Source organism: Dreissena polymorpha, chromosome 11, assembly GCF_020536995.1.
Source record: "Dreissena polymorpha isolate Duluth1 chromosome 11, UMN_Dpol_1.0, whole genome shotgun sequence".
Taxonomy (NCBI): Eukaryota; Metazoa; Mollusca; class Bivalvia; order Myida; family Dreissenidae; genus Dreissena; species Dreissena polymorpha.
Genome location: NC_068365.1, coordinates 48,830,137 through 48,902,225, shown reverse-complemented (window position 1 = coordinate 48,902,225; position 72,089 = coordinate 48,830,137). Strand labels below are relative to the sequence as shown.

The 72,089-nt window shown below is 36.5% G+C and overlaps 2 protein-coding genes, 1 long non-coding RNA gene and 1 pseudogene across 4 annotated transcripts; 3 read left to right on the top strand and 1 right to left on the bottom strand.

Moving 5' to 3' along the window:
* LOC127849822 (NADH dehydrogenase [ubiquinone] flavoprotein 1, mitochondrial-like) overlaps positions 1 to 13,749 on the top strand; it is a 15,713-nt pseudogene extending 1,964 nt beyond the window's left edge.
* A 10,792-nt stretch (positions 13,750 to 24,541) lies between these two features.
* Positions 24,542 to 31,690, top strand: LOC127849821 (interferon-inducible GTPase 5-like). Its single transcript, XM_052382574.1, has 3 exons — positions 24,542 to 24,560; positions 25,123 to 25,343; positions 31,346 to 31,690. The coding sequence occupies exons 1-3, from the start codon at positions 24,542 to 24,544 to the stop codon at positions 31,688 to 31,690; spliced, it is 585 nt and encodes a 194-aa protein (XP_052238534.1).
* A 10,154-nt stretch (positions 31,691 to 41,844) lies between these two features.
* Positions 41,845 to 57,076, bottom strand: LOC127851844 (bcl-2 homologous antagonist/killer-like). 2 transcript variants are annotated; one of them, XM_052385791.1, is made up of 6 exons: positions 57,059 to 57,076; positions 45,850 to 45,919; positions 45,041 to 45,222; positions 44,481 to 44,618; positions 43,614 to 43,812; positions 41,845 to 42,695 (listed from the first exon to the last, which is right to left on the bottom strand). In XM_052385791.1, exons 2-6 carry the CDS (start codon positions 45,883 to 45,885, stop codon positions 42,567 to 42,569), a joined length of 684 nt encoding a protein of 227 aa, XP_052241751.1. In that variant the 5' UTR covers positions 45,886 to 45,919; positions 57,059 to 57,076; the 3' UTR covers positions 41,845 to 42,566. The 2 variants fall into 2 exon arrangements, with proteins under 2 accessions (XP_052241751.1, XP_052241750.1); XM_052385790.1 differs by lacking the exon at positions 57,059 to 57,076 and adding an exon at positions 47,735 to 47,895.
* LOC127851860 (uncharacterized) lies at positions 53,201 to 70,829 on the top strand. The gene is made up of 4 exons (XR_008035988.1): positions 53,201 to 53,279; positions 53,526 to 53,789; positions 68,654 to 68,838; positions 70,489 to 70,829. It is a non-coding gene; the product is annotated as an uncharacterized LOC127851860 (long non-coding RNA).
* The last annotated feature ends 1,260 nt before the right edge of the window (positions 70,830 to 72,089 follow it).

Sequence of the window (72,089 nt, the reverse complement as noted above, 5' to 3'; positions counted from 1 at the left end):
ATAATATCTCAGCTCAGAGTTCGAAAATGGTTCTGGTCAGTTAAAAAATATGGCCGCCAGAAGGCGGGGCAGTTTTCCTTATATGGCTATAGTAAAACCATGTTAACACTCTAGAAGTCTTATTTTTAGTCTAATCTTCATGAAACTTGGTCATTACATTTGTCTCAATGATATCTCGGCTTGTCTCGGCGAGTTGTTAAATGGTTCCAGTTCGTTTAGATTCATAACCGCCAGGGGGCGGGGCAGTTTTTCTTATATTGCTATAGTTAAACCTTGATAACACTCTAGGAGTCACATGTATAGTCTAATCTTCATGAAACTTAGTCAGAACATTTGTACTTATGATAGCTAGGCTGAGTTTGAAAATGGTTCCGGTCTGTTGGAAAATATGGTCGCCAGGGGACGGGGCAGATTTGCTTATATGGCTATATTGAAATCTTCTTTACACTCTAGAAGTCACATTTCTAGTCCAATCTTCATGGAACTTGGTCGAAAGATTTGTTCTAATGATGGCTTGGCTGAGTTCGAAATTGGTTACGGTTCGTTTTAAAACATGGCCGCCAGGGTAGCGGCAGTTTTCATAATATGACTATATTAAAACCATGTTAACACTATATTTGTAAGGCGGATGTTGATGCACAATGATGATGATGATGATGCTACTGGTGGATGGATTCAGAAACATTAACCACAACCCAAATATCTAATTATAATGATTGCATTACTCAAATTAATTATTGCCATTACGTCAGATTGTTATCTATATTTTTCAGAAATTCAACATAGTGGTAAAACCAATAAAACAACAAGAATTGTTACATATGAATCTTATTTGACTTTTCATTCACTTATACTACTATCTATAAAACTCATTTATACTTGTGCTTGCATTGTTGCCAGGTGGTGATTGTGTTAAACTCCTGGAAATTGACCACAATTAACCGGGCACTTTCGTCAAAGACCTTTGTCTTGATGTCAAATGGAAACCATTCATAAGATAGATTACAACTTGAAATGTTTTACCCCTTAAATTTTCAGTAAGTCAGTAGTTTATGTGTGATTATAAAAGATTTGTGATTTTAGCAGGCTTTATTGTTGTTTTAATTGGAAATATCATTGTAAGGCGAGTCCGAAAATTGTTCCAGTTGTTTAAAAACACTTTGTCAAAAATGTGACCAATTTGGTAGTCAAAAACAACAACTTTTCACATCTTTTAAGATGCAAAAACTACTGTTTGGTTAAAAAGAAAAGTTGTTTTGCAGTTGTTTTTGCAAAAAAAAATGTATTTATGCTACAATTTTGTTTGTGCATTTAAATTACAAATAGTTTGACAGTTGTTTTGATATGATACATTTTTCCAATGTATTGTGTGTGTTTACTTCTATATTTGACACATTTGTAACAATAAGAAAGATCAAGTGATGTTTTGTTCTATAAAAGACGATCAATGTTGAATTTTTAGTAGCTGTACATATTCTCATACTTTTTTACTTATTTTAACTGACTTTGATATATGATAACAATTCAACATATTGTTTTTAATTATGCAAAAACTATTTTATAAACACACAATCTATTGAACAAATACAGTTGTTTTCGGTATCTAAAAGTGTTCTTGCTAAACAGGTTGTAAACAGTCATACCCTATGAGATGCTGAGATGCTAATGATCAGAATTTATACCAATAAATTACAATCACAAACTACAGAGCGTCGGTCCAACAATTTATAAGACAGTCTCATCAATACAAATAAGTATTCCAGCTTTAAAAGTGCAATTAAGTAATCTCATATACTACTATCAAATGGCTAAACATATATATGTACATGTACACATGTCCACCCTTTTGCTAAATCAAACCAGGAAATTTGATCAAGCAGCACCACTAAGGAGGTGCCACCTAGAGTTGGCCAACTCGTACAGGGTAAAAATCTTGTCTAAAAGTCCACACATCATGTAGTATCTCCCTTTTGCTCCCTTTTTGGCAGCCGATGCACATGTACTGTCTCCTAGTTAGTGTATAGATGTATTCTGAAACAGCAGTTAACGGTTCATTGACTTCTTATAGCCCTCTGCAATGGCTGTAACAAAACAAAAGAATACTTACAAAACAGCCAAAACATTTTAAATGACAAACAGATATAAACAAACATGCATCGAGAACATGCACATAGTAACGTCTTTTTTTTCTAAGAAAGATGATGTGAAATCATAGATAGGATGTGAAATGGTTTACTAAATAAAGTAAAATACTTTCTTAAAATAAGACGGACCAAGGTATCTATCTAATACTGATAATAACTTCCAAGAATTGAATTATCAAAGCAAATTAAACTATACAAGCACAGTGTCGATGCATTTCTGGTAAATTTACTAAAACATAACATGTTTTGACACTCAACAGCTGTCTAGATATTGTTCAAATGGTTAATTCTCTATAATTTAAATAGAACCTGTTATGTGGTACAATTTACACAATAATCTCGAACTTGTGAACTATGCACATTTTTCAAAAATCAACAGATTGAACAAAAACCCCTCTCACTCACATCTTGGTGAAAGGCGCAGCATTAACGACTGAATATTGATAATGGCTGTACTACCAAATGAAAATATATTATGAGCGCCAATAAACAACGCGCATCTTATAAAATTACTTTTCATTCAAACTATGCTTTAAAATACAGTTTTAGAGCTAAAATGAAATAATAACATCTAAAAGACACAGGAAAGAAACTTTATTATGTTTGTATGAAACATGTTCAGTACGAATTGCTGGTAAGAAATACATCGAGTACGAATCGCACATTCTTTAACTGACAATTTATACTATACAAAAATACTAGATTGTGAAATATATGCATGTATCTGACAAAGGATGTACTTAAAAGTAATAATAACAACAACGAGCAAGGTAAAGCTCCGATCTGACGTTTACAATGGCGAGACTGGGGTCCGGCGAGACTGCGTATATCGCAAAACGACAAGAAATGTCTAAGCTGTGAAAATAGCTAATAGGCCACACACAAGATCTTCCGATAAACGTAAATTTCGCCTTGTGGCAAGAGTTGAACCTTCAAAATTAAAAACATAATTTAAATATGAGGGAAAGCAATCACTGAATCAGTTCAGTAATGACCTGAAATAGTTATAAATAAAATTTAGGATGACAATAACCATAAAACGCAGCCCTAATAATTCACTTTACTCAACGTTTACACGTTTCATTGTGTATGTATCTATTTTTATTTCAAATTGTGTTGTGTTTTCCTAAAAATGCAATACAAAATTTACTTATCGATTTACATTTTCCAGGGACATTATATTATAATATATAATTATATTAATTAATTCAATAAAATAAATAAAACAAGGATGCAGAAATGAAAATACAAACCTGTTACAGCTTTCATTTAGTATTAAAAAAGATGCAGTTGCTGAACTATGAGACCATATCACTGTAACCAGCCACTTTGAACCTTCAAAGCAAAAATTATTGTTGATTTCCACATTGTTGTAAAAACACATTATTTTCATCACACAATACTTCATGCTGTCAGTATTTCAAGATATTATAACACAACAATTTTAAGTTCTAATGTTGCTAAATTATACCTAAAATTTAGCTCAGAGCCAGATGCTCAAACTCCACTTGTTTTCATACAGATAACTTCCAGTGCAAATTAACCAATTGTAAGTCTGATAAACAGATGGTTTATAAGCAGGTACATTCCCAGTGATGTTGCTGCAGAATACCTAAAGACCAGGTCAGCTGGTGGCCAGTCAGGGTTTATCAGATTAAGAGACTCAGGAGAAATGCGTTTTAGAAATTTTAACTGCTATCATGAAATTTAGCATGCAGAGAAACTTGATTCATATTGATGATATAAAAAATAAAATTAAAATAGTGTTGTGTGTAATGTTAAAGGAAACCTGTAAAATGATGAAAACAACCAAATCTTGTTATTTATTTAACCTTACAGTCATTTTGTAATAATGAAATATTATAATAAAAAAGGAGAAAATTTGCAAAAAATAAGATGAATTAATGGATTGAATTTAAAAAATAAGAGTAAATAGATGTGTTATGCAAAGTCATCCATCAGACTTAACATAATGTTAAATGTAAATTTCCTAGTATAAAAAAATACAATTATGCCACCACTTTTAATACAAAAGAGCTGTAGACAAAGGTATTAAAGTAAGTTAGTGGAAAGAGAACAATACAAAAATATATAAAATCTATTTAAAATTAAAACATGTTATTGATATTTTCTTAATTTTGATTTTTTTAACAGCAATGCAAACACATGCATTCTGACTCTCTACAGAAACAACGCCACAGAGGCCCTCAAGAAACAAGAAAAGGTATGTATGGCAGAGGCTAAAGCAACAAACACTACCAGAGGAAGAAAAATACAAAAACCAGAAAAGTTTGTCTTTAATTATGTACAACTTTATATATTTTATATTCTTCCTCATGAAATTCTGTTGGTTTTTAAAAAACACGATTTCATGGCTACTTAAATTTATGGATTTCGCACATTATGGCTTTTTTCAAGAAATTTGTATTATGGTGTTTCTGTTTTTGAGCCTTGCAATACAATAAAAACGTGCCGTTCTTCGGCAAGAATACCCCATTTCAACCTGTTTTGCAAATATTTCGCATCACTCTGAAAGAAAGGGTCTGATTTCTTTGTAACAATGTGTCAAAGATCGGACCCCAAGTAAACCGATTTAACAATAAACTCCATGTTCAATAGAATGACGCCATTAACGAGCATTGATTCAGAACTTGAATGATTACTGGATATTATAATTCTGCACTTATTGCAAAAGATTGTTATCCGGTCGGACAAAAATATGAATGATGAAATTGAAAATTAAAATAAGAAAATCTCCAATTGTACTTTTGTGAATATATCAGGTACAAATGTCAGTAACATTGTCATTTAAGAACAAAAATATTATATATAAATATTTCTTTTGAATGATCTAACACAATGATATTTTGCATGTTCAATTTGAGACCAATGAAGTTTACAACTGGCCTGTAAATTTTTCCTGTTCGTAGGACAAACTCGCCTGTAAATTGTGGCAGTTTTCTATCATGTCTGACTTAGAATGATAATTATTATATAATTGTATCATAAACCAGTCCTTCCGAAACGTCGTTGGACTGTCGGACATGTCTGGTAAAATGCTCACCGGTCCGACAGATTTTCTGTCCTTGCCGGAGCGAATGTCCGGTAAATATTTGACCAGCAAAGAGGTTAATATTTCACCCGATTACACGTTCAAAACAGTTTACATATTCTCCTTAAAAAACATTTTTCCTTCGACACAAAATATTGGAAAAAATTTGATCTTAAAATAGTGCAGCGAACTTAAAAATATTCATACAGTTGTGTACTCTTATAGTCTTGCGAGATCATTATGCTAATAATGAAGCAATTATCTGCGCGTTCATTGGTCCAATAAATAAATCAGTAATCTGGTCCCCTACATTCGTTATTTTCGGTCGCCAAAGCGGGAAAACGGAGGCCACGCTGTGTTTTGACCTCCCCATGATTAGGATCAATTTAGAAACGATTTTGATAAAAAGAAGAATTTTAATTCTTCTTTTGTCGCAATGGTTGTTTTAATTGCATCTAGTGAAGAATATTGTTTCTGGGGTAATAGGTTAAAACTATAGATTTTATTTTTACTTAAATGATCTTTGCTGAAGCTATTGTCTCTATGTAACTGGACATAAATGTGAATCAATACTGACAGTACTGTATCTGTAAGTCCAATTGTCTTACCTTTTAGAATTAACGAACTTTACCCAATATGCCTTGTCTGGTTTTACGGTCTGGTAAAATGTCAAAGTTTACCAGACCGAATGTCCTGTAAAATGTGAGCAACTTTCGGAAAGACTGAGAAACAATATCGTAATACTTCATTTTAATGTTATAAATAATTCATTAAAATTGTTTTTGTATGTATACATCCTACAAATGATCAACTTTTATTTGTTGGATGCTTAAATTTATGTTTTGTTCAACCATGAAATGCATGAAAATTAGTGTTCTGTAACTGATAATAGTTGAACAGTATTTCCAAATCATTTCAAAGTGCATATTTTCAATCAATGCCAAGTTTGAAAACTTTCATGCAAATTGTATTTCAACTAATTTTAAGCCAGGACAAAGCCTCGATGAAGAGTTTGTACCAGGCTAGATTTATGTTTACTGTCTTCAAATAATAATTACAGTATAGAGGCAACGATTGTCATTTTAGATCACTTAAACCGAGTCTTTTAAATTCCAATTGACCTGGATGTGCTTAAGGACGTTATAGATATAAGCATTTCCTTATAACGGTGAGCACTTATTGAACGACGCTGATTGGTAAAGGAAGAGAAACTTGAATCGAGAGACCGGATAACAGTAACAGTGGAGAATCTGTAACTAAATAAGATGTCCACCTTAACACAACTGGGCCTTAATTTCATTCAGGGATTGTCTTCCTTTAAGTGTTGATGTTGATTTTTCCTGAAAAGAGAGGATTGAAGCACTTGACTGTTATGTGTTACAAGTATTGTCGGTAATACATGATTACATTGTGTCAACGCGAATGATGACATCTGAAGAATGGTTTTATATAATTTATTTGATGAGTTTTTTCTTGCTTAGTGTTAGCATTGATTGTTAAAAGATTGCTCTGTCTAAATATGTATGATGTTCCTCTCAAAATTAAAAAATCAAAATAAAGTGTTCTATGTAATTTAAGCTTCACAAATTGATTTGTCTTTAATTTGTTTGTTTTTTTTTAATTTTAACCTACTCCATACATATCATTAATAATAACACATTGACACACTTAATTCGCTCAATTTCCAATAAACAACGAAATGTTTGTCTGAAGTTTGCTTTTCTTTAGTAATTTTATATACAAAATATTGTTCTCAGAATGGCTCAGGCTTCATTTATTATAAGTGGCATTGTTTTTGTTTGCTTTATATTATACAACCTGTACCATTTAAATTAGGAAAAATAACGTAATAAACAATGAAATTTGGAAAAAATTCACTGATTTGAGTGAGCTTGGAGTATTTACACATAAACAACTCAGGATATAGATAAGGTCCTTACGTGTATATTTACTTTTTTATCGAGTCCTCTTGAAGGAAGCACAATATCAGTGGCTTTGGTCAAAATTTGGGCTCAAGCTTTGCCCAATTTTTAAAGTTGGAAATTGTTTATTTTATATTTTCCTTAAATGACTGCCAACAATTTACAATTGATGATCCCCCCCCCCCTCCACAATAAAAAATATTTAAGGGTATTTATAGTTATACAGATTTGTGTGTTAATAAAATGCAACATTTAGTAAGTTACCCTATCCAGTTCTATGGGTTAATAAAATATTGCCAACATTTATTCTCAATTTTTAATTGTATGTTTAAAAAAAATTACAGCACCAATTTACCAGTTTTAGTCAACAGTTTTCGCCATTCAAAGGGCCCTATTATGCACATCTTATTGTACAAAATCAGTAGACAGAATTGTTCAGCCTTCGACTCAATCACACCCTTCATAATGAATCACATTTGTCTGGTTTTGAAGTGAATACATTATTTGGATGCAGTTGATGTATGCTTTATGTATATAATTCTGCCATATACACTTCTATGTAATTTTTGTTTCAGACAAATTTTGGGCCCCTACATGCCGACGATAGAATCTTCCAGAACCTGTACGGTCGCTATGATCACAGGCTGAAAGGAGCGTTGAAACGGCAACAGTAGAAACAATCAATATCCACTTGCAGTTCCATTTCATTTCTGTTCTTTAACATCCCTTTGACATGTGGTGGTATTTTGAGGGCTGGGCATAAGGCTAACTATCGTACCCTGTAAAACCCCCACTATCTACGGAAAAGCCAAACAACATAAACTAGGAACTGAGAGTCCTTACGCCAAGCCCTCATCCGTTTTCATTTGGGCTTGCGTCTGTCCTTGGCTGTGTTTCTGTTTCTTATGCCCACAGGCATATACTTGTGCTGCGAGTCGTATACTACTGAAAACCTGGTTTTGGGAAGAACATTCAATCGCATCAGTGGCAATTAAGTGTAATCGATGTATGTAACTTATTTAAATTAATATTAATACATTTACCTTGCAATGTCTTCCATTTAAGTTCCATGCTGTTTCAGTTAACTGTTCAGCAAACATAATAAAGCAATATATGCATATGAATCTGACTATACACAGATCCACTAAAATATAAATGAAACCATGATTTCCTTGTCCAAATTTCTAACGAAAGTCTTGTCAGATGTTTTAAGTGTGCGAGTAAACTGAACGCCAATTTGCAAACACTCGTTTCCGTGACATGCATCCACTGTGTAGATTACTCATAAATATGTTGTTTGTATCTAACAAGTTTTATTCATCATTAATTAGCACAGGCATTTAATTCATCAATAAAAAATTGCGATTCACATTTTGGTTAATTAGTATACGCTACAATAATTGTTTTAATAATTGCTTGTATAAGATATCATACTGATAAAGATTCATATTGTTTTATTTTAAATTTAATAACGTGTAGAAATAAATGTTTTGATATTATTTTATTATGCATTAAATGCACAATTTATTTTGTCTTGGAGGAGTACACATTACAGACCGATAAGTGTGCTTGGTATAACAAAGCCACATAAATTATCTAGTGATATTGACTCAGGTTTATTCAAGAATGACGAATTCACGACCACGCGCATCGTCGCTTCCTTAGGGGCATACCCTGATACTATTTTGCTTAGAGGTTTGGTCAAGTGGCAGTTAAGATATTATCAATAAGGGCGCGTGGCGGCTTTTGCCTTTTAAAAGGGCAGAGTGGCACTTCAGAGCGGCGGTGTGGCGGTGCGCCACGCAACAAATGGCCTAATTTTGACATTGACATTGACCTAATTTTTGATTAAGACCAAAATCAAATGGACCAATAAATCTATAGTGAAAATGTTTCCATCTAGGGCATCAGTGTTGAATTATTGAATTGAAGTGAGGAATGCATCAGCTTGTTGTTTTGTAAGAGTGTATTTAAGTGTTTCAATTGCTGATAATAGTAGCATCTGTTATGCTGGGTCGTTGTTAAAATAAACATTTAAATTATTTCTTCATAGTGTAAATGCTGTTAAAATATAATTTTCCTTCTGTACGGTACATGATACAAAACGAAAGAGATTGTAAACAAAAGGACTGACTGGATCCTCAATGATATCGTGACCTCGGGGGGTAGGGGGCCGGGGAGGGGCTGGTTTCCCCTCCGGCATGTAGTGGGGCTTCATGAAAAAACAAGTACAGATGGCCGGTATGTAGGCATGAAGTGGGGCTACATGAACAAACCCAGTGACAGCCGGTAAGTATGCATGAAGTGGGGCTACATGAACAAACCAAGTGATGGCCGGTAAGTGGGGCTTCATGAACAAACCCAGTGGTGGCCGGTAATTGGGGCTTCATGATCAAATCCAGTGATGGCCAGTAAGTGGGGCTTCATGAACAAACCCAGTGATGGCCAGTAAGTGGGGCTTCATGAACAAACCCATTAGTGGCCAGTAAGTGGGGCTTCATGAACAAACCCAGTGGTGGCCGGTAAGTGTGGCTTCATGATCAAACCCAGTGATGGCCGGTTAGTGGGGCTTCATGAACAAACCCAGTGATGGCCGGTAAGTGGGGCTTCATGAACAAACCCAGTGATGGCCGTTAAGTGTGGCTTCATGCATAAATCCAGTGATGGCCGGTTAGTGGGGCTTCATGACCAAAACCAGTGATGGCCGGTAAGTGTGGCTTCATGATCAAACCCAGTGACGGCCGGTAAGTGGGACTTCATTAACAAACGTAGTGATAGCCGGTAAGTGTGGCTTCATGAACAAACCGAGTGATGGCCGGTAAGTGGGGCTTCATGAACAAACCCAGTGATGGCCGGTAAGTGTGGCTTCATTATCAAATCCAGTGATGGCCGGTAATTGGGGCTTCATGATCAAACCCAGTGATGGCCGGTAAGTGGAGCTTCATGAACAAACCCAGCGATGGCCGGTAAGTGTGGCTTCATGATCAAACCCAGTGATGGCCGATATGTGTGGCTTCATGATCAAACGCAGTGATGGCCGGTAAGTGTGGCTTCATGATCAAACCCAGTGGTGGCCGGTAAGTGTCGCTTCATTATCTAACCCAGTGATGGCCGGTTAGTGTGGCTTCATGATCAAACCAAGTGATGGCCAGTAAGTGTGGCTTCATGATCAAACCCAGTGATGGCCGATAAGTGTGGCTTCATGATCAAACCCAGTGGTAGCCTGTAAGTATGGCTTCATGATCAAACCCAGTGATGGCCGGTAAGTGGGACAGCATGATCAAACCCAGTGATGGCCGGTAAGTGTGGCTTCATGATCAAACCCAGTGATGGCCGGTAAGTGTGGCTTCATGATCAAACCCAGTTATGGCCGGTAAGTGTGGCTCATGATCAAACCCAGTGATGGCCGGTAAGTGGGGCTTCATGAACAAACCCAGTGATGGCCGGTAAGTGGGGCTTCATGAACAAACCCAGTGATTGCCGGTAAGTGTGGCTTCATGATCGAATCCAGTGATGGCCGGTAAGTGGGGCTTCATGATCAAACCCAGTGATGGCCGGTTAACGGAGCTTTATGAACAAACCCAGTGATGGCCGGTAAGTGTGACTTCATGATCAAACCCAGTGGTGGCCAGTAAGTGGGGCTTCATGAACTAACCCAGTGAAGGCCGGTAAGTGGGGCTTCATGAACAAACCAAGTGATGGCCGGTAAGTGTGGCTTCATGATCAAACCCAGTGATGACCGGTAAGTGGGGCTTCATGATCAAACCCAGTGATGGCCGGTAAGTGGGGCTTCATGAACAAACCCAGTGAGATGGTTAGCATCCCTAGGCTCAAAATTTGTTTGGCCAACTTTGGCAAAATGTGTGTAACTTTGGCTATTTAATAGGTTTTTATGAAGAAAAATGGAAGTCATATTGAATTTTTGTTAACCATATTGGTCGATTCGTAGCCATTGGGTTATACGACAAATAAAAGAGTAAGCCCTGCCTGTAAGTTGGGCTGGGGTTAAGGTTATCTTTTGAATGAGAACATGTCTTTATATTTTTTAATACACTGACTCTGTTATGAGTACACAATTTATTTTTGAAATTTGTATTCAGCGAGAATAAATTCTTGCGCCAAGTTGGCTACTTAAAACACTAGTATTTGGAGGTTGTCATTGTAGTATTTCAGTCCCAAGTACCTGTTATATTTCAGTCCCAAGTACCTGTTATATTTCAGTCCCAAGTACCTGTTATATTTCAGTCTCAAGTACCTGTTATATTTCAGTCAAAAGTACCTGTTATATTTCAGTCCCAATTACCTGTTATATTTCAATCCAAGTATTTTTTAGTCCCAAGTACCTGTTATGGTTCAGTCCTTGGTACCTGTTACATTTCAGTCCCATGTACATGTTATATTTCAGTCTCATGTACCTGTTATATTTCAGTCCCAAGTACCTGTTATATTTTATTCTCAAGTACCTGTTATATTTCAGTCCCAAGTACCTGTTATATTACAGTGCCAAGTACCTGTAATATTTCAATTCCAAGTACCTGTTCCGCTCCATTTTGGGAAAACGCCACACAGGATTTTTGGAAATTTCGCGTAGTAAAAAATCCCATTGTGGGAAAGAAATAATCGCAAAACTGGCTCAATTGGGAAAATAATCGCATGTAAATAGTGTTTCTTAGATTTCACAGAAGCCATTAACTGTTAAATAACGACTATTTTATAACCATATTTTTAAAAGTTAACAAAATATTATGAACATTTGTGACAAGTGTACATTACCATGCCTATGTTAATAAAATATAAACAAACACAGTGTCAGTATTCAAAATTTCAAAACCACAAAGTAACCAGAGAAACAATTGCTGAAGCATATGTGGCATCATCCCCCAAGAATATTGGGTTACTTCTATGAGTTATGTTAGGGGCTGAGTCCCATCTATCAAATCTGCCTCTTTTGGGGATGATATCACTTCAACTGGCTGCTGAAATGAAAGCATTTCACTGCGTAAAAGCTAGTTTTATTTATAAGACACTGCTCACAAACAAATAGTTACCTTTTATATTGGGCATAATGCATGCATGTTTAAGATTTTAGGACTGCTTTAATGCCTTAGAATAAGAAGAATATCAAAGTTATTTTATAACACAATTACTAAGAAATGAATTGATCTACAATCAATTTAAGATATCGAAAATAATAATCTTATGTCGCATATTATTGTTGAATTTCGGAAATCATTTATAACGATCTTCGTTTATTACTAGAAATAAGTCCGTGCATTCGTATACTTACCTCACCCGATGTTGTTAGTTTTTGTTTTTGCTTGTTGAAAACGGACGAAATTGTTGGCGTATTTTTCGAATCTTTTTTTCTTATTTTAGCAACGTAATATATGCTGTTGTGAGACGCCATGTTAATGATTAATGATTACCTGCACAGAGCGGGCAGTATTGATCGATACAAAGCCGGGCTCATAACAAGCGGGTTTTCCCCAATACATGTATTTAGTTTGAGGATTGAAAAAATTCAACTTTGCAATCGTTGGAAGTTGGAAATGGGACTTTGTTTTCAATTGGGAAAAAACAACCAGATTTGCATTGGGAATCGGGCCGATATTCGGACCCGTGGCATAGGGCGTAACAGGCCTGGTACCTGTTATATTAAGCACCAAGTACCTTTTATTTTTCAGTCCCAAGTACCTGTTATGTTACAGTCCCAAGTACCTTTTATGTTACAGTCCCAAGTACCTGTTTTATTACAGTCCCAAGTACTTGTTATATTACAGCTCCAATTACTTGTTATATTTTAGTCCTAAGTATCTGTTATATTTCAGTCCCAAGTACCTGTTATATTACAGTCCCAAGTACCTGTTATATTTCAATCCCAAGTACCTGTTTTATTTCAGTCCCAAGTACCTGTTATATTTCAATCCCAAGTACCTGTTTTATTTCAGTCCCAAGTACCTGTTATATTTCAGTCCAAAGTACCTGTTAATTTTCAGTCTAAAGTACCTATTATATTTCAATCCCAAGTACCTGTTATAGTTCAGCCCCAAGTATCTGTTTTATGTCAATCCCAAGTACCTGTTACATTTCAGTCACAAGTACCGGTTCAATTTGAATCCCAATTACCTGTCCCAAGTACCTGTTATATTTCAGTCCCAAGTACCTGTTATATTACAGTGCCAAGTACCTGTTATATTTCAATTCCAAGTACCTGTTATATTTCAGTCCCCAGTACATGTTATATTACAGTCCCCTGTGCATGTTATATTACAGTCCCTAGTACCTGTTACATTTTAGGCCCAAGTTCCTGTTATAGTTAAGGCACAGGTACCTGTAATATTTCAGTCCCATGTACCTGTTATATTTCAGCCCCTTCAGTCCTAAGTACCTTGTTGTGAATGCTGATGAGAGTGAGCCAGGCACATGCAATGACCGGGAGATCATGGGACACAACCCACACGTGCCTCTGGAGGGATGCCTAATAGCTGGAAGGGCCGTGGGGGCAAGGGCAGGTCGGTGTTTACTGGGTCCACAATGCATGTTCTATATGTGTTCAGCTAACATCTATATTCGAGGAGAGTTTTACAATTAAGCGTCCCAAGTGAATGTTGCTATTAAAGATGAAAGCTGATCACTTTTACATAGGAATGGCATAATAGTACCGGAATGCTAAAAGTCTTGCGTTTTTTGTTTATGAATAATTATTTTGTTTATTATTGAATGATTGTTTTTTAATAAACAATACACAAATAATCACTAAAACTACCCCAAACTACTTCACTAAGGCAGATAGGTTTTACAAATCTTTCAGCATAATAATTCATGGTACTGAAACTTTAAAACATCACACTTATATTCTCACTATGTATAATCCTTGTTCAAACTTGTTCACAATTCTCAATATTTTCGCAAATGACTCAAATGGCGAACGACAGCGCGCGAGCATTGCGAACGTGTTATAATTGGAATAAATGCTCACTATTGCAGGGCTCGCGCTGTCGTTCGCCATTTGCGAAAGTATAGCGTTGTGCGTCGTGCGATGTCAACATTTGCCTTGTTAACACTCTAGAGGCCACATTTATTGTCTCAATGATATCTTGGACGAGTTCGAAAATGGTTACGTTTGCTTCAAAAACATGGCTGCCAAGGGGCGGGGCATTATTCCTAATATGGCTACATATGGCTATAGTAAAATCTTGTAAACACTCTAGAGGCCACATTTATTGTCCGATCTTTATGAAAATTGGTCAGAAGATTCATCCCAATAATATCTTAGATGTGTTCAAAACAGATGCCGGTTGGTTGAAAAACATGGCCGCCAGGGGGCGGGGAATTTTTCCTTATATGGCTATAGTAAAACATTGTTAACATTATAGAGGCCACATTTATTTTTCGATCTTCATGAAACTTGGTCAGAAGATGTGTCCCAATGCGATCTTGAATAAGTTCGAAAATGGAATCGGTGGCTTTAAAAACATGGCCACCAGGAGGCGGGGCATTTTTCCTTAAAAGGCTATATATGCCTTTAGTAAAACCTTGTTAATACTAGAGGCCACATTTATTGTCCAATCTTCATGAAATTTGGTCAGAAAAGTTGTCTAAATAATCTTGGATGAGTTTGAAAATGGTTACGTTTGCTTGAAAAACATGGCTGCAAAGGGGCGGAGCATTTTTCCTTATATGTCTCTATATGGCTTTAGTAAAATCTTGTTAACACTCTAGAGGCCACATTTATTTTCCGATCTTCATGAAACTTAGTCAGAAAATTCATCCCAATAATATCTTGGACAAATAGAAAAATGATACCGGTTGGTTGAAAACATGGCCGCCAGGGGGCGGGGCATTTTTCCTTATATGGCTTTAGTAAAACATTGTTTTTTGTTGTTTTTTTGGTTTCAAACTATTGATTCACAAAAGTATAAACATATAACAACATATACAAATCAATTATCAAGTACAGTCATTTACATTTACAGTTATCTAAACATTCATTCGAAATATGTGGATGTGTATATAATATTTCATCAATAATTTTTTAATATATATTGGTGATTCAAATTATACTTACATAAATTACATAGGATAATTTCTTTATTAAAATATGTTGACAATGGTATTTATGGTGTATACACAGTTATAAAGTCAAATGTTTAACAATCTTTGATAGTATACTGTGACATGTATTTCTTTTCCTGTAATATTGCATCACAGTCAGAATATCTTTCATAAGTATATTTTTCATATCAACAAATTTTGATCTCCTCTCGCTGATTATGTAACATTTATATATTGAGTAACAAGCATAGCTTATTATGATATTAACATCATTGTATGTAATACTTTCTATTTTATAACCAACGATTATATTACGAAGGGAAATAAGAGAAGAACAAAATCCTATTTTCTGGAAAATTATTTGAACAATGGACCAGAATGGACGTACATAAGAACAGTCTAATGGTAAGTGTTTAATTGTTTCTTATTCCCCACAATAAAGGCATAGGGGCGAATCTTTCATTTTCCAAGTAAACAGGTTTTCATTAGTTGGAATAATTTTGTGGATTAGTTTATATCTTAGTTGTCTAACCTTAGTGTTGATAATAACATTATTGATAAAATCATATACCGATTTCCAGATAACTTTTTCTTTAAAAACTCTAGTCCAGTGGCCATGTACGTATGGTTTATCGCATTTATTCGCAATTAACATTTGTTTTAGTATTTTATTATTTAATTTATAGATATTTATATTTTTGTTAAATGTGCAATTTAAATCTGTTTTCACCGCGGAATTAAACGATTCAGTTGATTGCAATGGTACAGTCCAATCCTTCGGAATTGATTTTTTTAGTATATTTAGCTCAGCAATCCAGTTAGATTTGTTTTCTAGTTTCGAAATGATGTGCGTTTCCTTAGCTAGGCCAGCGTTGGAAAGTAAATCGTTGATGAAAATTATATTAGAATTTATCCAGTTTTCGAAAATAAGGCATTTGCCATTTTGTTTGATATATCGGTTTCCCCATATTACTTCAGTTCTTATATTAAAGTATGTCAGTTCTTTTATCGGTGAACTGGCATTGTTTATTTCAATGAAATTGCTTATAATTTCCTCATAAAAAGCTGGTATTTTCCATTTTACTTTTCGTAGCGACTTAATTGAATCGATGTTCATTTTAAATATTAAAAGCTTTTTGCCAAATTGGTTCAAGAAAAAATTAGAAATACTTTTCCAATTTGCATTATCATCGATACATAGCATTTTGACCCATTTCACTTTCAGTGTTTTTGCAAAAATGCTTATGTCAGGCATTTCAATTCCTCCATCTTGCTTATTACCTATTAAAATAGATCTTTTAATTTTTTCGGTTTTGTTATTCCATAAAAACTTAAAACACATAGTGTTTCGGACATTAAGGGAATTCTTTGAAATTCATGTTGACTGCAAAAGATATGCAGATTTTGGAAGTAATAATGCTTTGATTACTGTTACCCTTCCATAAAATGTCATGTTTCGCTTAGTCCAGACATTTATTACTTTTTGACAAGATGCGATTTTGTCATTCCAATTTAGCTTTTCCCTTTTTGACTTGCCAAGTAGTATTCTTTCAGTTTTTAGTTTAATTAATTTTAGTCCTGATATTAACCCAAATTCCTCGATTATATTAATTACAATTGGTATTTCTTCTGTGTTTTTCAAGAAAATTGTAGTATCATCTGCAAGTTGTGTGATTTTAATATTTTGAACATTTTGATTGCATTTAATCGTTATACCTTCATATTGATTACAGGAACGGAGTTGTGTTGCTAATATTTCTGCTATTAAAATAAAAAGAAGAGCTGAAAGAGGACAGCCTTGTCATATTCCTCTATCTATTTTAAAGAAATTTGAATGCCAACCATTATTCGTTACAGACGAACAAATATCGTTGCTCATTATATAATGTTTTACAATCTTTATTAAGTTGCTCTTGAAACCGAATTTGGTTAAGACGTTAAACATCATGTTCCATTCTATTGTATCAAATGCCTTCTTAAAATCAACGAATAAAAGGGCGCCATCTATGTTTAGCAGATCTGAATGGTCGATTATATCTTGTATTTGTCGAATATTGCAACCAATAAATCTGTCTTTGATAAATCCCTGCTGATCAAGGCTGGTGATTTTTGGTAAAACAATTTGTAAACGCAGAGCTTAAAATCTTGCTAAAATTGTGTAATCTGTGTTAAGAAGTGATATGGGTCTCCAATTTTCAAAATTCTCAGGATCACCTTTCTTAAAAAGCAGTGAAAAATACATTGTTTGGGGTATGAGACAATTCTCCCTTTTGAATGCATTCTGTAAAACAATTCAGTAATAATGGTGATAAAATATCCCGAAACTTTTGATAGAATTCCACTGTTAATCCGTGAAGGCCAGGACTTTTATTATGTTTCATTAACGATAAAGCATTCGACAGTTCTTGTAAAGATATATTCACTTCACATAAATTAGCATCTTTTTGTGACTGTTTTATCAAAATTAATCGAGTTCAAGTAAAACTCTAAATCGAAGTTTGTACATGCATTTGATTTATATAATGAAATTGATTCTTGATTTAAAATATCTTCGTTATTGCTATAGTGTTTACCATCAACATTAAGAGAAGATATAGTTTATCTACTTTGTCTTGATTTTCTTGACTAAGAAAGAACTGAGAGTGTTTTTCGCCCTCTTCCATAAATTTACGTCTTGATCTCACAAAAGCCCCATTTGCTTTAAAGGTGTAAATTTATTTAATATCATTTTCCAATTCGTTGACTCTCGTTCTATCATGTGCGGTATTAGAATCTTTTGAAAGTAAATTAGTTAACTCTGTTTCGAGCAGATGCAACGTATTTTTGCGTTCACGTGATTTTTTCTTTGAGAACTCTATTGACATTTGTTTAACTTCATATTTAAATACTTCCCAAATAATTTGTTTACTATCTATATGTAACTGCATACATAGTTCGAGTATGGTCTTTACTTTAGTACAGTAATCAGGTTCACTTAAAATTGAATTATTTAATTTCCAAAAACCTTGGCCACGTTTAGTTGGACTTTTAAGTTGGATAGATATTGCCATATGATCAGTTGATTGAATAATTGCAGGTCTAATATCACATGAATGTACAAGAGGAATACTATTACTATCTAGAAGCCAGAAATCTATACGACTCTTTTCAGTATGATTTTTTCTTCTCCATGTAAACTGATTTTTAGTAGGATTTAAATGTCGCCAAATATCCGTAAGGTTATTTATTTGTTTAAGATTCGTTAGTTTACTATTTATTTTTACGTTAGTTTTAGAAGATGATATTCTTTCACGTATTTCGTTTATTTCGTTAAAATCTCCACCAATTAAGATAATGCCTTGCGAATGTTCATTAAGTATTTTTGTTATTTCTTCAAAAAATAAATTTCGTTGCTTTTTGTCATTTGGTGCATAAATATTAAGTAGTGATAAAGTGTTGTTTTGTGTTTCAATATTCATTAAAATATATCTTCCATTTTTGTCTATGAACGTATCAATTACTGTGTATTGAAGGGACTCTGTAATGATAATGGACACACCTTTGTTATTATTATCTCCGTTTGAGTGATACAGATTCCACTCGGAAAATTCATCTATTAAATGCTCTTTTATATCTTTTGTAAAGTGTGTCTCTTGTACAAAAGCAACATGTGCTCGTTAATGTAAAATATATTGTTTTGCCCGTGCGCGTTTTAGTTTATCTCTTAGTCCTTGTACATTGATTGAAATAATGTGTAAATAATCATTTAAAGGTGTCATTTACAAACATATTAAAAAAATTACAACATGTTTTTACACCAAACAATGCTATGCACATGCATAACTGAAAAAGACTATATTCTAAATTAAAACATGTATAAGCCGTCAAATACATCAATAGTAATAAGGAGGAATAAGGCATACTATACACACAACTTGTATAAACCAGGCATGCTAACTGACTAAGCTGGGGTAACCTACATGTAATACTTGACCCCTTTAGATTAACAGTTGGAAAATTAACCAAAAAGTGGAACAGACTATATACATATGAAAAAATGGTACAGTCTATGAATATGAGTACTACTTTATGACACATTGCGCTACTAACTGTTAGTATGCAGTATATCACTAAGTAGTTGATTAGTTTATAAGCCTTGAGATTTAACGCCATGCAACAAACGTGCATATAAATGATGGTGCGTAGATAACGGTGCGTGTATTAATCGTTTAGCAAGTCGAGATAAACTAGCAGCCGATCGTGAAACACCTCAAAATATAATAGTGACATAATAAAGTAAAAATATAGATATAAATCGGCCTTGTATTTATTTATAATATTTTACATATTCGTATTGAATTTATTTGTCATTATTTTACGTACCGTCAACAAGGTAACAATTTCGATTATGCTGTTTGAGTAATAGTGCACATACATAGTTACGTATTGCACATTAATTATTGTTTTAAGAAGGACCAAAATAGTTCTCTTGCTTGTCAAGTAAAATGTTTTGTCCAGAATATTGTTCTTGTTCATTGTCCGTAAACAGTTCCGAGTATGCTCACAATATGAGAAGGACATTGCAAAACTACAAAACCCGACTGTAGTCGGTTGACTGTGTGGTCGACCAAAGCTCGTCGGCCGCCAACTGACCACTCGTCGCGTTCAAGGAGCAAGTTGCCGCGACTGTGGTCGCAGGACGGTGTGGTCAGTCGACTGCGGTCGTAATAGTCGCTATTTTTAGGAAAATTACCACTTCCGCCATGAACATCCGACGGCAAAAAACCTCGCGAAAAATGGAAGACGAAGACAGCAACGATTCGAGTCAGTGCCATTCGTGGTCCAAAAAAGAGAGAGATATCCTTTTAGAGCTTGTTATCGAGAACAAAAACCTGCTGGGGGTAAAGCACGGGCCATTGGTGACCGAGGCAAACAAGCGGAAAAAGTGGCAGGATATTGTGGCAGCCATAAACGCGTGTGGGGTGGCGTTGAGGACAGCAGACACATGTAACAAAGCTACGGGACATAAAGAGGAATGCGCTAGACTGACCACTCGTCGCGTTAAAGGTACCAAGAGACTCCCAAACAGTCTGAGACGGTGCCAAGACCGCCTTGACATCTGCAGGAGACTCCCCGACAGTCTTCAATGGTGCAAGACAGTTTCCCAGACCGGCGGATAACCAGTAGAAGACTCCCAGACAGTCTGCGGCGGTGCCAAGACCGTCTGGGAACCAGCAGGACACTCACAGACGGTCTGCGACGGTGCCAATACCGTCTCGGCACCGGCAGGAGACTTTCAGACAGTATTTGACGATGCCAGACAGTCTCTCAGACCGGCGGGGCACCTTCAGCAGACCCCAGACGGTATGCGACGTTACAAGACAGTCTCTCAGACCGGAGGGGCACCTGCAGGAGACTCCCAGACAGTCTGTTCCAGTGCCGGACAGTCTCTCACTCATTCGAAGACTGTTTGGGAATCTCATGCAGGTGCCCAGACGGACATTGCGACGTCGCAGACTGTCTGTTAGTCTATTGCAGGTGCCCAGACGTAATTTGCAACATCGCAGACTGTCTGCGAGTCTCCTGCAGCTGCCTATAAGGTCTTGGCACCGTCGCAGACTTCTTGGAGTCCCTGCAGGTGCCCCACCGGTCTGGGAGACTGTATGGGAGTCTCCGGCTGGTACCCAGACAGTCTTGGCATCGTCGCAGACTATCTGAGAGTCTCTTGCAGGTGCCCCGACGGTCTGGGAAAATTTCTTGCACCGTCTGGGAGTCTCCTGCAGGTGCCCAGACGGTCTTGGCACCGTCGCAGACTGTCTGGGAGTCTCCTGCTTGTGCCCCGACGGTCTGGTATATTGTCTGGCACCGCGAGTCTCTTGCTGGCGTCCAGACGGTCTTTCCACCGTAACAGACTGTCTTTGAGTCTCCTGCCGATGCCCCGACGGTCTGGGAGACCGTCTGGCACCGTCTGGGAGTCTCCTGCAGGTACCAAGACGGTCTTAGCATCGTCGCCGACTGTCTGAGAGTCTCTTGCAGGTGCCCCGGAGGTCTGGGAGACTTCTGGCACAGTCTGGGATTCTCCTGCAGGTGCCCAGACGGTCTTGGCACCATCGTAGAATGTCTGGGAGTGTCCCGCAGGTGTGTCACCGGTCTTGGAAACTGGCACCGTCGCACACTGTCTGGGAGTCTCCTGCAGGTGCCTCGCCGGTAATTAAGACTATCTGACACCGTCGCAGACTGTCTGGATGTCTTCTGCAGGTGCCCAGATGGTCTAAGCACCGTCGCAGACTGTCTTGGAGTCTCCGTCAGGTGCCCAGCTGGTCTGGGAGACCTTCTGAAATCGTCTCAGACTGTCTGTGATTGTCCTACAGGTGCCCAGATGATCTTGGTACCGTCGAAGATTGTCTGGGAGTCTCCTGGCACGGGTTTAGGGTGCCGACAAAGCATCAAGCGACGAACAGTCGTGGTGTGAGGGATGAACAGCGGTCGCTCGACAGTATGTCAAACAACGCGCGGTCGACTGACGATCTTCGCTCTTTATTAAACCCGGTTATCGTCGCACGACGATTATTCGCTGGTACAACCATAGTCGCCCGACCATGGTTGCTTTCATTAAACCGGACCCAGGGTCCGGTTTAATGAAAAACTACAAAACCCGACTGTAGTCGGTTGACTGTGTGGTCGACCGACGCTCGTCGGTCGCCAACTGACCACTCGTCCCGTTCAAGAAGCAAGTTGCCGCGACTGTGGTCGCACGACGGTGTGGTCAGTCGACTGCAGTCGTGGTAGTCGCTATTTTTAGGAAAATCACCACTTCCGCCATCAACATCCGACGGCGAAAATACACGCGAAAACTTGAGGACGAAGACTGCACCGATTCGGGTCAGTGCCATTCGTGATTCGGGTCAGTGCCATTCGTGGTCCAAAAAGAGATTGATATCCTTTTAGAGCTTGTTATCGAGAACAAAAACCTCCTGGATAGAAAGCACGGGCCATTGGTGGCCGAGGAAAACAAGCGGAAAAACGGCAGGAGATTGTGGCAGCCATAAACGCGTGTGGGTGGAGTTGATGACAGCAGACACATGTAAAAAAGCTACGGGACATAAAGAGGAATTCACTAGACTGATCACTCGTCGCGTTCAAGATACAAGCAGGAGACTCCCAGACAGTCTGAGATGGTGCCAAGACCGCCTTGACACCTGCAGGCGACTCCCAGACAGTCTGCGACGATGCAAGACAGTTTCCCAGAAAGACGGAGCACCAGCAGAAGACTCCAAGACAGTCTGCGACGGTGCCAAGACCGTATGGGTACCTGCACTAGACTTTCATAGTCTGCGACGGGGCCAGACAGTCTCTCAGACAGGCGAGGCACCTGCAGGAGACTCCCAAACAGTCTGAGACGGTGCCAAGACAGTCTCATAGACCGGCGAGGTACCTGCAAGAGACTCCTAGACACTCTGCGACGGTGCCAAGACCAGCTGGGCACCTGCAGGAGATCCCGAGACAGTCTGCGACGGTGTCAGAAAGTTTACCAGACCGGCGATGCACATACAGGAGACTCCTAGACGATCTGCGACGGTACCCAAACCGTCTGGGCACCTGCAGTTGACTCCCAGACAGCCCACAACGATATCATGACCGTCTGAGCACCTGCAGGAGACTCACAGACAGTCTGCGACGGTGCCAGACAGTCTTTTAAACAGGCGAGGCACCTGCAGGAGACTCCGAGACAGTGTGCGACGGCGCCAAGACCGTCTGGGCACTAGAAGAAGACTCCCAGACATTCAGCGACGCTGCCAGAAAATCTCCCAGACCGGCGAGGCACCCGCAGGAGACTCCTAGACAGTCATCGACGGTGCCAGGACCGTCTGGGCAGCTGCAGTAGATTCCCATACGGTGCCAGAAGTCTCCCAGACCGTCAGGGCACCTTAAGGAGAATCCCAGACAGTCTGCGACGCTGTCAAGACCGAACACATACAGGAGATTCCCAGACTGTTTGCAATGGTGCCAGACAGTCTCACAGACCAGCGGGGCACATGCAAGAGACTCCCATGCATTCTCCGTCGAAGACTGTTTTGCAATCTCCTGCAGGTGTCCAGACGGTCTTTGCACCGTCGCAGACTGTCTGTGAGTCTCGTGCAGGTGCCTCGACGGTCTGGGAGACTGTCTGACACCATCTGGGAGTCTCCTGCATGTGCCTGGACGGTCTTGGCACCGTCACAGACTGTCTGGGAGTCTATTGTAGGTGCCCAGACGTTCTTTGCAATATTGCATACTGTCTGGGAGTCTCCTGCAGCTGCCCAGGCGATCTTGGCACCGTCGCAGACTGTCTTGGAGTCACTGCAGGTGCTCCAACGGTCTGGGAGACTTGCTGGGAGTCTCCGACTGGTGCCAAGACAGTCTTGGCATCGTCGCAGACTGTCTGGGTGTCCCTTGCAGGTGCCCCGACGGTCTGGGAGAATTTCTTGCACCGTCTGGGAGTCTCCTGCAGGTGCCCTTACGGTCTTGGCACTGTCGCAGACTGTGTGGGAGTCTCCTTCTTGTGCCCCGACGGTCTGATATATTGTCTGGAACCGTGTGCAAGTCTCCTGCCGGCGCCATGACGGTATTTCCACAGTCACGGACTGACTGGGAGTCTCCTGCCGGTGCCCCGACGGTCTGGGAGACCGTCTGGCACCGTCTGGGAGTCTCTTGCAGGTACCAAGACGGTCTTGGCATCGTCGCCGACTGTCTGAGAGTCTCTTGCAGGTGCCACGGAGGTCTGGGAGACTGTCTGGCACAGTCGGGATTCTCCTGCAGATGCACAGACTGTCTTGGCACCATCGTAGACTGTCTGGGAGTCTCCTGCAGGTGCCTCGCCGGTCCTTACGTCTTTTTGGCACCGTCGCAATATGTCTGGGTGTCTTCTGCAGGTGCCCAGATGGTATTGGCACCGTCGCAGACTCTCTGCAGGTGTCCAGCTGGTGTGGTAGACCATTTGAAACCGTCGCAGACTGTCTGGAATTGTCCTACAGGTGTCCAGATGATCTTGGTACCGTCGAATATTGTCTGTGAGTCTCTTGGCACGGGTTTTGGGTGCCGACAAAGCGTCAAGCGACGAGCAGTCGTGGTGTAAGGGGTGGACTGCGGTCGCTCGACAGTATGTCGAACAACACGCGGTCGACTGACGATCGTCGCTCTCTATTAAACCCGGTAATCGTCGCACGACGATTATTCGCTGATACAACCTTAGTCGCCCGACCATGGTCGCTCTCATTAAACCGGACCCAGGGTCCGGTTTAATGAAAAACTACAAAACCCGACTGTAATCGGTTGACTGTGTGGTCGATCGACGCTCGTCGGCCGCCAACTGACCACTCGCCGCGTTCAAGGAGCAAGTTGCCGCGACAATGGGCGCACGACGGTGTGGTCAGTCGACTGCGGTCGTGGACGTCGCTATTTTTAGGAAAGTAACCACTTCCGCCATCAAAATCCGACGGCGAAATGGAAAAATGGAAGACAGCAACATTTTGAGTCAGTGCCATTTGTGGTCCAACAAACAGATAGATATCCTTTAAGATATTTTTATCGAGTCCAAGAACCTGCTGGAGGAAAAGCACTGGCCATTGGTGACCGAGGCAAATTAGCGGAACAATTGGCAGGAGACTGTGGCAGTCATAAACGCGTATTGGGTGGCGTTGAGGACAGCAGACACATGTAAACAAAAGCTACGTGACATACAGAGGAATGCACTAGACTGACCACTGATTGACTTCAAGGTACCAGCAGGAGACTCCCAGACAGTCTAAGACGGTGCCAAGACCGTCTGGAATTCCATACAGTCTTCGACGGTGCCAGATAGTCTCTCAGACAGGCGGAGCACATGCAGGAGACCACGAGACGGTGTGCGACGGTGCCAGGACTGTCTGTGAACCAGTGGGAGACTCCCAGACAGTCTGTGACGGTGCCAATGCCGTCTGGGCACCTGCAGGAGACTCCCAAACAGTCTGCGACGCTGCCAGAAAATCTCCCAGACCGGCGAGGCACCCGCAGGAGACTCCTAGACAGTCTTCGACGGTGCCAGGACCGTTTGGGCAGCCGCAGGAGACTCCCAGGCGGTGCCAGGAGTCTCCGAGATCGTCAGGGCACCTTCGGGAGAATCCCAGACAGTCTGTGACGGTGCGAAGACCTTCAGGTGCCCAGACGATCTTGGTAACGTCGCATATTGTCTGGGAGTGTTCTGGCACGGGTTTTGGGTGCCGACAAAGCGTCACGCGACGAGCAGTCGTGGTGTGAGGGAAGGACTGCGGTCGCTCGACAGATATCGAACAACGCGTGGTCGACGGACGATCGTCGCTCTCTATTAAACCCGGTTATCGTCGCACGACGATTATTCCCTGGTACAACCATAGTCGCCCGACTATGGTCGCTCTCATTAAACCGGACCCAGATGTAGGCGGCGATCTTGTCGTAGCGTTCATTTGCCTGCCCTTGTTTGGCGTCGAAGTAGCAGGTGCATGTATGCTTTCTGTAAAACGGATAATCGACTGTTGACTGCAACTGGTCGTGGATCTCGTGGCGCTAGCGGATCGACTTCGCAGAGTCGATGTGTGTTTTATGATAGAGGTGTCCACGGGTTTCACGTTTTCACAGTCTGTGTTTGAATGTGTGGTGTTTGTATCACATAGGGTTTCTGTGTCGATAGCGCAGTCAGATTGCTTATGTCCTTGCAATTTACACTTTTTGCAAACCCAGTCATTTGGGCACGTTTTGAAACTGTGCCCATCTTGAAGGCATTTTTAAAAGTTTGACGATTTAATCGACAAAACACTAGGTTGTACATTATGCAGGACACGTCCGATAAACTGACCGATTTGCATTGTATTCGGCAGGGGTTCCTTGAGGGACGATGTTTTGACTATGCAAATTAAAACATTGTTAACACTATAGAGGCCACATTTATTTTCCGATATTCATGAAACTTAGTCAGAAGATTTGTCCCCATGATATCTTGGATGAGTTCCAAAATGGTTTCGGCTGCTTAAAAACATGGCCACCAGGGGTGGGGCATTTTTTTATATGGCTATATGTGGCTTTAGTAAAACCTTGTTAACATTCTAGAGGCCACATTTGTTGTCCGATCATCATGAAACTTGGTCAGAAAATGTGTCCCAATGATATCTTGGATTAGTTCGAAAATGGTTCCGGTTGGTGGAAAAACATGGCCGCCTAGGGGCGTAGTATGTTTCCTTATATAGCTATAGTAAACATTGTTAACACTATAGAATCCACATTTATTGTCCGATCATCATGAAACTTTGTCAGAAAATTTGTCCCAATGATATATTGGACACGTTCCAAAATGGTTCCAGTTGCTTGAAAAACATGGCCACTGGGGGCGGGACCTTTTTCATTTATATGGCTTCATGAATCTTCATGAAACTTGGTCAGAATATTTGATTAAATGATATCTTGGATCTGTATGCAAATGGTTCTGGTTTGTTGACAAACATGGCTGCCAGGGTGTGCACTAGTCATGAAAGTTGGTTAGAACATTTGTTCTTATGACATCTTGGGCTGCACAGAACAGGTCAGTTCCTTTGAAACTCAGGTGAGCGACTTTGGGCCTTTCAGGATCTCTTGTTAAACTCATGCTTCATTGGGACTTACATCTACTGCATCCAATTACATACCAACGTGTCTCAGCAAATACAAACAAAGGAAGTTTGTTCCAAGCAAATCATATAAAGGTAGATGCAACACATAACGTTCGGACAAAACAATGAGTTTGCTAATAGTGAAAACAGTAACGAGTTTTATTAACACTATTCTGAACTGATTGCTTATAACATTATATCGACGATACCGACAGTTAAATCACAGAAACGCAAACAAACGAATGGTTTGTGTTAACCGATCTTAAAAACTTTACTTGAAGGTAGTAAAGTATATATTATTGCCGGTTTATTTGGCGTATACATCGGTGGTAAACTACATTCAATTTGAGATTGAACAGGCCGTGTGGGTGCGTGGAAAGAAGTGTACAATCGAGCGTAGCCGTTACAATTTCCGGTTGGAATATATTTAAGTACCTTGTTTTAGATGGATAAATATAATATATATTAAATCAGTAAGTTCAGTAGACAAAACTATTAAACATTTGACAATGTGGAATTTTTTTTTTTAATTTTTCACGTCAATGGCGCACACTACTATACGCCAGTCTAACTTCAAAGGACTTTTATTGATTTTCAGTAAACATGTTCTGTTCTAAGTGCAAAAGGGATATTGAAGAATCGTCATTGTATTGCTGTTTTTGCGGAACAGCAACAACTGGTCAATGTAACAACTGCAAAAGGAGTATTAAATCGTTTTACGTGTATTGTCCGGCGTGTGGAAAAAGTACTTCGTCTCAGAAACATGTTTGTGATTCATGTGGAAATGAAGTAGACGAGCTAGGAAATTGTTGTCCACATTGTGGGTCTGAAAAATGGAAAATGGAAAACATGACAGTTGAACCTGAAGTTGATAAACCCGACTCGCTTCTAACATGCAACCAACAGGTTTCTGGAAAAATTGAACGTTTTTCCACAGAAAATAAACAACCATTAAATACGTGCACGGCTGAAGCTGCAAACGAGGAAGACAGCTGTCACTCAGGTACCATTGTTTATCAATCTTATCGCATTGAACACTGCATACAATATATACAGTTGGGGTACAACAGGCTAACTGATTAATCGGTTAATCTAATGTACGTTTACCTTTAAGTTAACCGGTTACATATTCTATAAAGAGTTAACTTGAAGCTTTAAAAAAGAAACTTAAATGCTTTTTCATGAAATAAATCAAACAAATTTTATGTTTCACTCTCGACATACTGACCATAAACGCTATCGCCTGCTTAAAACGCATTTAACACCAATGCCGATGATAAATAACGTGTCAATTAACAAAGTAAACAAAAAAATAACGTATTATACGATGGCTTTAACATGACCCACATGCATTGCTTCTCTTTATTCAACAATGTACGTAAGGAAGTCGTGGAAAATCGAGGACATCAATGCAAACATTTTCGTCAGTAAAGGCGATACATAAACAAGCAGAATAACGTATACCCCATAATGAATTTGAGCAGAGAATCCATAATGACTTATGTAGGAGATTATAATTTCATTCTTAAGTTTTACAGTGTCACGCATTCTTGCTTTTTATCATAAATACTTATTGGCAAATGTCAAATTATACAATATTTAAATATATGCTGCAAAACTTTTAAGTGAGAATTTACAAACAATGAAAATCAGAAATCGCACACTGAATGTACACATTAATTTAGATTAATAGCAAAAACCTAGCCTAGCGTCTTGAACTAAATAGCTACCATTAGTGACTTTTTGCAGTGACGTTAACGCTATTGGTTAAAGTAAAATTATGCATGAACATATACAAGTTCTTCAAATATGTCAATAACGCACGAAATGTATTACCTACATGCAGAAACTGCTACGGATTTCGATGGAATATGCATGAGGGCCGTGTTAAATCTACTATATAATACCTTTATTGCTAGACACAAAGATGAATTTTTGATAAATGGCAGTTTTGTTTTGTTATAAGGTAATACGCGGTAATCGACAGGTCTATTTTATCAGCGATAATAATTCATATATAAAGGCTTTTGTCTGGTTATTTGATATTGTGTTAACCAATTTACAAGACTTATTGCTCGCCAAAATAAAGTGTTTCAAAACATCTTTTTTCATTATATATTGAAATCTCATCCATCAAAGATGCCAACGCCAAAGACAAATCAACCCAAGATTTTTTAGCAGACGCTAGCAGGAACTTCCTGATTGAGAGTTAAAGAAAGGTTTCGACCGACTGTGGCATTAACGCACACGGCAGGTTTTGATGTAGAAATGAAAAAGTTAATGTATAATAATATAAAACAACAGATGTGTTTGTCAGAAACACAATGCCCCCTACTGCGCCGCTTTGATTTATTAAAAAATGGCAGGTTCATTAATTACCTCCTTTTAAAGCTTATTACTTCCCTTGGATTTGTTTTTTTGACCTTTGATCTTGAAGGATGGCCTTGACCTTTCACCACTCAAAATGTGGCGCTCCATGAGATACACATGCATGCCGAATATCAAGTTGCTATCTTCAATATTGCAAAAGTTATGTCCAAGTACATACAATAAAAAAATGAGTGAAAGTCTCTGACCCGGCCCCACCCCAACCCCCATAACTTTTGACCCAGGGGTCAGATCAAAATTCCAAATAGTGCAGGGTCGCACATATGCTCATAACAATGTACCATGTGTGTAAGTTTCAAGGTTCTAGTGCTTATAGTGTAGGAGGAGATAGTGGCCAGGACGGACGGACGAACAGAGAGACGTACGGACGGCGGAGATAACCACAATATCCCCACGCTTTTAAAAAAGCGTGGCGATAATTACTTTTGTTTTAAAGAGAGTACATTTACATGCAATATGGCTTTTTTTAAAGTATACTTTAACTTCTTTTTAAGTTTTCCAATTTACCGGTAAAGTAACAGGTTAAAATAATAGATTAACCGGTTAATGTTTGAGTAACTTGTTGTATCCCCAGTAGTCAGTTCACAAAGTGAGAAACTTTAATATGGGTGCTTTAAATAGTGGGTTGAGAAAACTTTTATATTGTTATTTGTTATATGCATTATAAGTTTACTTTTGTGTTTCCTCTAGTTCATGGTCTCCGTGCCAAAGAATCTACTTATTAACATACTCGAGACTTGCATTAAAACAAAATGTAATACTAATGTAAAATTGGGCATTTCAAATATGAAAATATAGAAGTTTTTTTTGTTTCAAACAAATTTATCTCTTAAAGCCTTCGCTAAAAGTAAACTCTACATATATTTGTTGACTGTTTTGTTTTTAAATGGATGCAATATTTTATTTTTTGAACAAATTTGAGTGTTTTTGAGACAGTAAGGTTAATTTAAGGTGTACAGTTACGCTAGCCAGAACAAAATCCGTTATGTAATTTAATTATGTAGTATTCAAATGATTTAGCTATATCATTTAGGCGTATTACAATCCATTGATCCACACGATGAAATCCAGAAGTTTGTGGTTGCATATAATTCAGTGTAAGCTTATTTTATTTTGTTTTATTTTTAGACAGCTGGGATGAAACCGAATTGAATGAGGTAAGAAAATAGTACAAATGTGTACTTGGGACCAACATTTAGTTTATAAAATCAACTTTCGTGATTGGTATCGCTCTTTTCCATTCCTAAACAAAAATACAGACAAGTGTAATAGACCCCGTCACTCTTGAATGTGTTGGATTTCATAAAACACCTAAATAACCTAAATGGAGAAGTTGTTTTCCTTTTAACTTGTCAGTCCGTCCTAAGAGTGAACGGAGAGTGTCATAAACTGCAGCATCGGGAAGGAGGCACAATAACGGGGATTACATTTTTCAAACGTCAAACTCAAGTATCGGGTTTGAATTTTCTACTTTTAAATAATAATAAACGAGTCAATTTACGTTTCATGTTGAGATCGCAGTAGTATTGTGTATGGTGCAATTTTCAGCGAAGAAACGTAGTTTGTGAAATATAATTACTATAAATGTATTCTTTGGAAGAAGAAGTCGCTAACATAATACAAAGTATATTGTGTTTGCTTTGTTTAAAACAAAAATCCAGAAAATAACATTTATGACGCACGTACGTACTTCCATATTGTTTAAACTGCTTGTTTGTGTCTTCTCTGATATATAAACACACATTCGGAGGATTAAAATTATGCCACTGAGTTCAGGTTCGATATTGAGAGTGGCTCTATGATGTGATACAAACAATATCCGTTTGATTTTGATTAGATATTACAATAATTAAACTGATTTGGATTGCGTTTTTTAACAACATATACATAACATTATTACTGTATGTATCAAGTAAAGCCATTCTGCAACAAACGAATTAACCCAACATCAATATTATTCTAAAAGTGTTTTAATGAAACATGCTTTATCAATGCATCAACAAAAGAAACATGCAACAATTCTACGTATTTAAATGATATACAATTCGTTTGCCTTACTTCCATTACGACATTGTACACTTTTAACTTTCAGTTAACCAGCTTTCATATCTTAAAAAAGCCACGTCTGCTTACATGGTGTTATACTTATGACATGTTTTATGATTGCAGGCAGGCATTTTAGAAGCCTTTGACAAATGTGATGTTTCCAAGGCTCGAGAAAGAATTAAAACAGACCTCAATTTGTGGAAAGACTGTAAAATCAAAATTGCAGTGATTGGTGGATCCGGCACTGGCAAGTCATCATTTATCAATGCTTTGCTAGGTTTTCATCCCACTCACGAAAATGCAGCTAAAGTTGGAGCTACCGAAACCACAATGCGCATGGAAAAGTTTATAAACCCAAAATATCCTAATCTTGAATTTTGGGACCTTCCGGGTGTTGGAACTGCCAACTTTCCGAAAGAGACATACTTGAAAACTATTGAATTTGAGCGATATGACTTTTATATTTAAACTTTCCGAGGAAGATTCATGGAAAATGACTCTTGGCTGGCCAAAGAAATTTTAGCATCAGATAAACAATTTTACTTTGTAAGACCTATGATTGATAATGATATCGAGAATGATAAGAAGATACATCGGAGCTGTCATAATCCAAACACAGTGCTTGAACATATTCGATCGGATTGTATCAAAAAGTTGAAGGAGACAGGGATGTTGGAAACTAAGGTATTTCTTGTCAACAACTATGATGCAGATCATTTCGATTTTCATAAACTGTTTTCACAATTGAAGAACGACGCACCAGAAAGTAAAAAACAGGCCCTGATATTATGCTTCGCAGCGATTTCTCCCGAAACCATAGAAGAAAAATGTAAATTATTAACAAAAAGAATCTACAAAGTTACTTTTCTTTCCTCGATTGCTTCGACTATACCGATACCAGGTACAGGCATCGCAGTAGATTTCATGTTAATGAAAACAGAATCTGAGTTTTACAGGGAACAGTTAGGTACCAATGAAGAATCACTTAAAGCCATTGCGAAGCATTTAAATGTGAGTTTGGATGACTTAATATCGAAAGAAGACCTGCAATCATCAATCGTATTTAGATCTAAAGTTGCATTCGTGAATTATTTTTCATCACTTTTAATATTTAAGAACGTTGAAAACGTTTCAAAAGTAGTATTGCCATTCCTCGGCAGTATTGTTTTGATAGTGACAACCTATCCGGCGTCCGTCGTAATACAGAAACGCCTTCTTCAACTCTGTAAGGAAGAGGCATTTCGTCTTCTAAAGTTCAAATCAATCTATATAAATAAGCAACAGTCTGAAACTACTGAGGAAATATAAGAAGTGCATTGTTTTTTACACATTTGTTTGTTTCTCACATGTATTTGCGCAAAGAAACAGGGCATTACGAGGGATTAAGTGTACTTGAACAAAAATGTCCGTTTTGTGGTAATTTTGAAGACGAAAGCCATGTACTTTTAGATTGCTTTTTGTTCGATGACATAAGACACTCTTTATTCGAGAAGGATAGGCTTCTAGATAATGCTTTTGCTTGAATGTCTAAAAATGAACAATTGATATTCCTTTTCACAAATACTGAAATGATACGTTATTGAGCCAAAACCTGTTTTAATATTCTACAACGTCGTAGTTTATTCCTGTGTAAATAATGGCATTGTACTTTCTTTAATCATAATATTATTATGTATTTGTATTTGCGTTTAGCTAATCATTGCTAATCTGTTCAACCAAGATCTGATCTGGGATGATATTCGGTATTTTATAATGTTGTTTTATACGCGCATTAGGGCCCAAATTACAACTCTCAGTATTTAACAAATGCATCAGTCTTATGGCAGTTTTTAATTAACGATTAGCGATTGTCACCTAACTTATAATACTTTGTGTAAATTTTTTATAGTCTTAAAGTCATGTAATATTGAATAAGTATGTGTCTTAAAATTCTTCAATAGAATGGTCGTATGCATGTTTTATATGAATATTTGTATATGTATATGTATTATTATGTATGTATGTATACGAATGGGACAATAATAAAGTAGAATATATATGAATATAACTTGTAGGTATAGAAGAGTATACTCATTCATCGGAGCCGGACACCAACACCAAACGTTCGTGTTAGCATGTGTGTATATCAGAGTTTATTTACAGGTCGTACCGGCTTCTTCACGAAGTCTTTATGGTCCGACCTGCCACTGTGACATTTCAGGGGAAAATAGTTAATTTTTGAGCCATATTTAGTACAATTTACCCCCGATGTCCGGTTATTCACCAAAAAAGATGTTTTATCCAAATAAATCAGTGCACGCTGGCCAATGAGACCTTAGTGTTAACTGGAACTCGTGATTGTGATCTGGGGTGGGTTATGTTGAGTATATTGTATGTTGGTGATGTGTATATGCCTGGTCGGAAGTTGAAGGGTTGGTCAAGTTGTTCGCGTCCTTGTGAATACGAACTGCTTATACAGTTTGATAAACCATTATGCTTATACCCAGTATTATTACATTTACAATAACTATTTTTCTGCGTAGCTGTATAACCGCGCTTTTTACCTTAAATGACCGTTATCAACAGCCTTTTAAATGGTGGAGAAAGTTTTCGCTAAAAAACCCCAATACATAAATCCGAATATCTCATTGGCCGATTCGATAGAATGTTCATATACAATTTTCCACATCACCTCGATTGGATATGAATGAGTGCAGTGCATAGAATAAAACACGATTCACTATAAGAAAAGTCGGACTAAAAAAATACAGTTCATGTGTAAACGACACATAGACGCGAAATCTGGTCCAGTTACATAATTTAATCTCGCAGAAAATCAGGGTCAGTCATCGGTTATTGAATCGTCAAACCGAAGACAGAATGAACCATCGATAAACGCCGAATGATGATAACACAGTATTGCTTTCAAGATAAAATTACACGAGCATGTATCGATGATGAAATCTTTTTTTACAATACATTGAGATTTTATCATTTCTAGAGAAAGAAATGAATGAAAACATATCAGTAAATATCGCTTATTATGCTTTGTGAGAGAAAAAATAGTATAGTGTCATTATCAGAGGGCAATCGTTTAATTATCTATAACAATTTATCCGAATGCGCGACAATTACTTTCTTTTTTTTAAGTAAATACACACAGAAACGGTATAGATACATAATATACTCCAATATTATTGTGATAATATCGCGAGAACCAGCATACATCGTTGAAAAATTATAACAAGGAATTATATAGTAAATTAAATTATTGATTTACAACGGATAAAAACAAACACGTTATGCACGTTAAGCAATCTTTAGTTTTTATTTAAACTACATGAAATTATATAAAATTGTCAACAAGGGTCTACACTATTAACGTTTGTATACAACTCTTGGTTATTGAGTGATTTAAATGGTAACATGTGCATTGTACTTTCGAGCCATATACCTAGTTTTTCATGTGTTGATTTTATGAATAATTTCAATGACACGTTTTATTAACTGCTGACCTTTCAGTTTTGTTTAAAAAGTGGACAGTCGACGATTTGTTAAAAAGGCTAACTTGGAATCTAACTGTGTATGTGTTAAACCTTAAGATCATACATTTAGTAAATATACTTCAAGTTGCAATTGTCATATCTGTGTTGATTTGTAAACGTTGGTTTAAATTAAATGTTTGTAAAGTTGAACCAGACTTGCTTTAGTCGGTCGTCGAGTACTGACCATGGAAAGCAACAAGATATGGCTTGCAATGACACGTTGTATCATTATCCTTATCATAAAGCATAATTAAAACAATTTAGTACGTACAAATATACTGAGATACTATTTTATTGGAAAAAAGTCAACTCTCTAAAGATCTAATCAGACATGCTTTTTTGTATTTGTTGATTCAAAGGCATTGAAATAAATCTTCCAATTACGAAATTCTGACGTTATATTAAGACGTTGCAGAACTTGAAAAGCAAAGTCGAATATTTTTAAATAACGAAAAGACCATACCGGAAATTCATTTAAACCATCATTCACTTCTTGGAACTAAGTACCAAAAATGAGTTGATAATGTGCTTTTTCCATAACAAAATGCATCACAAATTGTGGGGTCCTGATGCGGATCTGTATTGAAGACATATTTTGTGAATTGTACACTAAAATGCAAGTTTTAAAAAACTAAGAAGAGAAAACACTATTGTTCTCCAATATAAAAGAACACTAATAGAACATGTAACATGCACAATGTTTTCCTTAAATTTGGACGGAGACTTTGTGACCGAATTTTCTCGTAAACAATTACAGTTCGGACGTATTTCCTTTAAAAATATATAAATTAGAATAGCATTAGCCATGTTGTTTGGTTTCCATGCAAAACAAAACTTTTTTGCAAATGCCTCACAATTAAATTCAGTTTGTCTGATACGACCCAAAAAGCTTAACTGGTTGTAGGAAACGATGAAAAGTAAAGATACGTTTTGATTTCATCCTCAAAATTGTATTGGCGTTCACCCAAAATGTTCATGACAACAGAATTGAATTGCGGGCCTTTTGAATTTAGGCTGCCGCTGTAACAGTTGATGAATTCATGTCTAAGTGATTTCCACAAGTAAACTTAAAAAACTTATTAATTGACGTAAACGTATGTGCCAATTTTCAACATTATTACTCGAAGTGCTTTTGGAAGAATATTCATCTAACATGTTTTTTTATCATAGAACATGTAATTGAGTTGTTCTCAGTAACGTTTTCAGTCAAACAGGATATACCATCTTCCATATATTGCGTGGTCATATTGTAAACTTTAATAATGTATTTAGAGTGCAACATGGACAGCCTCAAATCACATCTGAAGTGGCTTGAGCAATTGTGCGTTATGACATAAATAAATCTGGTCCTTAAAGACACATGTAATAATGCGAAGTAAAACGCAAAATTACATATTGCGATATAAAGTTTGCTAGAATAAACGAGAAGCAAAAAAACACACAACATTTTCGCAATAACTTGGTTATTAACAGTATTAGATATTATAATCAAAGTACTGACAGTACTGGTGTGACGATGCTTTTGAAGAGGATTGATATAAAAGTATCTATTTAAGTTTATCTACATCACAACAATTGTGTATGTGGGTACGAAAATTTTGAGTAGGAAAAAATGGGTACGAAATTTTTGGGTACAAAAATTATGCCAAAAAAAATTGGGTACGAAAAAATATTTGGTTACGAAAAAAAAATGGGTAGGAAAAAAAATTGGGTACGAAAAAAAATTTGGGTACGAGCAAAAATTTGGGTACGAACAAAAATTGGGTACGAAAAAATAGGGTACGAAAAATGTAGGGTACGAAAAAAAATTGGGGGTACGGGGAAGTAGTACCCGTGGGGAACTTGATCCATTCAGCGAAACTTGGAGGCGGGTTACATTCTCGATCAAATATAACAAAAAATATCTTTAAAAAGATATGCGACGTGTATTTTCTATACCTCTTATCTTAAAAAAACGTTCTGTTACAGTAAAACGTTTGTGGGTTATAACATTACGTTTCAGCATATAAATTCAAAACTTGACATGCTCTTTAATTACACCATGCTCTTTAATTTCACATGTATATCATACCAAACTTTATATTTCGTTGTTTCCATTCCTAAGTTAATGATGCTATGTGTACGGACGTGATTTCACATGCTTATGTATGTGCATGAACATATCGCCCCATTGGTGCAAAAAGGTACCATGTGCCTTCTAATTTCAATGTCACATGACACCTATTTACACCAAGGGGGCGATATAATTTTTCTTTTTTGATTATTGTTTTTTTCTCTAATTCAATAAGCTTAGGCATGTTTGTTGGTTAAGTACGGCAATAATTTCATGATGAGTCCCGAAAGTCGGTATGAGCACTTGAATACGTGAGTTCGCCCATGAACACATGGTAAGGTTAACTAAATCTCCGCGATATGACCTAATATGTGTTTAAAACAGCAAACAATATCCAACAAACGAATGAATTATCAAACATAGTATGTGCACTGATGTGGCTCTGTAATTTCAGTTTGAAAAGTTTATTAAATATGCAAAATGAGAAAGCACGCTACAACGTTTACAAATGGCAGGTTCGAAATAATTCGTTTTCTTTACACTCATGATCGCGTTGAAAGTTAATTATACACGTTTTAATTCGCAATTAATTTACTGAATCACGACAAATGTCAAATACAATACAGAAAATGCATAGTTGTTTCATTGATCTATAAACATATAATGGATTTAATATAACTGATTTAAAATTAATGTTGTCAAACTATTATTAAATATTTTTCCCAGAATATGCTTTCCTATTTATAGCTGAGCTTCCTATACCTTTATCAATGATAATCAGCGAGGTATGCCGATTAGAAAAATCGAGCTATCTCAATCGGACTGGCGCGGTCTTTTACATAGGTCGCCATTGTGAAGATTTGTTCATGGTATGATAACTTAGACGAGCTGCTTCTCAGCATCGTCAAAAAAGGAACACGAAAAAACGTTTGCGATATCATTATGATAAACGTAACACGGAGTCGGTCGTTATTGCTGAAATCGACGAATTTTCATTGCCAACCATTGCCATCATGGCATCATGAGGAGCTTCATAGGACGACAGCTAAAGAGCTACCTCGACGTTTTGAGCAACAACATGCCGAGGACAAAGTGAGGTGGAGTCATCTAACGAACAACAATATTTAACTGCAACGATCGAAGATGACATATGTGAACTTAAAAGGCAATACACGAGAGCAGGATTCACAGTAAATACGAAACCTATTTCAAACCGTGAAATGGCACATACACGCTGGGTATTCGGATAGTTTGATAATAGATTGCACTTCGATACCAGATAACAACAAAAGCCACGCGCGAGAGGTAAGTTCATCAGTTTTGTTTTTAGTTATATCATAAAGATTAGATTTTTAGACAAGGCGCATGGTCGAGTTTATAAATGGTGTATCCTTTTCTATTGCAAAGAAAACAATCACGGAAGAATGGTAGATTTTTCTCCCCAAAATAGAAAATTCGGTCGGAAAACAGCATAAACTGGATGAACAGCAAACATTTCAACAAAATAAAACTACTTGGAAACATTGCACGAAATTGTTTGATATTCCAGCATGTAAAGTAATCACTGTGCTTCAAATACTGAAATTTTGATAGTATTCACTGGAATATAAACAAAGATAGAGCATGTTTTAATAGGTGGTATTCATGAAGTTGCGGATACTTTGATTCCCGATTTAGGGCACTTCGGATAACAGAGACTTTCAACAAATTGGGCACTCTGATAACCGAGTTTTATCTTCTACCTGAAATGCATTTATGTTTATTATGGCTATTCTTACCAAACATTTTGAAGTACGAATCAATTTGCATTGTCAAGCCCGATCCATTGGAAATCTATGCATAACGTAATTACACACACATGTAAAATATAACCAATGGTGTTGTTCGTTTTCAAAGTATTATTACTATTAATTAAAATAATTAATATTATAAGTGCAAATTTAAAATAAGATTGGAATGCTTATTTCTGAAGTAATATATTTCAAGTGACGACCGAAAATCATTGTCTAAGTAATCAACTTGTTTTTAAGGGGTAAATTGAGATTAAGGAATTGAAAATACAACGAATCATGTGGATCAACACGACTGTGTTCAATTGAACTTTTATCAGGACTCTAGATAAGGGGAGCAAGGGGTCTCAAAGAGGCAAATACACCTCATAAAATCCTTTGTCATTGGTGCTCATTAGAATCGCATCATGAAGACAGTACTAATGCGTAACCACAAAATTTAAAAGAGATTGGAAAACTCCCTTTATATTGAGCTCTCCTTATAGGAAGCACTTCCCTTTACACTTCCCTTTCCCTTTTATATCATATTCCAAAGGGATATAAACATGTTTCGGTAATTTGTTTTTAATTTACGTCAGTACATACATTTTTATTTATTGCATGCTTACTATAACAGTATTCAACCGCGATTTCTGCATTTCTGATTCACTAAATAGAGTATGTTATATCTGGTAAAAAGTGTCGAGTTATCTGGAATCGAAGTGTCATTGTTTTTCAGATGATCGGTAAAAGAAGTGTCCATGAAAATTTGGCATCCGACTCTGAAAACATTTGAATTTCCTCAAATACGTTAGTTAACTAAAATTTAACATGTTGTACCATTAATGGACATATTGATCTCTTATTTCGATTAGTTGGCACGTTCTTGATTTATTTCCAAGTATTTGTATTTTGAAGAAATACGTACTGATGTACTCGAATTCACGATGATTATCGATGAAAGTTTGTCTCTTTTTTTATAATCCAGTGTTGTTGTTTTTTCACGAATTTCTTGCTCCGCAATACGAAGTACTATACCATTAATCGACCAAACGATGTTACGTGTCTGAAAACCAAATGCACAGAACATAAATGCAAAAAAGCTGAAGAACTCAACTCTCGCGCGTGGCTTTTGTTGTTATCTGGTATCGAAGTGCCATCTGTTATCAAAGTATCCGCATACCCGGCGTGACATAGGACATACAAATGAAACTTTCGGTCAATAATAAAGCGTTTCGTCGAGAAAATTTAAATATTCTAAATGAGTATATTGTGTTAAGCTTATTTTGGAATTTGTTTAAAGTTTTGCAAACTATTTAAACGTATCGATTTCAGATAAAGCGACTATTATCTCCTTTTTTTGACGACTTTTATTTGTATGGTTAGCACCGAAGTAATTATAGCACGACAACAATTTACCTACACTCCTGATCTATGTCAAGAAATATTGCGCAATTTAATTTAATGTTAATATATTGAGTTTCCTTGTTCATTTTTTATATAAATATGCCGTTATCGTATGTAAGGGGAGTGTTTTATTTTCAGTAATGCCAATCTTCATCATAATGTATGGTATTTGGAAAGGTTTCTTGCACATTAAACCCGATACATATTTGAAATAATTCCCTATTTGTGATTTTCGAAATAATTTAGAAACGTTGGTTTTTTTGTTGTTGAGATTTTCTGCAGCGTTTAAACGAACACTACCTTCAGAACAACAACAAGCTACGACGGATTTGCACTGTGCCACTCAGGAATTACGTGCTTTTCAAAATCAAGGCGGTCATTATACATTACACAAAACACGTTTGTGCGAACAGGCATACAAAGTTTACTGTTCTAAAAGAGGACATTTTTTATATAATATTTTTTTACAATGAGAGCTGACACGGGGAAGACAACATTCAAAGAAAAGTTGGAACTTAATTGATTTGGTGGAGTGACAACTTCAAAATTGTATCTATACCTCAACATCAACATAAAGTCGCAACGTTAAAACATTAACGTCCTTTCATTAAATATGCTACATATCACTCGGAGATAATATTCATCATCGGGAATTGATGAAGATAATCGGAGAACAATGTATTGACGTTTTTATATTACACAAATGAAGACCGCGATAACTATGGTAAACTCATTCAGAAAAGCATGCAATCAAAGGTATATTTTTTGTTGCAAGACGGTTAGGATGAATGATTGGACACTATCCAGAGCTAGCGATCCTATAACTGAGAGAGCAGCCTGTGCAGCATTTATACTTTTTAACAACAAAAAACAAGGAAATACAAAAACCGACAAGCATTGAGAATTTACGGGAATAAGTGAGCCTTAAATTTTGCGCGAAATGCTTCTTAGATGCACATACACATTGAAGTCAAGTTCTCCGAAATGGTCAACAACAAAGTCCATAAAAATCGAAGGGTTATTGTCTTCTCCACTTTGAATCTCGCTCATTGTGTGTGCTTGGCAAGCCGGTGTTTGTGTGCAAGGTGGACTCACAGAAATATGCAGCGTTTTGCATGATTGTTTGCTTAAAAAGGCAGGTGAAAAAACGAGGTACTTCATTCGTATTCAATTCCAGTGTTTCGTAAATATTAGATGTAAACAGCCATTCACGGATTGTTTAGATCCTTTGTCAAGATCAGCTTTTGATTTTACGTAAAGATATATTAAGTTTGGTGATTGACCATTATTAAGATATGTTTTGCTTGAACAAATGACCAGTGGTATTTTAATGGAATGCGAATGCCCTTCCACTTGTTACTTTTTACACAAATATAAATAAAAGTTTCTAGCTGCCAATGTTATCGCCTTAATTCGAATGTGGCGAAATGTACTAATGTATTTTAACAATAGAGTTTAACATATTTGTTTATGCCTGAAAATCTGTATTTATATTCTTTATTGTTTTGCAAGACTAACATTTTGAATATATGATGAAGAGACAATAGACGCATTATCTTTTGTAACTTAATAACAGATGTAATCATCATTCCCATCATCACTTTGACATAATAATACTCGTCATCATCATAATAAAAAATCACACATCGTCATTTTGTATGCCTAATAATGGTGTGATGTCTTTTTTTTAAATTGACTAATGCGTTCAACAGAAGTGTTCAATTATGTCAGATGTAAGTGTTCGTATAGGTGTTTACTTGATTTCTTGTTTAACTACACATGCGCATTTTGACAATACAAAAGCTAACAGTGACAGCTGTTCGTAGTAAATTGTCTGTTTTTTATACAGAAAACGTGTAAATACAATACAAGGCTGTTAGGACAATTTATTGCGGATGGAAAACAAAACAACAAAAAATACAGAGTTAATGTTTAAAACATACACAAGTTTTATAAACCAGCCCTTATTAAACATGAAATCGAAATAATTATTAAAATAAATATGACAATTGTGTAATATAAAAAACACAAACTCTGATAATTTTTAATTAATCCGAATGGCTGTACCTTAAAATCATTATACAAAAAAATAAGAAGAAGTGGACAGACAAACACCTGCCAAAACACAGAAAAACTTTAAATGATAAACATAGGCTTCCTCCTGCAAACGACTAGATATACATACTTATGGACGTTACCCTTTGGAATATGAACGCTGCTGAACAAAATCAAAACGGATGGAAGAGCACAGAAAACATATCACAATTTAACAGCAAGTAAATGAACATCGCTGGAGTCGACGTATATTTGTCGTTGTACCCGTGTCTTGGACATTTATATTTCAGCTCAATCCTGAACTTTTGGAAGAATGGTTCCGTTGTTTAAACACTTTAAAACAGAAACTAATAATACATCAGATAATAGCGGCAATACAAAACCTTAAACCAAGAACACATATATATGTGGATTATAAAGATTTATTGCCGAAACTATATAAAAACGTGAACAGAGGAAGTTTTTTTTTAGAGATTTTGATACTATTATAACCAATATAGGTAAGTGTCTTCGAACTCAGGTTATGTGTGTCTGTATTAAGGTGTAGACTTCCTTCTATTCATCAATACGACAATCACACCGATTGCAACTGCCACAAAGCCCACCATTATACCGATTTTCATAATCGGATGGCTCTTTGACCTTGTGACGGATTGGGCCACTCTCTGAAATACAGGAAAACCAATTGTACAGCGACAATTTTGTTCACATAACACTATGTTTTAGAAAACCCAAACTCTACTGACTTATGTTTCCTGACATACCTCTGTATGTGAACATAAACACCGTTTGTATCCTTATATTTACTATTTGTTTAGACTTGCCTCGACTGTATCTCCTAGCCGAACCAGTTACATCAAATTAAAAAGTTTAAGAGTTCAATCGTTATTTAAAAGGAACGTTTGTGTGAAAACGTCATTTGTAGTATTATCAATCGATTTAAATGAAACCATTTTAAAAGCTTCATCTATTTCCTTTATTCTTATGATTTGTTGTTGTTGTTTTATCAATATGTACAAAAACAGTACGCTTTTGATAAAACATTCATTAAACTGACAGGTTTGCCGGGAACACCAAGTCTAAAACGAATTAATTTATGGCTTGAACGCATTTAATTCTTGCTAATGATCAGATGATATTTTATTGCAATTTTAAGCATGCTAAATAATGGCCATTTTATGGGCATTTGCTGTACATGTACTTGTAATTTTTATTTGACCGTTTTAGTAGTATGTTACAAGCCCAAATAATTAAGACCGTAGACTTATTATTCTAATAATAAAAAAAAACTTCAATATTATCTTCCAAGTACCAATCATACAAATTTGCATTGCTGTGCGTCCTGAATACATCGTGCGATAATCCGTGGTCTACTGCAAGACAGAACGATACTCTGACCGAACGAACAACTTACAAACCGACCAACGGGCTTCGAAGGGAGGCAAAATAAAGACGCTCTTTTGCAGAATTTAATCAAAGCAAGTTTGTTTGTGAATCAGATTTCGTATGAGCATTTTAGCGCAATGTTTGAGAAACAATCACAACAATTCATGTACCGCTCTTGAATAAGTACGTGTACTCACCCAACCACCCCTGAGAGCAATCCAAGCTGCTATGCTAGTCGCAGGATCACTAAAGAACTGTTCAACAAGCGATGCAATACTACCCAGAGTAGTGCCCATCTTTTTCCGGGCCTGTTTCACAATCTCCCTCTTGAATAACCAGTATCCGAAGCAGAAAATAACTAGAATCCTTCCCCAGTTCACTTCATCTTTTAAGATTCTGCAAACGGTCAAGATTTACCACACAGTCATATAACAATTGCATAATTAACATAATAAGAACGTTTTGTATTGCAATTTAAAAACGCATTCAATAATACATTTAACGTTTGATCGAGTGAGTTGAGAAACTAATTCGTAGACTGTAAATATACAGTATGTTTATGCCAGTCACTCTTTAATTGTGCCAAAAAAATCATTGTTCGTAAAAACGTTGTTAAACTGTAAACGGTTTAAGATAAACACTCAATGCTATTTTATGAATCTAAAAACGATCTGTCAATTGACTTAAAAGTAACTTATCAGAGTTGCTGCGCTTGTTAAATTTGGAGAATTTTCATTATGAGGATATTGACCTGGTGTGCAAACATGCAGCACGAAATGTGCCGATCTTTCTTTATAAGCGTTTATTTTCCATTAGTGTATAATTAATGTATACACATACACGTTTGATAAATGACTGCAAGAATGCAAATTCATTATTAATACACGATAATGATCACAATTTCGACGTGTACAGACATTAATAAAATTAGGTACATTTAATGAACGTTAAACATCTCTCCTTATAGCATCAAACACTCACGAAATTACACTTTGCAGATAATACTAGATTAAAAAATATGGTTATTGTTAGCCGTGTATTTATGCAAGGGAAAAAAAACTCACTCTTTCGCAATTTCTTTGAAATTCTCATACGAGTTGAGTGAATCACCGAATGGTCTGGTTATGACCTCAAATGTTGCAGAAAGCTGTTTGATCATATCATCAGCGACCTTCGCTAGCTGACGTCCGACTCTTAGTGCGCTGCAACGTTTACAATCATATTCATGATATTTATCATCAAGAGAGGTGAACTATCTTCTTAGTAACACACCCATAGCAAAAGTAAGACAAAACGGTACACGATACACACCTAAGTAAATGCAAAATAGATACATTTCATGAAGAACCTTTTTTTTTTAAGTTCTAACGTTTAAACATGTGTAAAGCATACAAAACTCGTAATGAACAAAAACAGTATAAAATACAAATCAAAGAAATAGTGATCCTACACTGAGTGATGTGAATAATGCGAAATAATTATTAAGTAGATGCATGCAATCTCATTAAATAAGGGAACAAGAATGCAAATCAAAGGAAATAAACGTTGACAACGGCGATGATCAAAATTTCTGCAGAAAAATGTGTTTATTTGCGTGCAAAACTTCACATTACTAACAACTTACTCTTCATTTATTATTTCATTTTGGCTGGACATATCTTGGTGGTGAGCATTTGTAAATGTTTCATCTTGTCCCTCGTCTCTACTAATTTGTTCATTAGCGTAAGCGATGAAGACGTAACGCGTCTGAGACACAACACGCTGCGCAGAGTCAGGTTCATCGGACACACTTTCTGGCCCATGGACCTTATACATACAATTCATATTAGTTTTAAATGCAAAAGTGTAACCCTCCAGGAAAACAAATTTTTCCAAGTTTGGAGCTTTAGGTTAAAAAAGGTGAATACGTTGTAGTGAACAAAAACAGACGTAGATGACAACAATCAAATTCGTTGAATTGATATCCCCCGCCATTATACTTCTGGACACAAACGTTTTCTGAACGGATGGACAACGACAAGGTGCATCATCCTCTTATCCATTTATATACTCATACCAAGTTTCAATGAAATCCGTCCAAGCACTTCCAAGATATGGCTCCGGACACACAAAAAACATTTTTTCAAGATACAAAGGGCCATAACTCCGTTATTATCCGATGGTGTACAATGTCATTTTACGTGCATCATCCTCTTATCCATATATATACTCATGCCAAGTTTCAAGGAAATCCCCCAAGCACTGCCAAGATATGGCTCCGGACAAAAAAGTGCCGGACGGACGGAAGGACGGAAAGACGGTCGGACGGATGGACCGACAACGCCAGAACAATATCCCTTCGCCTATTGCCGGGGATAACAAATGTAAAGGGTTCGTGAAGAACAAATAAAGCAAGATAGTGATTTTGAAAAGTAAAAAAAAGAAAATAAATACCTCTTTTATCAGTGTTGGTAGTCCTTCGTCCGACATGCTGCACGCAACGTTAGCATGCAATTAATGCAACCTGTCAAAATTCATGTTTTAAACATTTTCATGATTACAAATTTTAATTTTAAATATATATCTATAATAACAACAAGAGACACTATCCTCTCTGCTATTTATTTTGTTTGTAAATAATATAAGCGATACTTAAGATTTTAAGTACCCTAATTGTCACGAGCAAGATAAAATGTAATTGCATATGCTTTTATTTGCTGATGACAAATCGCTTTTAACAACGTAAACTGCCATCATAAAATGCAGTTAAACTTTAATGAAGATTGGGTCTATAACTAAATGTTTGCACGACTAAATCTGTATATTTAAAATAAAGAGCTAAAAATACATTTTTATCATTATAAAAGGCAAACATGGAAATTGTCGAGAAATTTACTGACCGTGATATCAAGTTTGCTATTAACGATGCTGTTAAAACGCTATATGAGCAAGCCTTGAAGGCAAATACGCATTTTGTTAATATATTTAGTAGAGTAAAACTCGGTGTTAAACCAAATTGACATTTTGACAACTAGCCATGACCATTTAACGTCTGGTTTCAAAGGTTATGGGCTATGTAAAAAATTGGGGTTGATAAATTTTACCACACATTTTATATATACATATCTAAAATTTACATATCGCATGAAACATGAACAATACAGACTTTAATAGAATGCTCAAACAAATGATCTACGATCATTCATTCACAGTGTTGCATTGTTAATTTTCAAAGTAAGTAAGATAACTACGTTACATTAAAAAAAACATATCACAAGCTGGAGAAATAAATTAATGTGTTGACAATTTATGTCACCGAAACAGTTTCTGGCAACATCCATATTAATTCGCTTTAGTGCTCAAAATTGAGCAATATCAAGTGAACGTTTTCAAAGAATGACGTAACAATCTGAAGAAAGTAAAGTTCCGTACGATAATCGCAAACTGCAAAGATAATTTCCTTCCAATCGAAAACCGTCTTTGTTTGCATATATACACGAGGGGTTACTTTCGCTTTCTAATTTATTGCAGTACTACAACGACTTTTCAACGTAATTATTTGCTCCATTACTTAACACAAAGATAAAATTCAGCTACTTGAACAATGTGTTAAGTTTTCTCAACGATTTATCAGACCGGTTGTGGTCGAAAAAGAATTCAGATTTCCAATACCCAGTTAACTTTTTAATGTCATGTACGCAACGCCTTTGTAGTTATCAAAGGGACCGTCAACCACAATGACGAAAAAAGAAAAGTTCTAAAATACCGTATTTTTTACAATTATTAGTTTATATTGATTAAAATATCACGACTGGTATATTACATTACTTGAAAAAAGTAAATATTTTCAGTATATTCAATTATAAAATTTCGCGATGTGAAATCGAAAGTACATCGCTAAGATAGGTGACATAACGATATACACACTATAACAAAGCGCAAGTAGAATGATCATTTAATATATATAATATATACAATTCAGTACGCATGCATTATTTGCATTCCTGGGTTTACCACGGAACGATGAAGATCAATCTACTTGCATTATTTATAGTTAACTGGTAGTTACCTGGTACACATACCCAGTAAAATTTTATTACCGAATATATCAAAATATGAAAACTTAACAACTTTTCTCAAGTAATGTTATATATCATCGTGATAATTTTATCAATATAAACTAATTAATTGTAAAAAAAAAATACGTTTTTTTAACTTTTCTTTTTTCATTCTTGGTTGACGGTCCTTTTAAGTGAATTGAAAACGAAACTATAATGAAAACTGATTAAAAAAGAAATTAAGACGAAATTGTTAGTATTTCCTTGATAAAAAGCCTTACCTTAAAAAAAATCACACTCAGAACGACTCTTCAACCACTATTTCTAACAACAGGAAATATTCACTGTCATCGACTTTATTTGAAGCGTGCTAATCTGGATGCAGGATCACTCGACTTTGCAATCGTGATACATCGGCTATCTCGGATTCCTCCGTAAGATAGGCCTCGTGGCTAACGGTCGCCATATTGCCTTGTATTACTACTTTACTACCCAAAAGGTTGTCAGTCTATTGTTATGAGGCTGTATACGATGCGCGTTGAACAAGCGCCAAACTTTTTACCGAAACTTTGATATTAATAGCACTATTAACGTTCATTTGTGTTGCATTTTGACCTATTATCCAAGTGATTCACTTTTCCATTATTATTTAATCACCCTATCATCCAATTTTTAAGATGAAATTACGGTGTTTACAAAACCAACCAAACCGAAAGTGAAACTGGATGCATTACGTTTCGCGATGTAAACATTAAATATTTGTTCAGTTTGAGGAAGCGAATCGATAATAGACGTTGGAATATGTATGCAATACAGACTATCATTGCCGATTGTAGTACTGGCTAAAAAATACCTTTTATGACAGGTCATGTATAGAACGTTAATCAAAGAGTGACCATAAATCACTACAAATGTCTGGGTTGTTCATTAATATAATTAATGCACGTTTCTGATCTAATTGCCTGTATCTAGTTGTAATTACCATGATATTGATAAAATTAAAACGTTTTTTTCATAAATGAACATTACATGTTTTATTTTTATCATTTAGGGAATATATAATTGTATCATTTTCATCATTAAATATTCTGAAAATGATCTAAATTATCATGATTACTTTAAAGTAGAATTTTTAAATTTTACTCATTATTTTTAATGAATTTGCACATTTGCTTGATTCAAAATAAAATGTATTAAGAAGGGTTTCAGTTGTTAGTTTTAACCCATTTTTAGTTCGATTAAATTTAAAGTACTAACTACGTACATGTATGTGAAATGCTCTTGAGTTCGTTTCCTGGGCCTAGAACCAGTACTTGGGTGTCTCTTGGAGATTTCTTAAGAATTCTCCCACACTGGGGATCAAACCAGTGACCTCCAGATCATTAGGTGGACACCACATCCATTACACATCAGCGACCTTTAATAAGTAAATTACTTTAGTATTGCAGCATTATATAATGTAATGTTGCTACATATTTTTGGAAAATGATTAATGTGCAGTACTAAATAAATCTAAATGCATACAATTTTAATTGTGTATAATGTGTGATTATTAGTTACAAATTCCCTTTTTACAGGTATACTGGATTATGAAAGACTGATTAACATAAAATTGACAACTCATCTCCCCAAATATACTTTGTGTGGCTCATTCTCAGAACAAACCCATAGTCAGTGAGAAAACTACAGTGTAAAAAGACCACTTGATTGTGACAATTATGGCTGACCAAGCTAATGTTATCTTTTAAAATAAAGAAAACTTCCAGTTCAATATACATTTTATACCAATTATGACATTGGCCAACACAGAAAATAATTATAAGTTTGATTTTCTCAAAATTGACTGTTACAATTGGATACTGTTTTAAGCTTCACTCTACTTTGTCTGAAAATAAAAGTCCTAAATGATGTAATAGAAACATACATATTTAATTTTTAGTTTTACAAGGATATATATATATATACAAATATTATAATATCTTTTTATCGATGGTCAATCAATTTAAGTTTAACTAATATATACATACACATTTTATACATGTGTATGCTTTGATTTTTTTCTATTGTAGCCAAATTAATATCCCATTAGATAGATAGATAATATCACAGCAGTATTCCTAGTTTGTCTGCAAGTACTGCAGAAATCATGGATTATTATTTTACTGAGTCAGCCTTAATCTTTATATTATAATTGTTAAAACAGATTAAGATGTGCATTATACAATTGAGGATGCATCAAGATTAAAAAATGGTATAAATTAATCAAGAATCAATAACAATCAGAAACTGTGCATTTTTTTCAGTATTGTGTGAAAGGATTTGAAGTAATTATGCGTTTTTGAAATGTGATTTATGTGAATTTGAATAAATATATAAAATTTAGTGATTTTCTCAGACAAAACTGTTAATTACATACTAAAGTATTCAGAATGTATTATTGTAATATTCATTCGAATTTTTTAGTATAAAAAGCACTTTTCCCTGGCATTTGTATTTAAAGTAATTGCATATTTTATAATTCTGACAGTATTTATAAACTGTGTTCATGCAAGCATGAACACGGTTTCATTTCTTGAGTATTTAAACAAGAGGGCCATGATGGCCCTGTATCGCTCCACTGCTGCAAAAAGGCTGAAACAAATTTCTCTGCATGTGCAAATACTTAAATATAGGCCCTATTTAAGCACATGTACACTTTTGTGACCTTCTGGGCTGGGTCAGGGGCATAATTTGAGCAAACTTTGTAGAGGACTACTATATCTCACTACATACAAAATGTGGTAGCCCTAGGTCCTAGAGTTAAGGACAAGAAAAGTTTTCACAAAATAAGCAAGATATAAGCGTATATAATGTTCAATTTTGTGACATGCGGGTCAGGATCAAATTTGACCCAAAGGGCATAATTTGAACAAACTTGGTAGAGGACTATAAGATGTTACTGCATACCAAATTTGGTAGCCATAGTCCAAATGGTTTTCAACAAGAAGATTTTTAAAGATTTCACAAAATAGGCGCTTTAAAAGCGTTTATTCAATTTTGTGACCCCCCGGGGCAGGGTCAAAGTTGACCCCAGAGGCATTATTTGAACAAATTTGGTAGAGGTTTATTAGATGTCACTACATACCAAATTTGGTAGCCCTAGGCCCAATGGTTATGGACAACAAGATTTTTAAAGTTTTCACAAAATAGGCCCCATATAAGTGTTCAGTTTTGTGACCCCAGGCAGGGTCAAATTTGAACCAAGGGGCATAATTTGAACAAACTTGGCAGAGAACTATAACATGTCACTACATACCAAATTTGGTAGCCCTTTGCCTTATGGTTAAGGACAAAAAGAGTTTTAAAATTTTCACAAAATAGGCACTATATAAGCATATAATTGATTTTGTGGCCCCGGGGCAGGGTCAAATTTGACCCCTGGGGCATTATTTGAACAAACTAAGTAGAGGACTATTATCTAAATGGGTCGATGTTAAATATGGCTTGTAATGTTGTCGCTCGAGGAGTGCGGAGGACTGTGAAGCGATAAATGGGATAATCTGTCTCAATACGCGATTCTTTTAGGTTTGTTTACAAGCTCACGATTTTCCACAATTAAACAATGTTTGTTTGTTGTTCTCACTTTTCTCAAATTAAATATACCGGTAGTTTATTGCTTATTAATCAAAACCTTCTAAACAAATAACTTTTTGACGCCTTAAAAATAAACGTTTAAAATAAACTACATTTTAGTGCTCGGGCAATGGTTTTTAACCGAAGTCCCGAGGGTAAATAACCCCATTAGTCAGAAACTACATTTTAAAGCCTGAAGTGGTAGCGCGTTTGATTTAGAATCCCGGTGAATGAAAAAGTTCTAATCAATCTTTTTTCTTGCTATTATATTCCATTGAATATTGTTCCAGTTATAATTTACGTATTAGTTAATACAGTTAATGACATTTTACAATAACAAAAATATTTGCACATAAAATCAAACAGCTCTATAAACCCAAAGTATTTTAAATGCTTTATGATAGAAGGGGCTTATTTAGGTACATACTGATAAACAGATAACAATAAAATATTTATGTAGGTTAACAAAGTTTCAATTATTGATGTTGGATCAATTGAAGAACATTGGATAATAACATAAATAAAGATTGTATGCATAAGTTCCATCACTCATACTACATACGGTGCCATATTGAGGTTTTCGCTAAAATTCTCGAGCACATTTTGATTTATGGTATTGAAATGTCGGTTTTAAATCCTTACGATCAAAATACCCCTCGATGTGAATTGCAAATGTTGTGTGGTTGGTAAGGTCATTCGAAATGACGCAATATGAAGAATTGAACAATAAAATAAATACTCGTTTAATATTCTAAAAAAGGAAGAAAGGTCACATTCAGATATCTTCTATAAAGTACTCGCTTGGATATAAAGGATATCTGATAGACTTCACTTCACTTTACATTGAATGGGGTCACGGGAAGAGTCCATCTGAAGATCTTAGGAAACTAAACAAGAGACAAGAATTTTCTTTTAAAAAGATACACGGAATTGATGTTGATTTTTGTTGGTATAAACGTAATGTAAGGTGGCATTGATAATTCTAGCAATATACCTGTAATCAGGGCAACAGATAAGATTTCATGTCAATTAGTTTTCACTGCAAGCTTTTTGAAACAATTTGTTTTTTCCCTCAAATCAAATTGTCAAAAAGTTCTTTACTGTTGATAAAAAACTTACCTTTATTTCCCGATGAGATGAGCTCTTTAATTTTCGTCAATTTGTAGCAATTCTTATTGCAATAAATTAACTAAAGTTCTTATGCATTCACATTGTCAATGTTTGTTTGTTTATAATAATACATTCATAAAATTGTCTATTGACAAAGCATATATGATAATGAGTTCTTTTTTTAACACTCATGTGTTTCAGTCTCAGAGCAGTATTTTGCACTGAAGTTTTCCTTTTCTGTCACAACCTGTGATATCAATTCCGATTAAACACTATTTGCAACGTTTTTACCCGACGATTCGTTTCGCGTTAAAAATTGAAACATATTAGGCGCGCACGCCGCTAATGAAATTTTCTGAGAACCTTCGCGATTAGAACTAGATGCCGACATTTACGCGTACGTTTTCGACGGAAGAAATTTTTATGTAGACACCGTTCTGAACCGGTGTTCATATAAGCTTTTCACTTATATTACGACCGCACTAAAGGTTACAATATACTAATTCAAATCGAACACAATACGGAGGAAATCGGTAAAATAAAACGACAAAGAATCGATTGCAATTCGTTTTCCAATTTCGTAATCGTTTATTGTACGATCGATTTTTTATTTCAATTCATTTATTCATTTTCTGCCAAATGCAAATCGTAAAAACGATAAAACGATCCTTATCTGTTGCCCTGCCTGTAATATGTATCAATGTACCTATTTAATCAAGGTAAAGATTCACACGCGGGACGATTGCAAATGTTTCTTGCATTAAACAATAAAAATAAAAAATATATATATAACAGTCACATTAATAAACCTTTCATTAATTTGATTGAAACAGTTTTATTCATCACCCGAGAAATACGGTATTTTGTTTGACCATTATCAGATTTTCTGGAATTACTTTAGGGACCAATGTTTAAAGAAAAAGAATAATATTAATTATCGTGTTTATCTATGTCATCCGATATATAACATTTAAAAAGCTGAAATTTTACCATTTCGAAAAACATCTGAACTTTTATGTAAATGAATGTTGCAGGAGGCATTAATTGTGCTTTACCGTTGCGTTCAACATGTCAGACAAAGCGACACAAGCATTTATAAATCAGGTAATTGTTTTTATATTTTTTTAACATTAAAAACTCATTTCATAGTTTATTTGTTCATCGCAAACCCTTATTAACTTCGTTAACAAACTGGAACTCTTGTGGTCATCCAATTTTGTTTCGTTCACTTATGTTGGCTGTAACTTACTAACAATTTGTGTTCTCTTACACCAAGTGCTAGAAATTTTGAATATTTTGTTTTCCTGGAAGGTTAATTTTATAAAAACTGACATGAATTATACTTGTAAGATCCGTGAACGAGAGGGTTATGCTGAAGAAATCGTTTCTGATGAGAATGTTTTGTCTGAGGCGCAAGACATCTTCGAGGCCTTTGTTAAAGTACAAATGCGTAAAGATGCGAGACAAGCTGAAACATCGGAAGCTGAAAACATAGCACGTCGACTGGTAGAGGTCGCTGATGAGATGGAATGTGACCTTAATCAAATGTTTGAGAAAAAACAAAGCCTACAGCGACCTCACTTCGTATGAGAAATTCAAAAAAAATGCAAAACCGTAAGTTTTATTTCCGTTATATAACTAAATAGCTAGCAATAACCAATATGGCGTATCTAGTATTACCTACCCAGTGTAAACTCGTGAAGGATTGTTCATAGAGTCTTTAAGATATCCGGTAAATAAAATATATCGTAAATTGTATAATCGTATCTATTTAAATCAAGATGGGGCATTAGCTGAATGGTAATCCCATGTCCCGTTTGATAGCCATTTCGGAATGCCCTTTTCAACTTATTTGGAAGATAACGGGTAAGGATAACACTACAATGAGACATTATTATGTCAATTAAAGGTACTCGATTGTATGCGTTTTTGTCTACGTCAAAAGTGTAGTGATTATCATGTAGTGATTATCAATTTGCGTACAAGTAGTAATTTTTCAAACATTAAGGCAGAAATTATACACACGTGGAAATACACTCAGATCGTTTTCAAAGAAATATCTGATCGATACATTTGATGTTTTATGCAATTATAAACATTTTTATCCCATTTTCAACGCGACATTGACGGTATAACACCTTATGGAATATACTAGCCTGTATTAAACCTTGTGGGATATACCTGTCGCGTGCACGGAATGCTTACCACCGAATGATTTTTCATAAGAAATAAAGTCGAGAAAACTTTAGCTTCAAAATTATACGACCTTCAACCTTTAAATCAAGTCATATGACATAATTTTTCGCCATCCGTATAATGAATCAGCTGATTGATGGCGTCATAAAATGACATACTTATTGCGTCATTTTCCCCAATTTTTTTACGATTTATTATAAACGCGACTTATTTCACATGTACATGTTCTGTATATAGACATATTTGAATTGTCAATTTATCACATTTTCCCTATCGTGTAATGTGCATTGTTTATAATCCATGCATATACTTTTGACATTTAAGAATGTACAACAAGCCATACAAATATCGCAAAATTCATAAATAATCTGCAATATTTGCTTTCCGATTTAATTCACTTTAGGCATAGAGCTGTGTAAAGTATAAGATGGTAAAAATAGCACCACACTGGAATTCGGAATGTCCCATTTTGTACACGGGTATTATCCACTCATTTATCTGTTGTGTAATGGAATGTTTTCCATTCTTTGTGTATTTATATATTAAATAAATGTCATGTAGAATAAGAGCATTTACCATAGACAAAGAAAACATTGTGCAAGTTTAAACATAATTATGTTTGTATGCAGAAATCTGCAAATGCAACCGAGTTTGCCAACGGCTATTATTTGATAAACTGCTCCGGTTCATTTTAACAGCAATAATGTACATGACGTAGCGTGTGGCGAAGAAGAAAGTTTATTGCGTTCATAAACTCATTTGAATATAGTGATAGGATGGCATAAGGGTCTTTATTTAACTATGCTAAAACAGTTATTAAAGACCCTTGATGCAAAATCGTCAATTATTGAGTTAAATGGATTATTTATGGATTTTAAAGGATTATTAAAGGTCAGGTACTAGTTCGAATGTGTTTTTGTTTTTGTTTGTACTTTTGTCGTTCCCTGTTCTCGGAGAAATGATTTTAACATGGGCGCCATTGATGCATCGGATCACACACGGCATACCCATATCAGAATATAAAATACACGTTCCGTGCGTCCTTAAATTCGTCGTCCGAAGTCGGAAAACGTATTGCCCTATCACTATATTCAAATGAGTTTATGAACTCGATAAACTTTCTTCTTCGTCACACGCCACGTCATTACTGCTGTTCAAATGAACCGGAGCAGTTTATCAAATAATAGCCGTTGGTAAACTCGGTTGCATTTGCAGATTTCTGCATACAAACATATGTTTAAAACTTGCACAATGTTTTATTTGTATATGGTAAATGTCCTTATTGTACAATAAAATAATTTAATATATAAATACACAAAGACTGGACAACATTCCATTACAATAAATGAGTGGATAATACCCTTGTTCAAAATGGGACATTCCGAATTCCAGTGTGGTGCTATTTTTACCATCTTATACTTTACACATCTCTTTGCCTAACGTGAATTAAATCGAAAAGCAAATATTGCAGATTATTTATGAATTGTGCGACATTTGTTTGGCTTGTTGAACATTCTTAAATGTCAAAAGTATATGCACGGATTAAAAACAATGCACATTGCACGAAATAAGGAAAATGTGATAAATTGATAATTCAAATTATATCGATATACAGTACATGTACATGTGAAATAAGTCGCGTTTGTAATAAATCGTCAAAAAGACTCGCACATTTCTCAATTACAATATGCAAGATTGGACTATAGACAGAGTAATTTTCGGATGTAATTTAAAGTTAATGATAAACTCAGCGTTGTGCTTTGAATGTGTAAAAATCGTTATTTGGCGAAAGATATTATTTTATAACGCAGGCATGAAAACGGGCTATAACTTATAAGCCAAATGAGAAGAATAGGCTACCATGTAACGACGACCATGTATATGTTACATCACTTAAAACAACAAGAACAGTTGGCGTCTTTGCAAGCACTCTCTCGCAGTTGGAAGCACCAGGGATTCCACTAAATGATGCGAATCCCGACATCATCATAAATTTTTCGCTGGTCATATGATCGTAAACAGTTTAAATAATTTGATGAACCCAAAGTTAAAATGTACACTTTACTGTATTGTAAATTCATTTGTAAATGAATTTGATAAAACAAAAATACATGTTACTGTTTATTTTGTGTGTTAACGAAATCGGAGCGTGACACTTGGCGCGAAAATTACGTCAGTAAAAATGCATTGTGGGAATGTTTTGGTTAAATTTACCGGTGGTTAAATTCAACTTTGCGCGGTTATAATCCAGGCCACTTGAAGAAATTACCTAAAACAAATTGCAAAAGAAACAAAACAACGTTCATCGCATAGATATACGCAATATGTACCTTGTATTAAAATTCGCCATCATGCCTCCGTGCGGTTTACAAGATATCCGCCATACATTTTCCGGTTTTAACCCTAATTTTGTATGGTATGTTTGGGCTTCCATAGCCTATTATTTCTTGACAATGTTTATACCGGAAGTTGCAACCATTCTATCCTTCTTTCCTATCTATTCGTTCAGCCCTATCTATTCGTGAACAATCTTCACGCGAAATTTGCAGCAATCCGAACGGTCGCGCGTGCCCGGTTTCTATACAAGTTTTGACAGGAGATATTTTGCTCCCCAGATATGTGAAAAATGCGAACTAAAAACGTAAGTAATCTATTCAATTTAACAATTTTTCAAAATATAAACCAACCTTTCGCCCAAAACAGTCATAGTTTTAATGAAACATGCATGTAATTCACATTTTATCTCCGTGTTTACATTTGTCTTTCCGTCTGCAAGGCTGTTTGGATTGCCCGGATCAAATGACGTAATTTTATCAAGTCACACAGATGCTTTAACTAAAAAATTGAGGCCCGCAATGGGGTTACTGCGATGTCTGTAGTCAATTAATTTTCAATTAACGTTATGGCGTTTATCTTTTTGCAAATTCTACAATTGTTGAGCCCGATAATTCCTAATCATTTCTTTCGTTCAAAAGCCCACTCCATCCAGATATCATGGCAAGTATAGAAACTATACAAAAGATAAAATTCTTAAGGCTTACTATAATGTAAAGAAACATAGATCGTCTCTGCGCAAGGCGGCGATGGAATATGGTGTCCCCTACCAGACATTGAGGCAGAGAGTCTCTGGCAAGGTCGATCCTGAAGATTTTGCGAGGGAAACCGTACTTGAGACAGAAGAGGAACTGGGGCTGGTAGAACATGCGGAACAATGTGCAAGATTTGGGATACGGGTATTCAAATATAGAAATGAAAAAACTTGCCGGCGAACTGGCGTTCAAGCTTGGAAGAAGGAAAAGAGACAAACCCCTAAGTAACTGCTGGCTTTATGGTTTCTTGAGACGTTGGAGAGAAAGGCTTTCAACACTAAAGCCATCTGCTCTGGATTCCAACAGAGCGAAAAATACTACCCCAGAGGCCGTTCAGACATACTTTCACAATCTTAAGAATATCATTGACACCCTACATCTTGAAAACAGGCCAGACCTGATATTTAATATGGACGAGACTGGCATAAGTCCAGAGCACAGACCGCCAAATATAATTGCCCCTTCCAATGAAAAACCACATTAAGTAACGTCCCCACGATCAGCAACGACGACCCTCATAGCAAATGCCAACGCAGCTGGAAGCAACATACCTCCCTACTTTGTTTTTAAAGGTGAGGTATAAAAACGAATATCGAATATCTATGCCATTAACCATAGTTTATACAATTTTACGTCAGACAATTTTTAATTACGAACATGACTTTATAAGTAAAAAAAACACTGTATAAGAAAGAAAAACTCAATATGTATCTCATTTAAAACGATAAATTGATAGTGACCAAATGATATTACGTCTTTTTCGATCAACACTACCGATATGTTTCGGACTTAATCTAAATAATATGTTATAATTTAACAGGTAAAAGATTCAACGAAGACTTAATGAAAGGTGCATCTGCTGGGGCCGGTTATGCTATGTCCGATTCCGGGTGGTCAACGACCACATTTTTTTTAAGATTACCTAAAAATCCATTGTCTAAAACATGTAAAGCGGGACCACGAGAACCAACCCGTCCTACTTATACTTGATGGACATACAACTCATACATCATCCGAGTTGATCCAATGGGCGCTTTCCAACAACATACACATATTTGTATTGCCGGCGCACACTTCACATGTTTTACAACCTCTTGGTGTCGCAGTGTTCGGGCCATTCAAGCGGTTTTATTACAGCGAATGTGCTGCGTACATGAAAACCAACATGGGTAAAATCGTAACTTAGTACGATATAGCTGCCATCGCCTGTCAAGCGTATCTTAAGGCTATGAGTCTGTGGAACATTGTGTCTGCCTTTAAGAAAACAGGCATATACCCACTTGACAAGACAGCAATTTCACAGAACCAATTTTACCCGTGTGAAGCATTTAGACACGAGACACCGCTTCAAAAGATAAATGCACTTTGTTCAGGAAAAGAGGCAATCGATGCTTATCTACAAAAAAGTCAGAAGCAGAAAAAATAAAACAACTGTGCACACAAATAAGAATAAATGTAACTGCATGAATAAGAGAAAAAAACTTACTAAACCAAACCCTGGTGGTAAGGAAATCACGAGCGAGCTGTACATTGAAGAAATAGACTTGTAAAATACCAAAAGGATGACGTGACCCCAGCGTTTCCGCAGCTCACAAAAAGTCCACAGCCCTCTACAAGTGGGTTAAATGTCATTCACATAAATGACATTCACATAAATGACAGCGACAACTCAACGGATTCAGAAGGGGAAAGCGAGGTTTGCTGCATATGTGGACTTTTTTATCCTCGCAGAGCTGACTAAAATTCGTTTATTAAAATAGTCAACTGGGCACAGTGTGATGAGTGCGGACATTGGGTTCACCTTGCTTTCTGTGACAAGAAAAGAGTCTTGAGGAGGGGAGATGCTTTTCGGTGCATGCACTGCATAATTTAAACTTCGAAAGACAAACTTTGTTATTTTTTTGTTGTTGTTAATATTACAAAGTTTATTGTTGTTTAGATGTGTATCTAATTTCTACAGTTGTTATTTGTGTTTATTTTATGATTAATGACAGGAAATATAATTTCGGACGGATAATATTATATAATCTCGTGGCGAAAGGGCTCATCTTTTATGTCTCAGTCATGGTGCAATTAACCGATCTGTGTTTCCCCTTCCGAGGCCTCAAATTGTGTGCGCGTGACGTCATCGAATGATGTGAACGAATACATAGGAAACGTTTGGATGATTCTGATTTGTCGACAGCAACCTTTTCGTAAGTAAATAAGTCGTGTTACCGAAGTTATCGACATGTTTTTGTTGTTTAAACTTATAGATAAGATATTGCTTGAACTTTGTGTTATAGTTTCATTCATCAATATCAACATGTAAGGCGCATGCACGCGTTCAACCTCTTAGGTGGACGAATAGACAGGAAAACAGGCTATAAGGAAAGGCGGAGACTCGTAACTTTCGTCGCTGTTTGGTATTAAAAGGTGAGTTAAAGCCTAACATGATACAATGGTATATTCATAAACACATGACAATTGAATTCCTCCAAATAAAACCCCGATTTATCTGTGTCTGTGCTTTAAATAAATTGAAATTGACCGCTGGAAAACAAGTCATGACGTCATAGCGTATGTAAATATTTGTTTACCATTTATTTTTTTCTGCGCTCTTTATAGTGATAATCTTGTATAAAAGATATTTAAAATCACGTTAAAATGATATGTAAAATCATGTAAAATCACGTTTGCTAAAAATAACAAAAAAAAAACTTTTCTAAGGAAGACATACACTTGAAAGAAAAAAAAACTATGGAAGACCATTCTTGTCAAATTTCAATTTTCGAATATTTCATTTTAATGTTCGTTTTAGCCCGTTTGTGATGTATTGGTGTGCAATTTTGTTTATTTTTTTAATAAATTATTCAGATAGATCTATAATCTATGTAATGAATCCGATGCAAATCATGAATAATGTCATAACATGGATCTAGTTGCAATAATTCATCTCTAAGCTTTATATCCCAATGGGCTGCTTCGAGTTGCAATGCGCTCTCTTTTGTCCATGGGTGCAAAATGTTATCAAAAATGCAAGGGTTAAGGAACACTGAAACTGCAAGAACTTATTAAAGTTTACCTATCTAAACCACAAACTCATCCAAATGGTACCATTAAAGCAAGAAATAATTGATTTTATTGACTTAGGTTTTGTTTTGTACGCTGTATCCGCCATATTGGAAAATTGACCCAATATTGGTTAGGTCGCAGTACACCAATATTTTGCACGTCGGGTTATGTGCTCCAGCCTATATAGTCGATAACGATGTGGTATTCGATACAAAATACACTGTTTCAAATTTAAACATAAACATGTCAGCGAGAAAAGTGTGTTGAAACATCGTCGTGTTTTTATAGGGTGCATGCAAAGGATAACATCCGTAGGTTGCCATTCAGGTAAATTTAACATGTTTATGAAGTTTTTTCATTAATTTCCTTAATTTGTCTCGAACGACGTCTGTTTAGTGAAGCGCAAGGATTCGCTGCGCTGAACTGCACCCATGTTTATGAAGGGGTGAATATGGACTGCATGAGCTGCCATAGCAAAAATTATCAAAGGCTCTGGGAGTCCGTTTATATGGACTAAACATGGATCTCGTTTTACATGTGCTATACTAGATGTTTTTAAAGCAGCACGCACCAAGTGCTTATAGATAAAAGAACACAGCTAGCAATTGTATCTATTACTTATCCCCCGCAATAGGCGGAGGGATATTGTTTTGGCGTTGTCCGTCCTTCCGTCCGTCCGTTTTTCCGTCCGTCCGTCCGTTCGGAGCAATATCTTGGAAGTGCTTTGGCAGATTTTATTGAAACTTGGTATGAGTATGTATATGGATAATAGGATGATGCACGCCAAATGTCATTGTACACCATCTGATAATAACATAGTTATGGCCCTTTGTATCTTGAAGAAATGCGTGTTGTGTCAAAAGCCATATCTTATAAGTGCTTTGGCGGATTTCATTGAAACTTGGTATGAGTGTCCTGAAGCATATTGGCGGGGGATATCAATTCAACGAATTTGCTTGTTTACATTATGTCTAGTTATTAAAAGAAAGATGTCAGGTAAACATTTCGTAATATCCAAAATTGTTTATCTTGTAGAGTAATTTATCGTTAATCTATGAAACAGTTACTTCTTATGAGTGTTTTGATTACTTTCATTTAATTTCCAGGGATCATAGCATGGGCTGCTGTATATTATGCAAAAAGGAGCTGGGCGAAGGCCAACCCACCACACAGCTAAGAGAAAAGGGTTGCGAAACGATAAATACTAGGGATGGGAATCGCATCCAAAATCGGTATCCGGATAACCGTATCCGCTATCCGAATATATTCAGATATCCGTATTCTTTTTCAGGTAAACTACAAAAGGCAGTTGCCATCATCACAACACTGTGAATACGTTAGTGTGCATTGTTTACAGAATAACAAACAATATAACGCATTTATATGATTTCTTTATTTCAATTATTTTATTTATAAGAACAATATCAAAGTCGCAAAATACGTAATTTCTTTTTTTTAAGCACATACATCGTAAAACTAAAACAAAAGCATACTACGTTATATACAACGTACAGTTAATAAATTCCGTTTAATTTCATTTGTTTTCGCTTAGATGCACTCACCAGGTTTTTGTTTCGCTATTAAGTCTGTTCCTTAGCATGGGAAGTACCAAGCCGGCCGACGAGAACACGTGCTCAATCGGACCGATGTTGCCGGAACTGCCAGAATAATTCGGAAGTTTGAGAAATCGCGATTCGTATACTCCTTTTTTTAACAGATACAAATTGATCGACCAATTGAAAAACTTTGATTAAAGCAACATTTATACTCAAAATCAACGAACATTTCGTACAATTGTTCGTTAAATAATCTTAACCAATTAAAAATCAGTATTCCTTATGGCAATTGCCGAAATTTCAACGCCAGACATGGTCTGGTAAAATAGCCGTTTGTAGATACAAATTGCTCGTTTTCATTATTGTTTTGCATATTAAATTCCATTTTAAATTCCCGCAACGATATCTATTCATACGACACATGAACACTAACATGGTGTTTGTGTGTCGTATGAATAGATATATAAGCGGGAAATTAAAATGGAATTAATTGTGTCACAAATAAATAAAAACGAGCATTTGGTATCTATAAAAAATCTATGTAATCATACCACATCTAGCGTTGAAATTGTGGCTATTGCTATAAGGAACACTGATTGTTTAGGTGTTAACGTTATTTTACGAAATACTTTACGAAATTTTCGTTGATTTTGAGCGTTATAGAGACTTTAAATTGGGCAGAGATAATTTTTCTATACTGTTGCACCCGTCGAGAAGCCAAGTAGCAGTTAGTGTCAATTATCGGGAAATAAGGACCATAAAACAAAACACGGAGGCGCAAGTTGGCAATTATGCAACTCGGCCATTATCAACAAGGTGATCGGGAACTGGCAGGGGCACTGGTTGAGCAACAACCAATTAACGGATTTATGTCAGTCTGTCAACGATGTCTGGTATACAGATTAACGTCGAAATATACAATAAGGAACATAGTGTGCACAACAATATGGGTAATATCGTTTAAGCAAGTATTCGGATCCTCTTTTACGATTCGGACACTTGAACAGTATTCGGATATCCGGATAATCGTTACCATCCCTAATAAATACACTCGTCAGCTCCCTGGGTTTGAGCTTCATCGTAACATCTGGACAACGTGTTCACAAAGACTGTCGTCGTGATTTCTGTCGACAGAGGGAAGCAAGGCAATTAGAAAACCGTGGTGCAGGTTTTTCAGAAGAATACAGACGTCTACGGTCAGATGGCGGTTTCGACTTTGGTAAGCATTGCTTAATTGTGGCAAAACTGCCAAACTTAAGGGCTGAAAAAGAGGATATGATGTGTATCCTGTGCGAACGTTTGATTTTCAAGCAACAATCATGGACGTCTGTGAAAGTAGAAAGGATGAGTGGGGTTATCAGGTGTTGGCAAGACTGGAATTTGCACAAGATTTGCATGCAGCAGATGCAATGTATCACCAGACATGCAATGTCAATTTTAGAACTGCACGACAATTACCTTCTGATAAAAAGACTTCCCCAGAAGCTACAGTAAAATCTCCAAGAGGCAAACCAGAAAATAGAGAGCCGAATGCTGCATTTGTATCTGTTATGCAGTTGTTGGAAGAAAATGACAATTAACAGACCAGTGTACATAACTTAATTGCACAAATGGAAGAATTTATTTCATGACAAGCGTTCAGTGCCGTGTACATGAATAAAAGGTTGAAGGAACATTATAAAGATCGAGTGGTCATTACTGAACTAAATGAAGTTTCCAATATTGTAACATTCAAAGAAACCGCCTCGTCAATACTGAATGACTTTTACAACAAACCGAAGAATATGGACACAGCAGAACAGAAGGCGTCAATCATCAACGCAGCAGCAAAGCTTATACAAAGTGAGATTAAAGAAATGCCTGTTAATAAAGACACATACCCGTCCCCAGATGCACTTTCTTCCCTTAGAACAGACCGATTTCTTACCTGGCTCGTTAAGCGCATTTCTGTCCACACTTTTTCCGAAAACCACTAATGGTGTTAAGAAGGCGTCAATAAGACAAGCCATAATACAAACTGACAGGCCGCGTCTATGCAAATAGGACTTGCTGTGCAACTACACCATCATTTTTTTCGCGATTTCTGATTGATGTACTTAATAAAATGATAATTTTGTTCAAGTAACAAAGAAGTGATGAGATTTGAAACCAGTGCTTCTGTTACAAATGAAGTGAACATTCCAGGAGTGACGTCGTCATCTTCCTTGCAGTTCGTGGCCGATAATGTAGACCACATTATATGTACTTTGGACGGGTATGGCACTTTCCATGGCATGGGCATTATTGCAGCTGTTACCCCTGGTGTCACAGAAGACGTCCCCATACCTCGAATAAAGGTTTCCAATGACGACGTAGTCTCAGCAGGACGGATCAATGTACACTTCTACCGGCCTAAACAAGAGCGCTCGAGTTTAATACTGAAAGATTTGAAATCCAGGAATGTTCAAGACCCAACAGCGTATCTAGATGTCTTAGTGAAAGTCGCCAGGCTACTGAAGTTGTCAAACCCTGGTTGGTCATGATTTATGCAATCTGTTGAAATTGGACAGTTTCCAGGCAAGTCAGTTGTGACATTTCTTCCAATGATTGACCTTAATCCAAGTGACAGGTCATGTGTTTACTCGACATTGAAAATTGTGTGTGAACAAGCGGAAATTTTTAATAGCACACATATCGTGACATTTGACCAGCCACTGTACTGGAAATCTGCAACCATAGTACAACGCGAAAACGCTGACAGCCCACTGAGGAGGATCGTTCTCAGATTAGGTGGAATTCAAATGCAAATGAGCTTTCTTGGAAGCGTTGGAATCTCATGCATGCGACTGGGCTTTAAGAGATCTTAGAAACCGTCTACGCACCGAATGCGGTAGACCAAATAATGAGTGTGAAAGCAGTGTCAAGAGCAGTTCGGGGGAACCTCCTTGTCGATGCAGCACTGAGTGCGATGGTTACCGCTGAAACTTACGGAACTACACCGCAACAAACGGCTACATGTGAACGCAATGACACTGACAAGGCTGATTCGATACAAGCTGCTAATCCACAAAAGGAACCGCCGTCAGACGTTCTGTTTGAAACAGACGAACATCGTTTTCAAGAGCTTGACGTAGGGATACGTAATTATGATGACAATGACCTGGATACGATTTCTGCCATATACGATCAGCTACTTAGAAAACAGATATCACCTGAAAGTTTGCTGACACACCCAGTTATAGAAAAGGTCAAAAGCAAATACGACAATACGTTACAAGACCTTAAGCAGTACCCCACAGCGACGGGTCACAACTTGTATCTAAAGTCAGCCTATATGTATCTTCAAAAGATGGATGATCTACAAGATACTCACCCGACGTGCATGACAAGTTTTTTCACGGCCACCATGTTGTACGCCGAAGTGACCGGTACTGGGCTGGACTCTCAACTGATTTGACTATAGAATCAACACTTGTGCGTACTCTTAAGTCAACAGGGGGGGGTGACAAGAGGAAAGGGCATGACGGAAGTACAAAGGGCCCAGTGGCTTCTTTTAATGCCAATGTGTGTTGCTGTTAACTCAGCCATCCAAGACTTAACACAAACAGGTTACCAGACAAGCGAGCAACACAAAGAATGTTATTCCTCATGGCAAGAGCGAGATTGCAATGATTTGAATACAGTCATCGCTTTCTTGGAAGAAAGAAAGCCTTTATCACCGACAATCTCCTTGAGAAACATTGAGACTGGAGTAACATCTACTGGCACCGTAAATGCACACCACGCCAAGGAGATCGGTAGTGAAATTGTAGACAATCTTAAGGGCCAAGATGTGATGGAAGTCTCATTCAAAAACCGAAACCAGGTAGTAACCATGAATTCGCAGTCTATACTGCAAATTTGCAGCGAGTTATTGCCAGTTAGCCCACAGCTTCTCTTCCAGCGTTTACTGGTAGCCGCCAGTGGGAAAACTGAAGATATGAGTACCGTGTTTACACACGAACTATGTCCGGTTCCAGCTTCTTTATTTGGTGACACAGGCTGCACGAGTGAAGCACAAAAAGCCACACTTGCAGACACAATATTTGCACAGGGTGATTGTGCTGCAAGTGTTGAGGACGGACAAATGGCATACGTGTTGGATGGCGGCTCACTGCTTCATAGAATCCAATGGCCAAGAGGATACACATTCCAGGGAATTTGTCAGATATATGCTGATTTTGTATCCAACATGGTACGCCAACAGTAGTCTTTGATGGATATTCAGACGAGCCCTCAACCAAAGACGCTACACACCAACGTAGGAGCAAGGGCGTAATGGGTACACATGTTTTGTTCACACACGAAAAACCATTGCGCTCAAGGAAGGACTATTTCATGGCTAACAAGGCAAACAAACAGGCCTTTATCAATCTTCTGACTGAAGTGCTTCAAAATATTGGATGCACAGTTGTACAAGCTAGTGCAGATGCTGATGTTACTGTTGTAAAAACAGCCATCAAATCTGCCTCTACACAGCCTACGACACTTATTGGCGAAGACACAGATCTGTTTGTACTTCTTTGCTACCATGCCAACATGCAAACGCATGACATCGTCTTTATGTCAGACAAGAACGCAGGAACTACTCGAAAGCCGAAAATGTGGAGTTTACAGAAAATAAAACCGTCATGGTCCGCAGTTGTGTCATATTCTTCCTGCCATTCATGCGCTGACAGGGTGGGATATTAATTCGCCTTCTTTTGGAATTAGAAAGGGTATCGCATTCAAAAAAGCCAAGGCGAGTCAAGTCCTGCAGGCCGATTTCGCAGAATTTCTAGAAGGGACGACGCAGGAGCAAGTGACAGAAGTGGTAGAGATAATCATTGTGACCCTCTACAGCGGATCGAGCTAATCTGATTTAAATAGCCTGCGTTTACATCTCTTCACTGAGACAACCATCAATGGCATTAACAGTGTACAGATAAATAACCTTCCACCAACATCCGCTGCAGCAAAATTCCACTCTCTTCGCGCTCATCTTCAGGCTCGAGAATGGACTCTGACTTCCGATTTGGATCCAACTATGTGGGGCTTGAGGTTGGACAACAGACTCTACGTCCCAGTTAAAACAGACATGTCACCCGCTCCAGCCGATCTACTGGCGATAGTGAGGTGTAAATGCAAATTAAACTGTGACACCCGGCGATGCTCATGCAGAAAGCATGGACTTGAGTGTTCCGTTGCATGCAAGGAATGAAAAGGATCAAGTTGTTCAAACTGCCCTCCAAGTGACTTCACTTCAGATTATTATGTATGAACCATCCGGTTGGGAGCCAGGTTCATTTAAAGACCCATATTATTATGCGCAGGCTCCAATTGTCCGGTTTACAGAGGTTTATATGTATCATATAGCGAATGCGCACTCGCATCTCAATAGCTCGAACTCGATAATATACATATATAGCGGTTCTTAGTATGACCCCCGTTTTTATTAAATAAACAGTTTGAGATAAATTTGTCTCAGCTATTTAGATTCAACTGCATACCATTTATTTTTAAACATGCTCTTTAGCGCGTCGCCGCTTTACTCCATAGACTTTGTTATTTACACCAAACGTTGCTTGTTTTCGGTACAACGTAAGTAGTAATGTCAAAATTATAAGCATATTTTAGCATTTTACATGTATTTACTCTATCTTAAGGTAACATTGAATACACTTTTTGAGGTTTGTTTCGGTTTAAAAAGTGTTTAATGCAACAGAATGCTATTTCTCGCTGAAATAATTGATAAATGAAGTTCGCAGGTAACAATTTGCAAGTGCAAAAAATCAAATTTGCGCTCGACCTACGGATGGCGAATTTTAATACTCGGTAGAACTTTTCCTAAACCGTTCGAATATACTTACGGCATTTCTTTTGCAATTTGTTTGAGGTTTTGGATTTTTTGCTTGTAAGTGGCCTGGACTACTAGGTTACTTTGCGGTATATCGTGTTTATACAATCAAGTTACCTTGAAGGTTACTAAACCTGAATAACCGCAAACTTACCTAGGTATAACAGTACCCGAGCGGTTACTTTAACCAGCGTTTATACAATTGGGTGCAGGGATCAATGGTTCGAGCCCTGTTGAGGGTTACTTTTTTTTATTCTTGTTTTTTTTACTGGAGCTTTATAGATCCAATATTCACATTTATCAATATAAAGCATTTAATGACAAGCATCAATACATGCCAAAATCTGTAAAACGGCCCCTTTAAGTGTCCTTGTATGTCGGTCTGCATAGAAAAGACACGTTAACGGGGTGTATCATATGCTGTCAAATAAACATGTTTTTAATAGATATACTTTATCTTTACCGGTTACTTTTTCAAACAATGCATTCTGGATTTCTGTATCTCATCGAGGAGTGAAACAATCAGAGCCTGACTGAAATGACCATACTGGTCTACATACTGCTTGAGTATGAGATACTCATATCCATGTAAATCAGACCTCAATGGTTTAATTGAATGTGGTTTTGCACGTTAGTGACTATTAATTGCAGTACAATACTGTCTTATTGAGTTAATAATAATATTATGTGATTAACTAAAGTTTTGTGGTATCTCTTGTCTGTTTTCAGATATTTAAAACGTGTCGTGACATGGGGTGGAATTATACTGGTTTTCTACTTTGCATACTGGTTTTATAAAACACACTGAAAGTGGAAGACAGGTTGGTGATGCTATGGCGTGTCTTAAATCACATATTAAAAGGCTCTTCATTGAAGAATATGTATCTGGGTGGATTGCTAAACAAGGTGGTTGGGTGAGTACATGTACTGGATAAAAGAGTGGTACATTGGATGGCTGTTATGCGTTGGTAATAACCTACGATTGCAATAAAGTTCTGATATGTCATGGGATTCATAAACACACACTCTCAATTTATAATCCAATACTGAATGTCTATACTGTTCCAATATTTTATTGTGCGTGAACAAAAGACAGTAGATGAGGTTTCTGCGATATATTTAAACGGATGGATTGCTGATCGTTTTGTGACATTTATAATCCATACCACTGTATTGCTATAATTACGCCCCTACGATAAAGCGATGGTTCATTTGATTGCACCTATCCGTCGGTCAGTTTGTTGGTAGTTCGGTCAGTCGGATTGTTGATCGGTCGGTCCGTAGCGATGTTCTGAGAATACACTACCATGCAAAATTGGTAGGATGGCGACTTAGGAGAAACATAGATTTTGAGGTTAACAAGTCAACTGTCAACCACATAACGACCCTTAAATTGCGATAAAATATCTTATGAGAATTTATCTTTTCTTTGAAATATTAGGCAGATAACGGCATGGACAGCAATAAAATGCATCCAAGCATTGAATGGTCATAAACAGTGTGTTCAACAAAACCTGTTCCAGCCAGTTAATTTATCCATATATTAATATTCATTTATATGCTGTTGAACAACTGTATTGCATTTACTTTATATAAAAAGCCATGCATGTGTTATTATTGTTGTGCGTTTACTCTTGTTGTATTATTTGTGTAAGTTGTTGTTGTTGTTTTGTTTTTTTAGGGGGTGGCGGGACATATTATATAAGCACCTGTTGTTTAGACAGTATTTTACATTTAAATGAATGTAACGTGTTAAAGCATTAAAGTGTATACCATTTGAATTGCGCACATATGTTGGTGATATGTTGTAATAAGAACGGTAGGAAAAGTTTAAGCTTTATTGAAGACAAGCAAAACTAACGACTTATTAGCCATTGGACTAGTTTCCGTCAGACATCCGATATACTTTAACGTCAATTGAAAACCTCTTTCATACAAAACCTCATTAAAATGTATTGTTATCCAATGTTGTACGAATGTTATTTGTACAAAATATAGCAAACACGTTTGTTTTCAAGCACTTTTTGTAAAATCCACAAATTAATGATCAAATGTTTTTAATCTTTTGGTTGGTTAAACAAGGCTCTTTTCAAAAGCGTACTTGTTTTTAAAAAAAAGTATGCATCCGAAAAAATATATGATACATGAAGATATGAAAAAATAACTTGATTCACTGGCAATACTCGAAATAACATTTTCACACAGAATTTTTTTGTATAATTGTATTATATAACATCTGTCAGGGGACGGATATTTGTTTGATATAGTACAATGTTAGTTTTTCAGATTTTCACGTCATTTGTTTACAACCTAGTAATCCTTAACCCGAATTAGATATTTTATTATCTTTGGATCTGTTATCACACCCTGTTTACACTCATTGAAGTGTCTATAACAATAAAATGCTAAATAAATGGTAAATAAAAGAATGATTAAGATGTCCATTTTCATATTAATCACAGTCTTACTTAAAGAAATATCCGTCAGTTGAAGTTTGTGTTAACTTTCTGCATTCACATCTGAGCAACGTTGCATGTGTGCAATCGTGTTTTTCTGTATTTCAGAAAGCGAGCATATCCGCCAATATAGCGCCTCCAGTAATAAGCATCGGTGGAGAGATCATTAAAAAGGTGGCCCTTGTGGGCCTTATTGCAGTCGGCGTGGTGGTCGTATGGAAGAATAGGGATAAGCTACGTGAGATATGGAACATTAAACCTGGATTAGAAGAAACTATAATATATTCATGAAAACCTGTGCCCGGAGACACTTAAATGTATTGGTGATACTAGCATAAATAAACGTGAGTCTTCGAGCTTTTGTTAAGAGTTTCGAGCATGAATCTATTATAAAATGTCTGCTTTATTTTGTTAGAAGTTTTGCATATCTGGTAAAATATGATTGGTAATTAATTTCTTATATTTTTTTTAACATTCTAGCTCATCGGAGCACAACGTGCCCATTGTGAGATGTTGTGATCGCTTTTCGTCCGTCGTGCGTGGTTCATCGTCAACGGTTGCCCTGTGAAGACTCTAAAAGCAACATGTATTATCCAATATTCATGAAACTTGCTCAGAACATTAGTCAAAATGTACAAAACTAGGTAACTTGTTATAAAAATTTATGTCACTATATCAAAACGAAGAGAAATCTTTTGAAAGCTATAGATGCCAAATTTATTACCCTTGTTCATGGAACTTGGTATGAAAATTTGTCATACTGATTTCTCAGCCTAGTTCGATTTCTTGAAAAAATATTGCGGGGCAGCTTTCCTTGGATGTTTTTTGTTTAACCTTGTAAACACTCTAAAGGTCAAATTTTTCTAATCTCATTGAAACTTGCTCAGAAAATATCCCAACAAATTATCGACTGAGTTAAAATGGAAGAAAAAGCTGGTTCACAGTCTATAGATCATATTTATTGCGCAATCTTCATTAACGTTGATAAGAATAATGTACCAATTTTATTTTGGTTGCGTTCGAAACTAGGTCATTGGGTACAATTTAAAAAAAGCTTTTGAAAACTCTTGATTCAATAATTATTGCAAAATCTGCACGATACTTTTTCCAAATGTTTATCCCATATTATTATTGTTGCAAATTTGTTTAGCTTTATAACATCTAACTGACCACAACTCATAAACAGAGGGTTTAATATACACAAATGTTTGTCAGGGTCTGTAGATTTCAGAACAAGATGTCGTTTTTCTGGAAAGTGCTGGAGCGCTTAGAAATCCAAGATGGCGTCCAAGATGGCCGCCGTTTTATGATTTAATTACTAATAAAGATGAATTGAATACGTCTATTGATCACCTATATGTACTGACTTTAATATCCGATAGAAGTAATCCATTGATATAGGGCTTCTTCCAAACAGATCACCAAGGTCACCAAAGGTCAAGGTCAAGGTCATTTCATGGTAAAAATGGAAAAATAAACGAAAATTTGAGTATTGACATATCATTTTCTTTTTTAATTCAAATGCTTTACATTTGCTGTGATAACTAACCTCTTTATTATATAGCCACATTTACAAGCTTCATTTTAAACAAAAGTAAATGCCTAAAATTGTGTTGGTAACCATGGTAACCAAGACTACATACGCTATTTGGCCATTTTCCTGGTTCGTGGAAAGTCATTTGGCATTATAACCATCAAGTTTAATAAGT

Excerpts from the sequence above, each read along its gene's own strand:
- LOC127849821 (XM_052382574.1), top strand. Across the intron at positions 25,344-31,345 it reads CAGGTGCCCAGACGATCTTG|GCAGGCATTTTAGAAGCCTT; the intron begins GTAACGTCGCAT and ends TTATGATTGCAG.
- LOC127851844 (XM_052385791.1), bottom strand. The coding sequence starts at position 45,885 with ATGTCGGACGAAGGACTACCAACACTGATAAAAGAG. Across the intron at positions 44,619-45,040 it reads AATGAAATAATAAATGAAGA|CGCACTAAGAGTCGGACGTC; the intron begins GTAAGTTGTTAG and ends TAAACGTTGCAG. Across the intron at positions 43,813-44,480 it reads TTCAAAGAAATTGCGAAAGA|AATCTTAAAAGATGAAGTGA; the intron begins GTGAGTTTTTTT and ends GACCGTTTGCAG.